The following is a 72,089-nucleotide window of genomic DNA, read 5'->3' as shown; positions in this document are numbered from 1 at the left end:
CTACAACAAACCTATCCAAATATATACAATCCAATCCCAACTAATTTTAACTCATTCTACCATGGAATTTCCACTCAAAATCAACTAAAATGCTACTTTATAGACCATAACTTAATCTTACCCATTCTTACTCATAACTAAGCAACTTAGGGATCTGAGCAACTCTAAAATGACCAAAAACCATACCTTGAGCCCTCCACTTTTCCTTAGACCATTTACTTCTAAAATTCACTTCTCAAAACCCCTAAAATGCAACTACAACCAATCAAGACACAACTAATTGACTACCACCCCATCCTAATTTCCATATTTACTAATTCACAACTCAAATAAGTCTCAAATGACTACACAACAGGCCCTAAAACTCAATTTCCCTTCTTTGACCATTCCTACCCAATTTCACCTCTTAAAACCTCCACTTTAGACCAAAATCGTAAGACTTGAGGAAAATGTAGTAATTTGATAATGAAGTGATTCGAGACTTGAGAATTATTGCGTGGTAATTGATGTGTGATGATTATATATTTCTTAGAATTCTAATTTTATATGATGATTACTTTATGTTAATATTGATAAACTGCAACATATGATTGATACGCTATTAATTTGGTAATTTGCGTATGTGTGATGTTACCAATATGATGTGTTGGAATGTTGATAGAAGTATGGTTTAGAATTGAATGTGTGTGGGTTCAATTCTAGAAAGAAAGAGAGTTAAGGGAAACTTTTCTTTTAATTTGTATTGTTTTGTAGGCCATAAATAAAGATTGGAGACCATGCCTAATCACCTTAGGAGGCTTGGCAAGCTCAGGGAAGCAAAGGAATCCAAAAATGAAGAGGAAAACATAACTTTCGGATTGGACCAAGAAGCTTCTGGATTAAACTTTCAAAGGCAAATAGCTTCCGGATTCTCGCTAGCGCTTTGCCAAAACCACCAAAGGCGCCCAGCGGTTGCAAACCAGATTTTAAAAGCACCACGTTTTGAACATGTGATTAAAAGAACCTTGCACTCCAAGCTTAGTAGCACCTCTAGTACGCTTCATTTGTCATTTTTAAAGCTTTTCCAACTCAGAATGGATACCTCTCTTCATCTATAAAAGAGAGGCTCTTCCCTTTATAAATTCAACTTAGAAGATATAATGAATTGTTGTTGGTTTTCTCCAGACCTATTCTCTGAGTTCAAACCTCTTTGTGCTTATTCAGCACCTTCTCCTCTAGCTTCCTTCCCTATTGGGCCTTCTAAGCTTGAGAGACCTCAAACACACATCAAACCTTCGCTAAACCTTTTCATAAACACCTGGTGTCCACCTCCATTTTCACTCATCAAACCAATCGTCCATTTTGAGTTGTGGAGTGTTAGAGCATGGAGCTTGAAGCTGCTTCCATTAGGTTTGTATATGCATGAGAATAGGGTTTTGGTAATATTTTTTATGGGTTTTCCCTATGAATGTATTATGTATGTTTTATTGGGTTATCCCAACAGAGAGTTTGATGTTAAGGGAGAACAAAGTTATGATGTTTAGGGGTTTCCATTCAAATATATGTTATAAGGGTTTGGTGACAATCATGTGCAGTATAATTGGGTTTTATTGGGGTATAACATGAAAATGATTGGATTTGGATGATTCAAGTGATGTAATGTATGTATTAGGATCTGTTCATAAGGGTATGTGAGGCTTGAATGCATGCACGGTGTTTTGGAAGAATTTCCCTTGTGGTTTAGGGTTGTTGCATGTATGATTAAACACTTGAATTTTGTCCAGGATGTGTTTCAATTCAACAATAATTGATTATCTGAGTGTTGGTTTTGAGTGTGGTTTCGGGAATAATCGATTATCTGGGAGGATAATCGATTATCCTTTCATCCGTGATGATTTTTGGTGATTTACTGAGTGGAACAATAATATAATCGATTATCATCAGTGATAATCGATTATCATAGTGTATTTTGTGTATATGTGTGTGTTTCAGAAATAATCGATTATCACTTATGATAATCGATTATCCCAGAGTGTTTTTATTGGAAATAATGTGTTTTGATGAAGATTGGACGTGGACCAAGACTGGGGATCTGTGGAATGTGATGATAATTAGAGAATGATATTAGTGGATATGTTTAGGGTGAGGTTTGACTTGTGTTTGAGATTGGAGCATGAGTGAGTGTTGGGATGCACCTTAGTACGTGATTGATCAGCAAGAGAGTGGAGGATAAGTCTACTTGATGTACCTGGTAAATCCTGGTGTTATCTGCGAATAAGTGCTTCCTTTTTCCTTGTGTGCATTGGAAGGATTGTGCGGGTATTGAGCCTTCCTTCTGTGGGGTGAAGGTGTTTTCCTTGTCCTTGTGCGGCAGGATTACATGTTCCTTAGCTGGATTGTGTGACTATGCAATCGTATTTGTATGGGGAATCTATAGATTGGGCTGTAGGAGCGGTTATAGGTAGTGAGGTAGGGTATAAGAGTGTGAATGATTCTTTCCACTATGGTGTTATGGTATGGTGATGCTCATGGTATTGTTCATGACTAGAGGATGCCAAATGATGGAAGTAGCTCCGTCGATCACGACAAAGCTCTCCTTAACGCAGAATGACGCAGCGGATTGGGAGAAGTTGGTGGATGTTCTGGTGCACTGAAGGTGTTCAACGAATTGTTTGGTGAGGTTTGGAAGTGTGTAGGCAGGTTCTCTAACTGAGAAGGCCTTCCAAGAGGGAAGGAAGCTAGAGAATGAGTGTTCTAAACTGGCACAAAGCATTGAACTCGAGAGAAGTGGCTAGAAATTCAATTCGGCAGTAATTCACTATATCACTCAAGTTGATTTTACAAAGGATTGGAGCTCTCTTTTATAGATCATGAGAAGCTCTCAAACGTGCAAGGAAAGCTACATATTTAAAACGTGCATGAGCTAAGGGAAGTGTGCAGGTGATAACAGTTGAAAAACTGTTATTTTCATGCTTAAAATTGATACTAAAAGCAACCTTTATACTTAGAAACTAGCTTGAAATCATGCTTTTCTTCATATTTTCAGAAATAACAGAGCTGGACAGGTTTATGCTTGATTTCAGTGTTTTTGTGCAGGTTTTAAGGTGAATTTGGTGAAAGAAGTGAAGAAGGAGAGATATGGAATCAGAAAAGACATCAAAAAGTGTAAAAGGAGAAGTCGAAGTCACCGCTCAGCGGCAGCTTACCGCTGAGCGGCACTCAGGAGCTCACGGGAGGACCGCTGAGGGGCAAAATGGCCGCTGAGGGGAAGAAACGTGACACGCACTTACCGTTGAGCGGTATTTTACCGCTGAGCGACACTTTTATGGGCTTGGACCTAATTTTCTGTAATTTACGAATAATATATAAGCTTTAGGGTTTCCTAGGGTTTGTATCTTTGGCTGGAACGAAGCAAACACTCTCTCTTCCACCCCTTTGAAGGAGGATCTTGGATGCTGAGGCTTCCTCTTCACCTTTTTAGGGTTTTATCTTTCATTCTTTCATTGTAATTCATCTAGGTTCACCATGAATATGGTGAACTAAACTCTGTATGTTCGTTGGGGAATCAATGTAATCTTTTGAAGCTCTCATATATGGAATCTGTTTTTACATCTTTTAATTAAGACTTATGCTTTCTTTCATCATTAGTTAGGGTTTTTCCTCTTTGCTTAATGCTTGCATTGTTTAACTCATTCGATGCATGATTATTGGTTTTGTCGATACGGGCGCGTACGGGGATGTCTAGATCCGGGGAATTTCTCCCAATATTATATTGGTTGTCGTTAAGCTCCTGCACTTATGAACTGATCATTAGGAATGCTAGGAATTGTATGAACTCGTGATTAGGGAGAAGCCTTCTTGAAAGGTACTTTAGAGAGTGGCATTAACAATGATGATTTGAATGTTGAATTCCTAAAATATATGAGAGTGGATAAGATGAAATTGACCCCCAACAACATATTCATACATATATTTCATTGAAAGTGTTTATCTTAGGTTTTTTGCCATTGATCAAAACTTCATGCATACATATTTAATTTTCGTCTTTTGCATATAAAAATCTAAATATTTCGTCTTTAAGTCTTAGCTAATCAAGAAACCACACAACTAAACTAGGCCGTGAGTCCTTTGGGAAGACCGATACTTGGTCTTACCAAGTTTATTACTTGAACGATTCGGTCACACTTGCCGATTGAAAAACAAGTTTGTGACATCATATTTTGGTGTTCATAAATTTGTCCATCAAGTTTTTGGTGTCGTTGTCGGGGACTCTGGTTTAACTGGTTAATTTGTGTGATTATTGATTATCTTTGACTTATTTTTTTTATTTTTAATTTAAATTTCGAATTTTTCTTTATTTTTTGTTTATATTTTTCAGTTTGTATTTTATTTGATTTTATTTTATTTTATTTTTCTGTTTTTCTGTTTTCTGTTTTTATTTTCTGAATCTTATATCTTCTCTTATATCTTTTTGTGCTAACCAAATCTTTTCTAGGGTTTTGTGTTCTTGTGTATGCAGGAGGCAATTCGAACTAGGAGCAAAAAAACAACAGAACCTTTGCTTGAAGGATTAGAAGACAGTAGACGGAGGAGAAGAATCCGAACATCTAGAGAACTTTTTCCTCCTCCGGAAACTCTGTTGCAACCATCACCACAAGGTTCTGACAATAGCACAGAAAATATGGAGAATAACAATGTTAGAAGAACTCTTGCTGATTACACCAATATAGCTGGACCTCAGCACTTTAACAGCATAGCTAGACCAAGAGTCAATGCAGCTAACATGGAGGTCAAACCAGCACTGATCCAACTGGTGAAAAGCAACCAATTTAATGGGTTATCTCATAAAAGCCCATATGAGCACCTTACTACATTCAATGAGAATTGCAACACAGTCAAAATTAATGGGGTGCCAGATGAAGCGATCAAACTTAGTTTGTTTCCTTTCTCATTGGGAGGCAATGCTAAGCTTTGGTTGAATTCTTTCCCAGAAGGAAGTTTCACAGAATGGGAAGCAGTGGTAACAAAGTTTTTGAACAAGTACTTTCCACAATCAAAGGTGACAAAAGGCAAGCAAGAGATTTCTTCATTTAAGCAAGGCATGGAAGAATCACTGGGGCATGCATGGGATAGATACAAAAGTCTACTAAGAAAAACACCCACGCATGGCTTTGAAGAACAGGAAGTAGTCTTAACTTTCCTTGGAGGTCTTGGTTCACAAACCAAGATGATGCTTGACGCCTCAGCAGGAGGAAATATCAAATGGAAAAGTCCAGAGGAAGCTATAGAAATCATTGACAATATGGCTACTAGTGATAATGAGCTGCACAGTGAGAGAGGAGCTCCTATGCAACAAAAAGGGGTTCTCCAATTACAGACACATGATGCCTTGCTAGCTCAAAATAAAATTCTAACTCAACAGCTGGAAACTCTGACGAAAAGTCTTGCACAATTACCTAAAGAGTTGAAAACTGCTGCACAGGTACAAACCCAGTTGTGCGAATTATGTGGAGGTGACCATATCAATGGTCAATGTGCTTTTCCAGTTGAAGCCGTAGAGGATGTTAATTTCATGGCCAATCAATTTCCATACCGTCAAGGGAATTACAATCAAGGGTGGAAACCACATCCAAGCATTGGCCAAGAACAAACTGGGCAAGCTAATCAATATAATAAGCAGCAGCAACAACCCAACTTTTGGCAACAGTTATCTATGCTTAATGAAAGATCCACAAGGTTGGAAGAAACTCTTCAGCAATTCATATAGAAAACTGAATCTTCTCAAAAGAGCACTGAAGCTGCTATAAAGAACTTGGAGATTCAAATGGGTCAGATTACCAAGCAATTGGAAGAAAGGCCAAATAGAAATTTTGGGGCTAATACTGAGGTTAACCCCAGAGAAGAGTGCAAAGTGGTAAAGAGTGTTGATGATGATAAAGTTGAGTTAGATATAGAAGAAAGAAGAGAAATAGAGAGCAAAAGTGCTTTTCCTTTTCCAATTCATCAAGGGAAACAACTTGACTTCACAGAATTATTCAGAATGGTGGATAATGAAGCACCTTGGGAACAGATTCTACAGAAAATCACAGTTTACACAAAATCTGATGAAGAAATCTCTACAAAGAAAAGACGTAGAGATGATGAAGCAAAGAAGTGTATAACTGTTAAAAAAGAGTCATTCCCTCCTAAAGCATCAGATCCAGGCAGTTTTTTTATCCCTTGTACCATAGGGAAGAAAAAGGTAAAGAAAGCTCTCCTTGATTTAGGTTCAAGTGTTAACTTGATACCTTATTCTTTACTGGAGCAAATCGGCAATGTTAAAGTGAAACCTGCAAAGGTTAAAATAGTAATGGCCGATGGATCTTCAAAGGAGCCATGTGGGATTGTAGAGGACATTATAGTTTGTGTTGGCAAACTTCAGTTCTTGGCAGACTTTGTGGTGATGAAGATGGAGACAGAGAAGATACCTATCATACTTGGAAGACCGTTTATGAAAACGGCCAGAGCTATTATTGATGTAAATGAAGTTATAGTGGTGCTCTAGGACAGAGAGGAGAGAGTGGTGGTAGACGTCTTCAAAGATGAGACGCAAGCAAGGGAGGAAGAAGCTAGTTATAAAGCTGCATTTCGAGATGCACCCATGACTAGCCATAAAGATGAAAATCTCAAGATTTCAGGTAACCATTGTTTGTTGTTTCAGGTACCCAAGGAAGAAAATATTGGAAGAGGAGGAGAAATTCCTAATGACTGGGAGAAAAGAAAACTCCAACTTGGCTCACCTGTAAGAATCAAGAACAAGTTGTGGGTTGTGAAGGGCTTTAAAGAGAAGGAGATGATTGAGATAGAGTCTCCATATTCTAGAAGAACCAAGACAGTTCAAAGGAAACAGCTGAGGAGTTGGTGGAATGACAACATCAACTATAAAGAAGAAGGAACTTGAACTTTATTGGGTCAAGCTAATGACGTTAAAAGAGCGCTTGCTGGGAGGCAACCCAGTGGATTTAAAGACTTCTGATTTGGTTTTGTAATTTTTAATTTGTGAACATTATTTTTGTAATTATTTTGTTGGAAATAGCATCTACTGAAGGATGCTAGGTGGTTAAGTATCTACTGAAGGATACTATGTTTGTAACACCTACTGATGGGTGTTGGTAAGAAAATTTTGCACCTACTAATGGGTGTTGGTGGATTTTGGGTCAGGCTCGTGACATTAAACAAGCGCTACCTGGGAGGCAACCCAGTTGATTGAATATTTCTGTTGTTTTAGTTAGGGTTTGCATAAGCATTTTAAACATTGAATTGCAGGGAACCAGTGAGGGGCATATATGGGAGGCATGTAGGTTAAGAAAAGAAGGAGAAGAGCACATCACGAAAGTGCCACTGAGCGGTAATTTACCGCTGAGCGGTACTCTCGCAGAATGGGTTTTAAGTTCCCCTTAGCGGGACCCGACCCCATTAGGGAATTTTTAAACCCTAAGCTGCGCACTTGCTCACACTTTCAGATTTTTCTCTGCACAAACACTCCCACATACCTTCTCCAAGGTTTTCCACATCTTTTCACTCATCCCTCTTAAGAAAATTTCTCTTCCACTCATTTTTCACTATTGTGCCATCAAAGTTTGGGGTTGGAAGAGAGCATTCTAGCTTGGAAGCATTCTCATTGCATCTAGTATCTCCACCCAAGTAAGTAAAATGCATTTTGTTCATCCTAGGGTTCTTGATTTTGAATGTGATTGTCAAAGCATGAATATTTAGGGGTTTTGATTTCTATGCATGATTTGATGATATATTTGATGTTTGAACTGATTAAATTGCATGATTATGAACTGGAAAACTGAAAATTGCATTTGGGTGGAGTTAGGACAGCTTTAAAACAAGGTTTTCAAAAATCTGCAGAGTTACCGCTGAGAGGTAAACTGCCGCTGAGCGGCACTCTGCCAGATTTGGTTTTTCTGGTTTTTTGTTATTTGGAATGTGGCACTGGTGGCGCTGAGGGGAAATTCTGGCCCTCAGCGGTGGTTTAGCTTCGAAAGGAGTTGTGTTCTGTGTTTTACTAATGATTAACATCATGTTCTGTGGTTTTGTATTTGTGTTTTGAATGTAGGAATGACATCCTCTTCAGGAAAAAGATTGAAAACCATGGCAACCAAGAGAAAAGAAAAGGAACCAGAGCAACCCCACTCTAGCAGGTTCCTCTCTAAGAAACATGAGAAGCACTTTAGGGTGGTTCAGGACAGGAGACTTCTGATGGAGAGAAAGGTTGGAATGATACCTAACTTTGCTCCTCAATTTGGAGCGCAAGTGTTAGGGAATGACTGGGGAAAGCTAGCCACCTATCCTGCACCTGCCAACATAGCTGTGGTAAAGGAATTTTACACCAATGCTAAGAAGATTGGTGATTATCCAGCTGAGAATTATTTGGGCTATGTCAAAGGCCATGCTATCAGGTATGATCCTGATTCTATTAATAACTTCCTGGACACTGTATGGGCTGGTGAGCAGTGCCAGTTTGCTCTTTGCATGGAGGACGGTGCTGATTATGAGGATGTGGAGAGAGTACTGTGTATACCTGGAGGACACTTCCAAAGGAATCGATCTGGCTCAGTGGTTAACATTAGGAGGACGGATTTGACTCCTCTTGCAAAGTATTGGATGGCGTTTTCTCATGCCAACATTCAGCCATGTTCACATGTGTCAGATATTACTCTTAGCAGGGCATTATTCATCTACTGTGCTATCAGAAACTTGAATGTTAATATTGGGCAGGTGATAGCTGATGAGATTAGTGTGTGCGCCAATACCTCAAACAACAAAGCACCACTAGGACATCCCTCCTTGATCACTCACCTTTGCAAGATAGCTGGGGTGGACACTTCTGCTCCACCATTTGAGAGGCCAAGAAAAGCTATTGATGAGGCTTATTACAGACAGTATTGTGGAGGTGAGGAAGCAGCTCAGCAAGTTCCACCACGCCGTGCTCGTAGAGAGAGAGGGCCAGCACAGAGCCAGACATCTGCTGAGACACATGAAGCAGAACCATTCCAGATGAGGGACATGTATATGTCTCTTATAGGTGCTCAATTGTAGTCCATTCACAGAGGGCAGGTGGGCACTGCTGAGATGATTGTGGGAATGTATGATACACCTCCAGCCCACAGGTGGACTATGGATGAATTCTATAATGTGGTAGCTTGGCCAGAGGAACCAGTGCATGGAGGAGGAGCTGGAGCAGCTGAAGCTTCAGCTACAGAGATGGAAGAAGATGAAGCTGATGATGATGATGCATTTGAAGATGATGAAGATGAGGAGGAAGAGGAAAATACAAAGGACAGCTCAGACTGATGAGGAGTTGAGATAGCATTTACTGATAAATGCTATCATATGATTATGCTTTTGTGGTTTAAGTTTTCTTAACTTATTTGTTTTTGTTTTTAGATTAGGGTTTGATGTACTCTATTGAACACCTGGTTTGTTATGATGGTTTGCTATTAACTGAGATTGTGTGATAAGTAATGCTGAATGATGCTTATGATTAATTGATGTTGAGATGATGTGCACATTAAAATGCTTATACAGGTGATTCACAAACTTTGTGAACAAATGCATGATATTATGATTGTGATTGTGAAATTAAGCAGGATGTGTATGTCAAATGTGAATGAGCTTATATGTGAGGTTTTGAGCTCCAGAGTTGTTATTGTTAAATGCTATTACTCTGAAAGCATGAATGACTTTGCCCAGGTTTTCTATGATTGAATCAATTGCTTTTTTGGCATCATATGATCAAGGCCATTTGTTGGAAACCTTTTTATTGGCCAAATTCATAAAATTAGCCCACTAAAAGAGAACACTTTGTGTTCTATCCTTTTGAACCCTTAGCCTTGAACATACACTGAAACCCTTGATTGAAAATCTTTACCTTGAGTTAAGTAGAAGATCTTGTGTGATATTGTTAAATGTTCAAGTTTGGGGTTGTTGGGAAAACATGAAAAAGGAAAAGCATTGAGCTAAGAGCTAAAAAGTAAGAATATGCAAAGAAAAAGAAAAGAAAAGAAAAAGAAGCAAAGCTCAATGCAAAGGCAAAAGAAAGTTGGGAATGAATAAGATGATTGTGTTGTTATGATTCTCTTGACTCAAGGATTTTGTGATCCAGAAAAAAACCAATTTTCTTGTTAGCCCAGCCACATTATAAGCCATTGAAAAGTCCTTGTGATGATGCATGCTTGTGAATGTTTTTGATTGTGGTAAAATGAAAGGCAAAGTTGATTCAGGTGACATTGTGATGGTAGAGTGAATGAGTGATTACCTTTTATACACTTGTGTGTTGAGTGAAATACTATACCTAGTGAGGAAATATTCCATTAGCACATTGATGAGTCGTTATTTCTGGAATTATATTTAGTTTATTGCACTTAAATAAACCAGGGAATTGTGTTTAATTGTTTGTTATTTCCCCGTTTTTCGAATCATGCTTAATTTGGTCGGAAATTTGTAATTGTGCTAATTTGGGTTTTCTGAGCTGATTAAGTGCATTTTTGAAGTGCAGGAAAATTTCGGAATTACATTTTGGGACATCAGGAAGAGTGCCAAATAAATTCAAGACTCTCCACACAGACATTTTAGAATTAATTAAATTGTAATTCAGTAGTCTAGAATTTTTGAATCAACTCTTACATTTTGGGTCAATTTTTGGTAAACTAGATTAGACCTAAAAATTAGAAGTTAGTGACTTGGACCCTAGGGTTTTATTGTGTGGACCCCACCCTTATTAAAGGGAGGACACACGGCCCTTGGAGTGAGCCAGCCGCCACCCCGTTGTAGTTTCTTTTTCTCTCATTTTGCTCTTGGTTCTTGGAACACGGTTTTCATTGGCATGAATGAAGAGAACGTTGATTTCTTTTTGCTGATTTTTTTTATTTCCCTTTTCATTTTCATTTGGTTTTGTGCACCTTTGTTTGAAGCTTGGGTTCAGCTGCTGCTGCCACATCCACAGTCATTTTCATTTTTTTACTTTGAAAAAGGAGTGTTTCTTTCTTTAGAAGATGCTACCGGTGATTGAGTTTTGTTTTATGGAAGTTAAGCAATGTGCGTGTTGAGCTGGAAGAAGGCACAAGATTTTCAATTGGGAAAACGAAAGTGGGGTCACGGCCTGGAAGGAAGCACACTGTGCATTCATTTTCTTAGAAGAAGAGGACGGTGATTTTATTTTTTTTTAAGAAAAAGCAATTCATTCCAGGAGCTGGAACGGTGCACATACGGTCACGGCTGACGCTGATTTCATTTGGGATGTGCTCACGCTTTGACGTCTGGAAGAAGTGCTCACACGGTCATTTATTTTTAGTAGTGCAAGGCGATTAATTTTTGAAGAGGAATATGAAATTCAATCATGCAATGTCTCGTCCAGAGGAAGCACATTCTCAATTCTTTACTTTATAAGCAAACACGGTGCATTTAATTTGGCCTTAATGGAACGATGAGTAGATTAGGTTAGAGTATAGGATGATGGGACGTTGATGGCTGATGTGGAGTGGGAGAATAGAAGCACTTTACAGCTGGTTTGCTTTGATTCATGAAGAAGTTGATTCACGTGAAGGAAGAGGTGGCCCACGGCCATTGATACATTTCTTTTATCTTTTAAGAATGAATGGATAACTTAGATAGGAGTAGCAAGGGTACGGTGATAGATTTCTTTTCTCAAGAAATGGAGTGTTGTCCGTGATGTGGAGCAAGGAAGAGAAGCTCACGGGATGGTGATTCTAGGACGAAGAAAAGCTGGCAGCAGAGAGCACATGGTCACATCATGGGAATTTATTCCCCTTGTCACGACTGCTGAATGAGAAATGAGAAAGGCTACCCCACTTTTATTTTTGGAATTAACACTTTGCAGATTTATTTTCTTTGAGAAATGAGAAGCAATTCAATTAAGAGGTAGTGTGTGTTGTCACGGCAGGGGAGGAAATTAGTTTGGCTGACTTGGTTTTCTTATAGAATGAAGCACATGAGTCACGGTTAATGGTAGAGAAAAATTTAATTTCTTTTATTCCTTTGCCTAAGAATGGTTTACATTATAGGTTGAATTGATTTTCTTCTTTTTGGTGGTGAATTGTGTTTGAATATTTATCTATTGTATTATTTTCTTTAAATGTTTTCATGCACTTTAATGTTTTCAATTATATTCGGTCGTGTTTTATTTAATTTCCAGTTTAATTTAATTTTACCGCAACCACAAAAACACTTTCAAAACCCCCCCCCCCCACTACTTGTTTGACCTAAGACTCGAACCACATTTGGTCCTTGAGAGACGACCTAGGAGTCACTTCCTAGTACTATACTGCATTCTTTTATGCACAACTTTTGTGGGAGGTGCGACCCTCTCATCACACATGAACATCCATGCTTAATTGATTGGTCATTCATGAAAAAGAGCATTTGTTGGGTATTAACTGATTTTGTGAAACACTAAAGCATGTGCACATCCTGATTGAAATCTTGATCATAAGTTTGATTGATGTTTTTACTTATCTTGAAAAGAAGATTTTTGAATGAAGTGAACCATCATATGAATTGGTTGAAGATGGAGTTACATCTTGTTTGCTTGAGGACAAGCAAAGTTCTAAGTTTGGGGTTGTGATAACAGATGAAAAATTGTTATTTTCATGCTTAAAATTGATACTAAAAGCAACCTTTATACTTAGAAACTAGCTTGAAATCATGCTTTTCTTCATATTTTCAGAAATAAGAGAGCTGGACAGGTTTATGCTTGATTTCAGTGTTTTTGTGCAGGTTTTAAGGTGAATTTGGTGAAAGAAGTGAAGAAGGAGAGATATGGAATCAGAAAAGACATCAAAAAGTGTAAAAGGAGAAGCCGAAGTCACCGCTCAGCGGCAGTTTACCGCTGAGCGGCACTCAGGAGCTCACGGGAGGACCGCTGAGGGGCAAAATGGCCGCTGAGGGGAAGAAACGTCACACGCACTTACCGCTGAGCGGTATTTTACCGCTGAGCGGCACTTTTATGGGCTTGGACCTAATTTTCTGTAATTTACGAATAATATATAAGCTTTAGGGTTTCCTAGGGTTTGTATCTTTGGCTGGAACGAAGCAAACACTCTCTCTTCCACCCCTTTGAAGGAGGATCTTGGATGCTGAGGCTTCCTCTTCACCTTTTTAGGGTTTTATCTTTCATTCTTTCATTGTAATTCATCTAGGTTCACCATGAATATGGTGAACTAAACTCTGTATGTTTGTTGGGGAATCAATGTAATCTTTTGAAGCTCTCATATATGGAATCTGTTTGTACATCTTTTAATTAAGACTTATGCTTTCTTTCATCATTAGTTAGGGTTTTTCCTCTTTGCTTAATGCTTGCAATGTTTAACTCATTCGATGCATGATTATTGGTTTTGTCGATACGGGCGCGTACGGGGAAGTCTAGATCCGGGGAATTTCTCCCAATATTATATTGGTTGTCGTTAAGCTCCTGCACTTATGAACTGATCATTAGGAATGCTAGGAATTGTATGAACTCGTGATTAGGGAGAAGCCTTCTTGAAAGGTACTTTAGAGAGTGGCATTAACAATGATGATTTGAATGTTGAATTCCTAAAATATATGAGAGTGGATAAGATGAAATTGACCCCCAACAACATATTCATACATATATTTCATTGAAAGTGTTTATCTTTTGTTTTTTTGCCATTGATCAAAACTTCATGCATACATATTTAATTTTCGTCTTTTGCATATAAAAATCTAAATATTTCGTCTTTAAGTCTTAGCTAATCAAGAAACCACACAACTAAACTAGGCCGTGAGTCCTTTGGGAAGAACGATACTTGGTCTTACCAAGTTTATTACTTGAACGATTCGGTCACACTTGCCGATTGAAAAACAAGTTTGTGACATCATATTTTGGTGTTCATAAATTTGTCCATCAGCAGGAGATGCTTCAAGGCTGGCCGCGTGTTCCATGTGTGAATCATTTAAAACGTGCTCAAAGAGGAGAAGTTACACGGCTGACTGCAAAATGCACTCTTCTTTGCCTCCTTTTTGCTCCCTTGCTTAGCAAGCTTCCCAGGATGTGTAGGCATACTTCCCAGCCTTTATTAGTGTCCTACAAAAAAAATGTAAATGGATTTAGTTAAAGAGAATCCATCTAAGACTTAGATAAGGAAAGAACTTTTAGAAATCCTTATTCCACTTCCCTTTCTTTAGTCTTAGTTTAAGTTGTTACTTCTTTAGATGGAAAGTCCTAAAGGAGTTGCCATCAGTCTATGTGTGAGATGTTAGTGATGACATAAAGATTCAAGGGTCAGGATCGAGGATTGAAGATCAAGGATCGAGAATTGAATAATTCATTATGATTAAGTTGTTATGTTAGAGGATTAGGAATTTGTTGTTATTATTGTTGGGTATAGGGTGATTTATGGTCTATATATTCAATGTCTTTATATCTTATTATTATTATGATTGTCTTATCGATAGTTTACCCCACACGTGTTTGTGTTTGTGTTGTGAATGATATTATCGGCAATGATCGTCTAATGTGTTATACGTGAGCAGATGATGTTGTAGATGGTGTTCATGCATGATAGATTTGAGAGACAACGAGGGATAGACTTGGAGCTTTTATTTAAAGTTATTACGTTTGAACTTTAAGATAATGTAATTGAAGTTATTTTATTTCCTTCGTTATTTCATTGGACAAGTGTTTTGGAACTATTATGTTTTGAATAAATTATGTCGTTTAAATGTTAAGGTTTCTAAAAATATGTTTTCACGCTATGATAAAGTTTTGAATTTTATCGGTTTTTGAATAACCGTTAACACCCTGAAATTTGGAGCATTAAAAAAATAGTCTATAATTCTTACTTACTAATTTCTCCTCAACATTTCACCATAACTAATACTACCAACACTACAACAACAATAGGGCTGGGAATAATTTACCAAACTGTACTAAACTACAGTTATCTATACTATATTATACTTAAAAAAACTAAACTGGTGTATACTAATAACTAATTAAACTATTCTTTGGTTCAGTTTAAAAAATTGAACTTTAAATAATTTCAGTGCAGTTAATTGTGTTAACTGTTTGTCTTAATTTCTTTGCTCAATTTCTTTCGCCATTAGAATTCATATTCAATTATCACTGTCTCAGTTTTTCTGGCGTCATTGATCTCTTCCTTTCCGTAGCTGCCCACTTCCTCTTTGTCGCCGCCCATCCCTCCTCCTTTCTCCCCTTATTAGCCCTCCGTTGCTCGACAAGTTTTCAAGCCTTTCGTACTTGCTTTTCACTGCTCGACCCTAGCCATCTTCCAAGGGTTTTATTGGAGCTTTTCCTGCATCCGTTTAACTGCTCCGTTGCCACCATAAGATTCTTCGTGGAGCATAATTTTGCTTCCATTTTTGCTATCTTTTTCTCTTTGGAGTTGACTCATCATTTGCATTGGGTTGGTTTTTCTCAAATTTATGATCTTTACATGTTTGTTGATATGCCTAAGAGAAAACTAAGCACAGTAGATCATAATTGGTCATAATCATACAAGTCTGGTCACTTTTCTTGATTTCTCTATTAGATCCTAATTGATTTAATATTACTTACCTTACCACATAATAAACCATAAGATGTTGTAAAAGTATATCTAATATAGGATGCTTATTTATGCAGAGTTTTTCGAAATTCATATTTGGATTAGTCTTTGGATAGTAGGTTATTTGAAAGGTATGATTTACATTTGGGATTTTGTTAGTTGTTGACAGTTTGTGAATCAGTTGCTGACCTTTTCTGGACTGGTGATACGATTGGAGCAAGCTGAAGAGGCAGCCCATATTGCAATCCACTCTGATTTGATTTTGTATTGAAAACTTAAACTTTATGAGTTAAATTTAGTGCAGTTAACAGTGCAGTGCAATTTACACTATAGTTTAGTTCAATTCAGTGGAGTTTAGTGCAGTGCAGTTTGGTAGGATAGAAAGTGTAGTTCAGTTTAGTTCATCTGAACTACTTTTTAGTTTAGTTCAGTTCAAGTGAACTATTTTTGGGTTCAGTACAGTTTTTAACAATATAGTTCAGTGCAATTCAGTTTGTCCACCCCTAAACAACAACATTCACAAGGTCAAAATCCATTCCATTTCAGAATCATATCATTTCAATTTTAAACATTCATACAACTCACTAAATCATCAAAACAAAATGCACACTAGATCATGCAACTCAATCATAATTAAATCATCCTATCATTCAAGTTACCACAAATCATATTATAATATTAGAATCTAGAATGAAGAATATCTTCCATTACCTTATTAGAAAACCACCAAGTTTTACACAATGCTCTGACCTTGCTTCGAATCCAAGAAACCCTAGGAATGCCTACAAACCACCAAATTGTGATCGAAATGAGTCCTTAGAATCTCTTATCAACAAAGAATTAGAAAGGAGGGATGAACGACACATGCGAGAAACTTTTGTCGCATGCGTTTAAAGTTACAATTTTAAGAAAATGAGTAGAAACTTACTTGCTCTAAAGAGGAAATTGATCGGAAGATAATGGAGAATACACTGTTGTGATCTACGAGGAGCTTCCTAATCGTGAATCAGATGATTGAGGAGTTAGAAATTTTAGAGAGAGGAAAAAGAGAACTTAGAGAAAGAGTTCGAGAGAGGATGTACGTGTTTTAGGTAATGAGACGAGTTTATGAATTTTTATTTATATTATTGAATTATTTTAATATTTAAAATAGTTAGTCTCATTATTTTAAAATACTTATCAACTCTAATACTCTATTTTCTAGGTTCTTACATGATGAGATTGGTTTTCAAATTGTGATAGATAAAAAAAAATACTTTTATTATGTAAAACTTTGATTTGAGAGTGAATTTTCTTTCAAATGTATTTTGTTTCTTAAATTTTAAAAATAAGTAAATATAAATTTTTTATTTAATTTTTTAAATTTCTTTATATAAAATGGTGTTGTAAGATATATTTCAACTTAAATGTTAAAATATAATTTAACATATAAAATTTTAATATTATTAAATAAAATGTTTATATTATTATTCTTTTAATTTAAGATAAAAATATATTAAATTTTGAATCAATTTCATATCCAAATCTAAATAGGTTTAATACGTATTTTGGTTCTCTAATTTGTTAGTTTTAGTGAAAATGGTCCTCCTATTTTTGAGTTGTTTAAAGTGAACCCATCTTTTTGTAAAAATGGTTGAATTTGGTCGTTTTTTCTTTTTATTTTATTCTTAGTATATTATCATCTTTTTCTTGCTAAACACATTGCCAGCCACCACTGCTCACGCCCAAACCACCACCGAAAAACCCCAAACCACCACCGAAAACCCCAAACCAAACCACCACTAGAATCCCCAAATCAAACCACCACCGGATAACCACAAACTACAACCATAACCCTCCAAACGAAAAAAAATTCCAGAATTCCAAATCAAAATACTAGTCCCAAATCGCGAGATCGAAACCTATAGAGAAGAATCAAGAAAAGAAACCCCAAATAATAGAACCCAAATCAAAACTCTACCCCCAAATCGCTAGATCAAAACCTGTAGAGAAGAAACCCCAAATAACATAACTCAAATTCAACCCAGCAAATCACAACCCTAACTAGAAAAGGAGAAGATGGTCCCTAACCAAGACAAAAGAGAAGAAGAAAACCCTAAGAAACCCACAAGGACACCCCAAGGCTAGGTCTATCCAAGAACCTGAAAACAGAGAGGGAAAAAAGTTTCTAATTAGAGTATCATGATAGTGAATTGGGGTTTAATTAAGGTAAAGTAAATTTAATTGTAACAGAGAGAGTTTAATTAAAGCCAAGGAATTTTAACATTGTCACGTCAATTGGACTAATCTTACCATGTATTTTTCCCATTAGTGTTTTAAACACCGTCAGTAAAAAGGATTAAATTGAAACATTTTTACAAAAGATAGAATCACTTTGAAAAACTCAAAAATAAAAAAACCACTTTGAACAAGACCAAAATAGGTATTAAACTGATCTAAATATTATAAAGTGCTTATATGTCCACAGTAAATTCACTACCTTTTACCATCTTTACTTTTCTTTTTCTTTTTATAAATAGACAAGTCCACCTTTTTTTTTCTAATGGTTATTTTAATCTTACCATTAATGTCAAATGATTTTTTTTTTCAAAGAATGTTTTTCTATTATAAATCCTGAAAAGAATATTTATTAAAATGATGGCATTATCCCCAGTGGTGCTATCTGAATTTGGGCCACGTCAACCTTCTTTTAGCGTGTCAGAGTGCTCCAAAATAGCCTATGCTTGAGCCTTCTCTGATGACTAGGCTAGTGTTATTGGGTGCGTTTTGTTGAGAATCAACCAATAAGTGATTGAAAAGAGAAAAATTGTTATTGTATTTTAAATTTTTCTTAAAAGTTCAAATATGAATATAAGTTTTACATTAAAAAAAATTATCTATAAATTTATTGTTTAAAGTTTAGAGTTAAAAGTTTATTAGATTATGAATTTTATTGTTAAATATAATTATCAAGTATAAACCATCAAGTACTTTAGTTCTATAATATTTTTATCTTAAATGCTTTCACTTTACATACCTTAATTTTATCTGAAAGTTTTAGGCAGGTTCCTTAGTCATAAAGAGTAGTTGTCTACTCAATTGTTAGTGGAAAGAAGGGTGTTAACATTATAAACTTTCTATGATGGAAAGAAGCTGAGATAATAAATAATAAAAAAATAAAAAAAATTCCTTAATATGGTAAAATCTGAAAAAAAAAATCCACTCAATAATACATTAGGCTACACATGTATTCATTTTAGCATTTTCACTCTTACATTTCTATCACTTCTTGTGGCATTATCATTAAAAGTTGACTTCTAATGCTTTTTGGCATACAACTTGCTCCTTTTTCCTTCTAAAGAAGCTTCCTACAACTTTCAATCATAATTCCTAATCAATAATTTAATCATAGATTTCTTCCATTTTCCTTGCAACTATTTTTATAGCTATTTTTAATCATAATTACCTTTAATTTTAAATCTTTTGAAAATTTGCATAGGTTTAGTTAAGTTATTAAAACAAATTGTTATTGTAAGTATGTAAAATAATATATTTTTAAATATTTGTTTTTGGTTTTATCATTAAGTTGAAATAATAGTTTGATTTTATAATCTTAAGTTTGACAAAGAACCAATTTGGACAGAAATAGAAATGAAAATTTTCTAATTAAATTTATGAAAAATAACAATTCGATTTTTTAAATTAAATACTAAAAACATATTAAATTAATTATGTGGAGATAGGAAATAGTATGATTTGTTAAAGATAATTAAGGTTTCTTAAATTCATTTCTTGTAACATCCCAAAATACAGTAATTACCATAAATCAGGATTAATTACAATTAACAGTAAAATAAACAGTCTTTAATATTAACAGCATTCAGTGGTTCAAAACCGAACGGCTTCATTACAAAATAACGAGCGTATCAGAGTAACAGGGAATAAAGCGGAACGAACGGTTTTACAAAAGGATTAACCGAACGTCCAAAACGATCTAACATTAACAGCCTAACATCTACGAGCGCTCTAAGGCTCGGCCTTTACTTCAACTTCGACCAGATTTGCATCTTCCAAATTTTCTTCTTCTAGCATTTCTTCAAGAGATGCACCACCATCTGCTCACATCCACAACGGATGATCATTGCAAGACAAGACGAACGTACAAAGACCATAAGACAACACAAGGAAAACACAAGGGTAAGCTTACGTAATTTAAATTCATACTTCAACATTTATATTCAAACCATCACGCAATCAGCACATATACATATAACATCAATCAAAGCATAAATATACTAATGCTAGACAGACCGTCCGGACTGTATGAATCTGTGTAGTTACAAGCGTCCTTGCACCCGAGTGATGTAGTAACTGGGTAACACCAAACAGCTGCCACTCGAGGTAAGTCCGTTCTTACGTCGCCCATGTTAACTTATGGACTAAGGACCTCCTGCCGTTCCCACACATGAGTACCCCCTTCTACTTGAAGAGGCGTATCACGGAACATCAGGATGGACAGCGAGTCTTAACTTATCCACAGTCATACTTTACAAATCTCAATTTCCAACCAAGAGTCGTTCCTCCTTGGAACGCTCGTTCAAATCTCAAACTCATAAATTCACCTCATATATGGCTCGTTCATTTTATAATTCTCTCAACATCACATTTTCATTCTTAGATACACTTCTCAAAAAAACGAACGTTAATTAACTGTATGGACGAACGCTAATTGAGATCAGGACGAACACTATTAAAAACAAACGATCGACATGAGGTCGAACGCTATTGAAGACGAACGCTCGACATGAGGCCGAACGCTATTAAAGATGAACGCTCGACATGAGGCCGAACGCTATTTAAAGACGAACGCTCGACATGAGGTCGAACGCTATTGAAGACGAACGCTCGACATGAGGCCGAACGCTATTAAAGACGAACGCTTGACATGAGGCCGAACGCTATTTAAAGACGAACACTCGACATGAGGTCGAACGCTATTGAAGACGAACGCTCGACATGAGGCCGAACGCTATTAAAGACGAACGCTTCGGTATAAGACCGAGCGTTACTATTTCATAAAGTTTTAAATATATAAATACTGCTGAGCTAGACGAACGCTCAGATATTCCATTGGGGACGCTCATTCGCGAGCAGAATTCTTTCCAAATGAAAGAATTCCAAACTGAGTTATTTTAATGAAGACCGAACGGTTTAAGACCGTTCAGGGACGAGCGTCATTTATCAGTGGAAAGAATAAAATTTCAGATTTCTCAACCTTAGGAATTTTCCAGATTACAACAATTTAACTTATACTTTATACTTCAAATGAATCTCAAATTGATGAACTTTATACTTTCACTTCCAGATTAATTCATACTCAATAATCAACATCTTAATAATTCATGCATTATAGTATTCATTCATCACTCATACGTTTCAATCAGCATGCAGTTCAACAACCCAAAAATCATATCAGTAAACATTCATAACAGCACAACAGGACTCGTTCATGCAGATCAGAAAACGCGTATACAGAGATTTCATACCAACAACCCACATCATGCTTTCATACAATCATACACGTATAAATTTAAATATATGTAAGCTTCCCTTACCTGGATAGCAGTGTACTTCCAAAAGTAATATTCTAGGTTTTCCTCTAACCACGTCTTACACCCAGGTTTCGTTCAACAGTTCTCACGTAAAACTAAGACACAAAAAAATCAACAAACATTCAGACCTAGAACCCATGCATGCAACCAAAACTAGGGTTCGCATGAGACCAGAAAAGACGAAGCTTTAGACAGGAGAAACTTACCAGTTCCGATCCAAGTTCTGTTCGGTCCAAATGAAAGATCACAGCTGGACGAACTTTCTTACGGTTCTGGAAAGTGAATCGGAGAAGAAAAAGATGAGTTATAGAAGAGAGAAGATCACTGGTTCTAGAGAGAGATCAGAGAAAATGGAAGGTCGGGTTCAGAGGAAGAAGATGAGTGATACAGGTGAGTGGAGGGTTTTTCGAAAACTCTTTTTGCTTAACTCACGTTCGTTTGAACGAACGTCTCCCACACTGACACCTGCATACAAAACTCTGAATTGGAAACTTCCATCGTGACAAGTGGCGCTCATGCATGCAGCGTTCAGTACGCAATTAATGCACTGGACGTGTGGCGCGGCTCATTTATGGAAGCAACTAGGTGAATCAGCAGCATAATAAATACTGATTTGACACCTAATTACGTCTCTAATTTACTGGGATCTCACATTCCACCTATCTACAAAAATTTTCGACCTCGAAAATTAGAGACTTACCCAAAAACAGATTAGGATACAAGTCCTTCATGGCGCTCTCAACTTCCCACGTTGAATCACCCGTCTTAGCGTCCCACACCATCTTCACCAAGCGAACTTCCTTGCCCTTGTAGTACTTGGTGCGGCTATCTTCTACACGAACTGGATGCAATTCTAACGTTCGATCTGGACGTAGCTGAATGTCTTCTAACTCCAGTACGTGTGACGGATTTGATATATACTTCCGAAGTTGAGAGACGTGGAAAACGGGGTGAAGGTTGGATAGCTGGGGTGGCAACGCAAGCTCATACGCCACTGGTCCGATCTTCCTCAATATCTGGTAGGGTCCAATGAACTTGGGGGATAACTTCTTTGGACGAACAGCTCGTCCCACACCAGTGACTGGATTGAGTCGAAGGAATACATGATCTCCTGCAGCGAACTCCAACGGTCTTCTCCTTTTATCAGCGTACGACTTCTGCCTGCTTAAAGACGTCTTCAATCTCTCCTGAATTTGCTTGACTTTCTCGGTCGTTTGCTGAATGAGTTCAGGTCCAGTTAGTACGTTCTCTCCCTCTTGAAACCAGCAAAGTGGCGTTCTGCACTTCCTCCCATAGAGAGCTTCAAACGGCGCCATTCTAATGCTCGCCTGGTAACTGTTGTTATAAGTGAACTCCATGTAACATCCCAAAATAAAGTAATTACCATAAATCAGGATTAATTACAATTAACAGTAAAATAAACAGTCTTTAGTATCAACAGCATTCAGTGGTTCAAAACCGAACGGCTTCATTACAAAATAACGAGCGTATCAGAGTAACAGGGAATAAAGCGGAACGAACGGTTTTACAAAAGGATTAACCGAACGTCCAAAACGATCTAACATTAACAGTCTAACATCTACGAGCGCTCTAAGGCTCGGCCTTTACTTCAACTTCGACCAGATTTGCATCTTCCAAATTTTCTTCTTCTAGCATTTCTTCAAGAGATGCACCACCATCTGCTCACATCCACAACGGATGATCATTGCAAGACAAGACGAACGTACAAAGACCATAAGACAACACAAGGAAAACACAAGGGTAAGCTTACGTAATTTAAATTCATACTTCAACATTTATATTCAAACCATCACGCAATCAGCACATATACATATAACATCAATCAAAGCATAAATATACTAATGCTAGACAGACCGTCCGGACTATATGAATCTGTGTAGTTACAAGCGTCCTTGCACCCGAGTGATGTAGTAACTGGGTAACACCAAACAGCTGCCACTCGAGGTAAGTCCGTTCTTACGTCGCCCATGTTAACTTATGGACTAAGGACCTCCTGCCGTTCCCACACATGAGTACCCCCTTCTACTTGAAGAGGCGTATCACGGAACATCAGGATGGACAACGAGTCTTAACTTATCCACAGTCATACTTTACAAATCTCAATTTCCAACCAAGAGTCGTTCCTCCTTGGAACGCTCGTTCAAATCTCAAACTCATAAATTCACCTCATATATGGCTTGTTCATTTTATAATTCTCTCAACATCACATTTTCATTCTTAGATACACTTCTCAAAAAAACGAACGTTAATTAACTGTATGGACGAACGCTAATTGAGATCAGGACGAACACTATTAAAAACAAACGATCGACATGAGGTCGAACGCTATTGAAGACGAACGCTCGACATGAGGCCGAACGCTATTAAAGATGAACGCTCGACATGAGGCCGAACGCTATTTAAAGACGAACGCTCGACATGAGGTCGAACGCTATTGAAGACGAACGCTCGACATGAGGCCGAACGCTATTAAAGACGAACGCTTGACATGAGGCCGAACGCTATTTAAAGACGAACGCTCGACATGAGGTCGAACGCTATTGAAGACGAACGCTCGACATGAGGCCGAACGCTATTAAAGACGAACGCTTCGGTATAAGACCGAGCGTTACTATTTCATAAAGTTTTAAATATATAAATACTGCTGAGCTAGACGAACGCTCAGATATTCCATTGGGGACGCTCATTCGCGAGCAGAATTCTTTCCAAATGAAAGAATTCCAAACTGAGTTATTTTAATGAAGACCGAACGGTTTAAGACCGTTCAGGGACGAGCGTCATTTATCAGTGGAAAGAATAAAATTTCAGATTTCTCAACCTTAGGAATTTTCCAGATTACAACAATTTAACTTATACTTTATACTTCAAATGAATCTCAAATTGATGAACTTTATACTTTCACTTCCAGATTAATTCATACTCAATAATCAACATCTTAATAATTCATGCATTATAGTATTCATTCATCACTCATACGTTTCAATCAGCATGCAGTTCAACAACCCAAAAATCATATCAGTAAACATTCATAACAGCACAACAGGACTCGTTCATGCAGATCAGAAAACGCGTATACAGAGATTTCATACCAACAACCCACATCATGCTTTCATACAATCATACACGTATAAATTTAAATATATGTAAGCTTCCCTTACCTGGATAGCAGTGTACTTCCAAAAGTAATATTCTAGGTTTTCCTCTAACCACGTCTTACACCCAGGTTTCGTTCAACAGTTCTCACGTAAAACTAAGACACAAAAAAATCAACAAACATTCAGACCTAGAACCCATGCATGCAACCAAAACTAGGGTTCGCATGAGACCAGAAAAGACGAAGCTTTAGACAGGAGAAACTTACCAGTTCCGATCCAAGTTCTGTTCGGTCCAAATGAAAGATCACAGCTGGACGAACTTTCTTACGGTTCTGGAAAGTGAATCGGAGAAGAAAAAGATGAGTTATAGAAGAGAGAAGATCACTGGTTCTAGAGAGAGATCAGAGAAAATGGAAGGTCGGGTTCAGAGGAAGAAGATGAGTGATACAGGTGAGTGGAGGGTTTTTCGAAAACTCTTTTTGCTTAACTCACGTTCGTTTGAACGAACGTCTCCCACACTGACACCTGCATACAAAACTCTGAATTGGAAACTTCCATCGTGACAAGTGGCGCTCATGCATGCAGCGTTCAGTACGCAATTAATGCACTGGACGTGTGGCGCGGCTCATTTATGGAAGCAACTAGGTGAATCAGCAGCATAATAAATACTGATTTGACACCTAATTACGTCTCTAATTTACTGGGATCTCACATTTCTTATAGTTAAAGTTTGTGGTATTGTGTTTAGAGTGTAAAATCAAAACTGTTATGTCAATCCACTTCATGCAAGAAATTTAATTGAAACCTTAATTGTATTATTATATTTTTTATGTTGAGACAATGTAAAGTAGCATTAACATCATTTAGCTTATGACAAAATAAAAATTTAAATATACTTTTAGTTTTTAAATTTTAAAAATAAATGAATGTAGTTTTTTTAAATTAATTGGGTTTAATGTTTTTACATGCAAGTACGTTTTATGTTAGTATTTAACATACTTTCAATTTAATTTTAGCTTAAAAACACATTTGACATGTAAAAAAATTTAATATAATTATATTAAAATGATAATAAAAATTTATTTTTAAAATTTAAGAACCAAAATAAATAAATATTTTAAACAAGAATGAACTTCAACTTTATGTTAAGGAATAAAAGATATTTAACTCAAAATAAAATAGTAGAAAGCTAAATGAAAAATGAAAAATATAAAATTTTTTGGACATAAATTTTTTAATAGTAACCTATATTCAAATTAGTAAAAATTTAAATCTTAATTAAACCTAATTATTATGAGTAAATTATAATAATATCATCTTATATTTTATCAAATTACAATTATACCTATTTTTTTTACAACATTACACTAATCTCTTTTATTAGGAAAACAAATATAATATTTTTAAATGTAAAGAGGTATGAAAAGAGTGATAATGTAATATTTAAAAATATATATTTATGTAAAATTTGAAAAATTGGACCTAAAAAAAATTGAGAATATTATACTATATATAGAATATAACCAGTTCAGAATAAGGGAATAAAGAACAACATAAAAGAGAGTGTATATATAAATAGTAAAAGAACATAAACTGTTGGGCTTCTGTCTCAGAGTTGAGGCCCGATACCACATTACAAGAACTTCATCATCATGGAACCAGATGCTTATCCTATGGGAAGGAAATACTAATGCCTCAATTTTTAGCCCCTCCAAGTTTAGAATCTCTTAAGAATCATGTAAACCATACAAATAAATTAATATATTGTAAAAACAAAAGTTTAATCAATATTAAAGAGAATGAATTGGATCAAATTTTTCTCGTAACAGAACTACTATTTAAAAATATAATAATTACTGAAACACTTTATAACAAATTTTAACTTATAAAGTTTTAATAACTACTTAAAAATCTATCCAAACAATATGAGATGAAAAGGTTCACTATTATTTCAAACAATATCATTATTTAAAGAACACTAGCTAATTTGATGATGTTCTAATATATATTTTTAATGAAAGGATAAAATAATTTGAGATATTTTTCACACAAAATATATAATATGTAATCATGCCTCTCTATTTCCAAAAGAAAAGGCATATTGTTTCTGTACGAATTTGCGGGACCGAGAAACTAACCTGCTCCAACGCGTGTCTTTCTTCCTTCCGAAAGCTGGGATCACCTGAGCTGCTTGTCTTTCTTCCGTCTGGGCCGATCGGTTACCTTTGTGCTCCAAGAGGGGGTGGGGGGAGGGGGCGGGGGGGGAGCTACCTGCAAAAGATACTCCGACGCTCAAGTTAGGCATGAATTTGAAGAACCTTGGTTCTTAGTTGAGTATTTAGTGAAGGGTTATCACTATTGAATGTTTGGGTGTCATGAAGTGTGAGTTGAAAGTACCTGTCTTATGGCCCTGGCTCTCTATTGATAAGTTGTCTCATGGACCTTAAACTGACATAAGTCCAATAAAATATAAATAGAATAAAATATAAACACACTTACCTAAAAATCTGGTTGGTTATTTTATAACCTGCTTACCAATATCTTTAATTAGATATTCTTGATTATTTTATCATCTGTTGGACTATTGGTCCAATAACTTAAACGATTGCCCAATTGCGGCCCAATCTTTGACCTGGTTGACTGTAGCGGATGAACTAAACGGTCCTGAGTGGATGAACCGAACGGTGTCGAATGTTAACCGTTTGGTCTCCACTAGGTACGATACATTATGCCCCTCAAGTCCGAGTTAAGCGTTTGGCTTTAGCCGTGGTTAACTATAGGACTTATGAGTTTGAGGAAGGTTGTTTTTCATCGTTGCTCGCTGCTGCCGAAACGGTGGACTTTATAACTTCTCTTTTGAACTTTTCAATAGGCCAAGCGGCCATTTTATAAGGTTGAATGGCCAAGCGGGCGAGTGTGCTTTATTGAAGATGCTCGGTTGAGAATGACTGCTCCTCAGCTCTTGGTGTTCAGTCCAGGAGTTCTTGGAGAACTTCCTAGTGACAGGGCTTTACCTCTCGACTTTGTGACTTTGACCTAGGAGTTCTTCCTAGGGAACGAGCTTTACCGTTCGGTTTATGGTCCAAGGGGGACTGTCTTTACCGTTCGGTTTATAGTCCATGGGGGACGTCCAACACCGCTCGGTTTAGGACGAGAGTGAGAGTTCACGGAGAACGTTCCTCATCGCTCGATTTTTCAGCATAGGAGTTCGTTTTGGAACTTCCTAGTGGACGAGAGTGTCAGTCCTCGGGGACGTCTAACACCACTCAGTTTAGGACGAGAGTGAGAGTTCACGGAGAACGTTCCTCAGCGCTCGGTTTTTCACCGTAGGAGTTCGTTTTGGCACTTCCTAGTGGACGAGAGTGTCAGTCCTCGAGGACGTCCAACACCGCTCGGTTTAGGACGAGAGTAATTATTCATGGAGAACGTTCCTCACCACTCGGTTTAGGACCAGGGTTCTCGGAGAGCGTTCCCTAGGTTTTGTTAACGTCAGTCATGGCTTACTTGTGAGAGGGATTTACCTCTTCAGTCTTCTGGTTGAGGAAAGGGATTTACCTCTCAGCCGAGAGGGATTTATCTCTCGGTCTTTTCTTCAACGAGAGGGATTTACCTTTCGGCCGAGAGGGATTTACCTCTCGGTCTTTTCTTCAATGAGAGAGATTTACCTCTCAGTCTTCGACCTAGGAATTCCTAGAGAATTTCCTAATGCACGTGAGGGATTTACCTCTCGGTTCTTGCCCTCCTCTTGGCCGAGTGGTCTGTATGGTCTTGTCACCTGCGTTGTGAAGCCAAACGGCTGAACACCAGTGAGTCCGAATGGCCAAACTGTTGAACGGTTGAACACTTGATGCCAAATTTGGCTAAATGGTGAGTGCATTATTGGACCCTTAATAAATCTTGAACAATATTATAATATTTAATTAAGATATTTAAATTAAATAATAAAATGAATCTATATCAAAATAATTATCTATAAAGCCGTAGAAGCTTGTTGACGTTGATGGTGAGACTGCATCCTTGTCCGGTTCCTTGTGGTTATAAGGGATGCCCTCAGCTCCGCGGTGGGCGCCAAAATGTTTCGGTAGGAATTTTGTGGGACCGAGAAACTAACCTGTTCTGACGCGTCTTCCTTCCTTCCGAAAGCGGGGATCGCCTAAGCTGTTTGCCTTTCTTTTGTCTGAGTCGTTCGGTTGATTTCTGTCTGGGCCGTTCGGTCACGTCAGTCTTGGCTGATCGGTTGCCTTCGTGCTCTAGGGGGAAGGTACCTGCAAAAGATACTCTGACGGTCAAGTTAGGTGTGAATTTGAAGAACCTTGGTTCTTAGTTTTTGTATTTAGTGAAGGGTTATCACTATTGAATGTTTAAGTGTCATGAAGTGTGAGTTGAACGTACCTAGCTTGTGGCCCTAGCTCTCTATTGATAAGTTGTCTCATGGACCTTAAGCTGACATAAGCCCAATAAAATATAAACAGAATAAAATATAAACAGACTTACCTAAAAATCTGGTTGGTTGTTTATAACGTGCTTATCAATATATTTAATTAGATATTCTTGATTATTTTATCATTTGTTGGACTATTGGCCCAATAACTTAAACAATGGCCCAATTGCGGCCCAACCTTTGACCTGGTTGACTGTACTGGATGAACCGAACGGTCCTGAGTGGATGGACCAAACGATGCCGAATGTTAACCGTTCGGTCTCCATTAGGTACGATACACATATTATTTTAAAGGCTTAATACCCTATTTTGTCCCTAGTTTCGTTCGAAAATGTCAAATTAATTCATCCTTTAAAAAATGTGTCAATTACGTCCTCACTTAATAAAATTTGCATCAATGAAATCCCTTCCATTAAATCCGTACAAACGGCGTTAATTATTTTTCTCTTTCTTTAGTTAACGCCGTTTGTACGGATTTAACGGAAGGGATTTCATTGATTCAAATTTTATTAAGTGAGGACGTAATTGACGCATTTTTTAAAGGATGGACTAATTTGACATTTTCGAGCGAAACTGGGGACAAAATAACGTATTAAATCTATTTTAAAAAAGAAATTAATCGATTATATTGATCTTAATAGTATGTGAAAATCCACCAAGAATGAATTAATCATTTTGTTTTTACGTAATAATAGATTATATATAAAAATATTTAAAAAAGCTTTCAAATAATTGGTTCTATTTTGAGCATAAATCAAAGGCTTTTTTTTCCATAATAAGTATGAGAGCTCATGTATTTTCTCAAATCCAAACATTTCAACATAATAAATTATAGATAATGATATTTTAATTCCTATTTTTAACAACTTTTTGACTCACCACGTGTTAGGTAATGATCGATCCACATGGCTAGAATTAAAAAAAATATGAGGAAAACGTGCAAAATTAGGGATTTTAAGGATTCATGGCCATGCTCTCTCTTTCTCTTGTTTGAATTCGAAAATTCATTTTGGAAGTTGCGAGAGGGAACCATCGTTGTTGTAACTACCATTCACCATCGCTACAACTGTCATCGGTTTCGAAGCACCATTAATGGACGAAACCATCATTGACGTGAGTTTTGGAAGTTCCCACACCGTTCATTTGAAGCATGAAACTATCGTTCGTCTTTGCTTTTTTCTTCTTGTTCGGTTAACTTCATAAGTTTTTTTCATTTTTTTCATTTACTTTATCATTTTGGGGTTGTTGTTCAGTGTAAAGTTTTGATTTTTTTCACAACACTTATTTTTTTCCAATGTTTCATTTTATAGTAATGGATTCCATTCCACAACAAAGTGAAAACAATGTAAGTAAATGTGTCATATTGAAAATTGATTACGTTCTTTGAATAATTTTATTTCATCATTGATTTTGTTAACCAGACTTGTTATACTTTGGACCTTTGACAAAAGATTGTGCATTTTCTTAATTATTTCTGCATTTGATTGCTTTCAGGAAGAACTCCAACATTTTAAGGAGATGTTTGTTGGTGATTGGATTTTGGATAATGACAATGTCCGCAGAGACGAAGTGATGCAACAATTAGGGTTGTTGTAGATGTTATTGTTCAGTTAGGAGTGTTGTAATGTTGTTTGTGGTTTTAGTCCATTATGTATTATGTATTTAACACTAACAAGTTTGATAACCTATTCATTACCTTTAAAGTACATAATTGTTATTACACATCTTCTAAGAAATGTATTAATTACATTTAATGATAATAAAATTGCAATTTCGTATATTTCAGTGTTACTTTAAATATCATCCTATGTTTGAAGATGAGAATATGAATTTTATGTGTTACATATTTGTGTATAACAGGGTTGTAGTTGTGGGTGATTTCTTATTTTTGGTGTAGTTTGATAACAGTTGAAAAACTGTTATTTTCATGCTTAAAATTGATACTAAAAGCAACCTTTAATACTTAGAAACTAGCTTGAAATCATGCTTTTGGGTATATTTTTAGATTGGGAGATGGTGACGGCTCTCCTCTTCTCTTTCTAGGGGTTTTCTATCTCTTTCACTATTTCATTATTGTTCATCTAGTTTCACCATGAATATGGTGAACTAAACCTTGTATTGTTGTTGGGGAATCAATGTAGTCTTGTGAAACTCTCATATATGGAATTTGTGTTTTAACATCTTATATTAAGATACATGCTTTCTTTCATTTTTAGTTAGGGATTTTCCTCTTTGCTTAATGCTTGCTTTGTTTAACTCATTCATTGCCATGATTATTGATTTTGTCAATATGGGAACGTACGGGGAAATCTAGATCCGGGAAATTTCTCCCAATAGCATATTGGTTGCCTTTAAGCTCCTGCACTTCAGAACTAATTACTAGGAATGCTAGGAATTGTATGAACTCGTAATTAAGGATAGGCCTTCTTGCAAGGTGATTTAGAGAGTGACATTAGCAATTGATGAAAAGAATGATGAATTCCTAAAGTATATGAGAGTGAACAAGATGAAATTGATAACCCCAACAACATACTCATCCATTTAATTCATTAAAGTGTTTGTTTTCCTCTTTTCCATTGATCAACATTCATGCATACATGTTTAATTACTGTCTTTTGCATTTAAACCTACAATCAATTGTTTAAGAGTCTCAAATAATCAACAAATCATATAACTAACTAGGCCGTGAGTCCTTTGGGAAAACGATACTTGGTCTTACCTAGTTTTATTACTTGATACGATTCGGTCACACTTGCCGATTGTTAAACAAGTTTGTGGCGCCGTTTTTCGGTGTTCATAAATTTGTCATCATAGTCCCCACCAGAATGTTTATTTTGCTAGGAAATTTTGTGGTCATAATTACCATCATTTATTTATTTACCGAGGTTGTAGTTGTTTGCGCATTCAGTTATTAATAAAACTTGATGTAATGAACTCTATTGGCCTCGTTGTAGAAAACTATAGCCTTAGGTTCCCAGTTATTTGAGCCTTGGTCCCCATCCAATTGTGCAGGAAGAGTTTTACACTTTTTGTTTGATTGGTGATGATGGAGTTGGTTAAAAATGTGGTCATCATTGGCTGAAGATGAGTTGATTGTTCATTAATTTGTCAAAGAATATTATTTCCATTTAAAAATTCATGTCATTAACTGCATTGTGCAAAACTTTAGCCTTAGGTCACCCGTTATTTGACCATTGGTCCCCACCCAATTATGCAGCAAGAGTTTTACACTTTTTGGTTGCACGGTGATGGAGTTAGTTAAACATGTGGTCATCATTGGCTGAAGATGAGTTGGTTGTGCATTAATTTGTTAAACAATATTTTTTTCACTTAAAAATTCATGTGTTCAAATAACTGGGACCTAGGTTTGTGGTGTTGAACGAAAAGGTATATTTTTAACTCCATGTAAATGCAACCCTAATCTGTCAAAAAAAACTTCCAAAATTAGCTTCGACACCGTCCAATTTGGTAACATTTTTTATAGTCACTTTCATTAATTTTTAAAGTTTAAAAAATAACCAAATAATGAATCAAATATGTCAACATAATAGCCAAAATTAACATAAGAGACCTCCTTATTTGGGTGGGCACCAAAGTTCAATTAACTAGATACCAACGACTAACGTTCTGCACACGAAGGTCTGCCATAATCTAGACAACATTCTTTCACACAACCAATTTCAATCAATGGGGACAAACACAATAATAAAAAAAATCTCATTCAACCAATTTTCGACATACAATTTAAATCCAGAATAATGGAAAACAACAAAATTTTGTACATCAACATATTAAGTAACAATTACATTTCTTATTGTAGTTCAACAAAGTGATCGTAAATTCTCATCATTTAAATATCACTACCATTTATTGTACTACTCATTATTTTTTCTGCCATGTCTGGTAAATGAAGTTCTTTTCGCCCGACTCTTGAACCGTATTTGTGGTCCATCTTTCATTCTGTCATACATAGTGCTTTCCTTCATTTCAACGTCACCTTCAAATCTCGAGCTTTGGTGGTCATGTTGAATCGACATACTTTGACAAGGATCTTCACTTCCACCAATGAGGAGTATTGGTACTTTGAAGATAAATGATTTTGATGATGCTACAAGAAATAAACTCGAAGAATTAAGTTATAATTGTTTTAAAAGCACTTTTGTAGTTTGCAAATATATTATGAAAGATTTCAAACATGTAAAACTTAGAAATATCGTATCTTTAAGATAGTTACGCATATCATCGATTATGTGGTGGAATAATCGATTATCATGAGCCTTCTAGAAAAACCATTTCGCTCTGGAATAATCGATTATTACTTCAAATAATCGATTATCACTGGTCTTGATGAGAACTGCACAAGTCCCTAGAATAATCGATTGTTCCTCAGAATAATCGATTATCACTTTTTGAAAAACCCTGTAATGGACTTCAATAATCAATTATCAGTAACAATAATCGATTATCTCTGGTAGTTGTAATATGTCTTTTCAATTTCAGACCAGCTGTCTATATATAGTTGTTTTAAAACCCTTAGAGGGTTAACCTGAGCTTTTTGAGAGTATAGTGTAATTTGAGGAAATTCCAAAAAGCTAGTTCATTTCATTGTCTGGTCTTGTGAATAGGAGAAGCCCATGCTTTGTGTGTCAAAGGTCGGAGCGGTTCTCTTCAAGTTGGCAAAGCTGCTATCTTCTAGTTTGTTGGTCGAAGGAAAGTGTAGGTTGTTCGCTTCCGGTTCGTTGGTCGAAGGAAGCTCCCTTCCGGTTCGTTCGTCGAAGGAAGGTTTGATCTTTACATTCACTTTAATGTAATTTGTTAAACTAATTTTAGTTAAAAGTTCATAACTTTTTATAGTGATTAACAACTGGACGTAGAATCTTCTGATTCGAATCAGGATAAAAATTTTGTGTGTGAATTTTTCTACTCCCTACACTCTTTATCTTTTCCGCACATCAACTATTCGATAAAATTTCCCTAAGAAAATAAATTTTCTAAAAGTGGACTATCTTAACTTGATTTGTGACTGTATCACGCTTTCCGCTTATTTTATTCCGCTGCGCGACTCGACGATACCGGTTGTTTTGATACTGACAATTGGTATCAGAGCTTGCTTTGATATTCTTTCAAACTTTTGCGAAAATGCACGGTCATCAAACTCAAGTGTATGCCGAAGGTGCTTCCATCAACAGACCACCACTCTTTACTAGTGATAACTATGCATTCTGGAAAGTCAGAATGAAAATATTTATGGGGTCTGTTGACAGAGGCATCTGGGAAGCTGTATAAAATGGTCCTTATATTCCAAAAAGTATTGTTGATGGTGTAGAAGTAGAAAAGCTATACTTTAACTAGATTGCTGAGAAAAATAGAAGAGCCCAATTTGATATTAAGGCTCGTAATATTATTTCATCTGTTGTTGTACTTGATGAATTCTATAGAATTTCAGTTTGTAAGGCAGTACAAGAAATGTGGGAAGTCCTTAGAGTTACACATGAGGGTACAAATGACGTAAAATGCGCAAGGAAGAACACACTCATCCAGGAGTATGAGATGTTCAGAATGCAGCCTAGAGAAACAATTTCAGTTGTTCAAAAGCGCTTCACTCACATTGTGAACCACTTGACGATGTTGGGTAAGACTTTTGACACTGATGAATTAAATGTAAAAAATATTAAAATCATTGGACAAGTCTTGGCAACCAAAGGTGACTGCCATCTCGGAGTCTCAAAACCTCACTCAGATGTCAATAGTGATTCTCTTTGGAAAACTTCGTGAGCACAAGCTTGAGTTAAAAAGATTAACTGCAAAAGAGGATAAGGCAAAAGAATGATGCTTGCCTTCATATATAAAATTTCTAAAAGAAAAAGTTCTTGAAAAATGGAAGATGATGATTCTCATCATGAAGAAAAATTATGTACCACCTGAAAAACTCCATATATATATATATATATATATATATATATATATATATAATTTATTAATATTTGTTGTATGTATAAAGAAAGGAAATATAAGAAATATACTTTTGTAGAGTTCTTCCTATTTTTTTTGCCTACTAACTTTACCAACATCTCCTTAAAGAACAAAATTGGGAAGCTCTCTTTTAACGTCTTCATATCTTTATTTATTAATTAATATTTTAATAATTCCCCTCATGATAAAATTTTATATACAATATTTAATGTTTACAATGAACATGTGTTTTTAATATATAATTATTATAATTAAATATCATAAAAAATACTTTTATCAAATAAATTATATTTTAGATTTATAATTAAAAAATACAATTTCATAAAAAGTTATTTAAATTACTAATATTAAAAATTATATTTTATTTAAAAATAAATATACTTATAGGCTATAAAACTTCCTGAAAGTTCTCTCATTTAAAAATTCCATAAAAAATAATTGATTAATAATTAATAAAACTCCCAAAAATCTATTGATATTTTGATAACTACTTTGGTTTTCATAATATATAAAAGAAATAATAACAAAAAAGAATGTGTATTAATATATAATTATTTTACTATTTGACTGTTATTTTATTGTGTAACAAAGATAGAGACCATATCATTTAAGTTAAATAGACAATTTTTTTTTCTTCCAAAAAAATCATAATTATTAGATCAATCAAAATTAATTGAAAGTAAATATTTGATAATTTTTAACCTGACCTATTCATTTTTTGTTCATGATAAGAAAAAATGTGTTGAGATCTATAATTTATAATATATCTAATAGTTGTTTGGTGGGTAGAATATCCGAAATCAAATACCAATAAAAATGATATATTATCATTTTCTGTTTGCTTAATTTTCGAATGTTCAGTTTAATTTGATAATTTAAAATATTATCATTTGATCATGATTTTTCTTGTATATTCTCCATATACAGTTACCATGTGTAAATGTAAAAGAATAAAATCCAGAGTGATCTTATAAAAACAATGCTTAATTTCTAAATCTAACCCAAAGCCCCAACAACCACTGATATAGTTGGCAACGGTTGTTGATTGGAAAGTGCATAAAAGTTCATAGACCTCATCAGCAGAGTATCTGTTCCAATTAGCCTAATGGTGATTAAAACCAATAATCATCTACATAAATATTTACACTATCACCCCTTTGTTGTTATGTTTTCCAAGTTGCACAAGCGTTGGTGTGCAATCACCCTTCCTTTCTCTGGTTTTTTCATCAATTTTTATTTTTCTCTCTCCTTTTTTTATCAATTCCTTAATCCATTCTATCGATTCATTCTCTTATTCTCTATTAGATTAAACATTCTCTGAAGAAGTAAACCAGAGGGAAAGAGGAAGAAGAAGAAGAAAATTAGCGTTGCTTTAAAATTCACCTAGTATCGTTCATCTTGGTGATAAGAAAACTGGGTCTTCGATAAAGTCGGAGACCGATTGAGAACTACGAACTAGGTAGATAACCATTGAAACTATTGTCGTTTTGAGTCTTCAACTTTTCATGATCTTCTTGTTAGTGATCGTTTTCTATGTCATTGTATGTTTGGGTTTGTGTTTGTTTATTCATTATTATATATTTTTCTCTTTTTTTAATGCAATATTATCTGTTATGAAATTTGTGGTGTTTGATTTGTTCAGTCTGAGGTTAAGGTTGTTGGGTTTTAAATTGATTTGATTTTTTTATTTTGTTTTAAATTGATTTATACTGTCATTTTTTAATTCTTTTTTGGGAATAAGGTTCTGATGAGCAATTTGCTTGGATGATAATGAAAAATAAGAATAATGACTATGTGTGCTTGTTGTTTTTGAGGAAAGCTTTGAATAAATGGAAGAGTTGATTGTTTTACTTTTTTTTTTTATCCAAAAGAGAAAACAAGAATGTCAGTCTTTCTTGCTCAGCATTCAGAATTGTTGGGCTAATATGCGGTTAAGGATTTATGGTGATGAATGAAAACTGACAGTTTAGAACTGACAGGGGTCTGTTTCTATTTGGTGTAGAATCAATTAATGGGAAGTAGAGGCCAAAAGCGTCCGGACATGGTGGATGAACTGCCTGCTGATAAGCGTGCGTGCAGTTCATTGGATTTCAGACCAAGTTCTTCAAACTCATCAGTTCAAACACACATGAATTCAATAGTGGAGGCACATGATCACGACATGGATACTTCATCGTCTGCTTCAGCTTCTAGCCAATCAGAAGGAGATCCCGAGAAGGATTCAACTTATGGGTCGTGTGATTCAGATGACATGGATCAGCAGCATAATAGCACCCTTTATGAGTATCATAGAAGGAGACTATCCAGTGATCATGGAAAATTTAAGAATATCATAAGTAGCTTGAGTGAACTGACTGAACCCTCTTGTCAATTAGCTGTACTCACTGAACTCTGTGAAGTTTTGTCCTTTTGTACAGAGGGTTCACTATCCAGCATGACTTCTGACTTGTTATCACCATTACTGGTAAAGCTTGCAAAGGATGAGAAGAACCCAGATATCATGTTGTTTTCTATAAGGGCCATAACCTATATATGTGATTTGTATCCTAGATCAGCTAGTTTTCTTGTTCAACATGATGCTGTTCCAGCCTTATGTCAAAGATTATTTGCTATTGAGTATCAAGATGTAGCTGAACAGGTAATTCATGTTTGTTTGTTTGTCCATATTATATTCTTTGTACAATAAAAGGGATATAACTTAATGATATTGAAATCGTGAAGTGTCTCCAAGCATTGGAAAAGATATCGAGAGAACAACCCCTTGCTTGCTTAGAGGCTGGGGCAATTATGGCCGTTCTCAGTTATATTGACTTCTTCTCAACAAGCATCCAGGTAAGGTTCTAACACAGTAGGGTCTCATCTTCATGAGTAATGGCCATTTTCTTTTTTGTTATCCTTAAAAATCGCATTTTATTATTTAAAGTTCTAGAGGAGTGATTTTTTTATTGGTTTATGATCTCCCCTTTTACCAGAGAGTAGCTCTTTCTACTGTGGTGAACATATGCAAGAAGCTTCCTTCTGAAAACCCTTCACTTTTTATGGAGGCTGTTCCTATATTATGCAATCTTCTTCAGTACGAGGATAGGCAGGTACCAATGAATGGATTTAAAATGATTGGACACAAATCACATTTGTATCTTTCATTCTGTTGTAGTTTCCTCTATCCTTCTCCTGACCTGCAACTGATTTTCTGCAGCTTGTCGAAAATGTTGCTACATGCTTAATAAAAATTGTTGAACGAGTTGGGCAGTCCTCAGAAATGTTGGATGAGCTTTGTAAGCATGGGCTGATTCAACAGGTCACGCATCTTTTAAGTTCAAATGGTCAGACTGCCCTATCTCAATTAATTTACAATGTAAGCTATCTTTTATGTCATATTCATATGATACTTTTCCCTTTTTCCTATGACCTGTGAAGTTTATGTAAATCTATTATTTTGTTTGTCAGGGATTGATAGGACTACTTGTCAAACTTTCATCTGGATCACTTGTAGCCTTCAGGACTTTATATGAACTCAATATAAGCAGCATATTGAGAGAAATATTATCTACATTTGACCTCTCATATGGAGTATCAACGTCACAGCTCGTTGGTGGACACTGTAATCGGGTATTTAGCTTAGGACCCTGTTTTCTTTAACTGGTTTCCTTTTTTCAAACTGGAAATGTAGGTATCTTTCTTTGTTTGTGAGGAATTTGTCTATTGGTATTTTTTATATTAATATATATTTTTATAATAATAACTGACTATTTTTATGTGAATGTGATACAACTTCTTTTGAAGCTATTTTTTGACAGCTTTAAAGTAAAACACGAACAGTTTGCTTTCCTCAAAAGTATAAATAATTATTGTATTATTATAAATATTTAAATCCTATCTTTGATAGTAGACCCCGATCTTTAAAAAAAAGAAAGATTTTCGTACAAAAAATTGAAGATATCATATCCTTTCTCTACACCCATTTGTCCATGGTACGAGCAATACTATAATACATATGCATAAAAAACATTCATTGTTAAATTTACTGCTCCTTAGTATGTTGGTTGAAATAAGTTCTCCATATTCATTTGGTAATTTCATTCAGAAATGCATGCCTCATCTAATGAAAACAAGGGTGCTTGATTTGAGAAAATTCTTATAAATAGTTGTGTGAAAGGTATGTCATTTTATTTGCTGATTTTTCTAGGTATATGAAGCACTCAAACTGCTAAATGAACTTCTCCCTGATCGGGCTAAAGATCAGAATGATCAACTGGTGCTAGAAAAAGAATCCTTTCTAGATAATCACTCAGATCTCCTGCAAAGGCTTGGAATCGATTTGTTCCCCATGTTAATCCAGGTTGGCTGATTTTCTCGTATTTAACTAAATGCTCTTCCTTTTCTGTTACATTGCAATACCTACCTCATCCTTGTACAGGTGTTCAATTCTGGTGCAAGTTTATTTGTTTGCCACGCATGTCTGTCTGTTATGTACAAGATAGTCAGTTCAAGTAAATCTGAGGTGCTTGTTGAATTGCTAAAAAATGCCAATATTTCAAGGTGATGCAGATCTTCTTATCCTCAGTATTTCATTATTATGTGGATTTTCTTTCATATATTAATGTTCATTTTATCTGGTTAACATGGCAGTTTTTTGGCTGGAGTTTTCACTAGAAAGGATCACCACATGCTAATGTTAGCATTACAAATTGCTGAGATTATCCTTCACAATTTTTCAGATAATTTCTTAAAGTTGTTTATAAAGGAAGGAGTCTTTTTTGCCATTGATACACTACTAACACCGGAAAGATCTTCAAAATTGATGTACCCGGTGTTTAGTGGCATTCAAATGACATCGAACTCTAGTCAAAAGTCTTCCTCAAGAGAGACCATCAAGTGCTTATGTTATGCATTTTCAACTGGCCAATCTCCTACATCATCAGAAGCCAAAAATTGCAAACTTGATAAAGATTCTGTTTATAATCTAGCAGAGCATATAAAGACAAAATATTTAGCTCCAGAATTATTTGATTCTGAGAAAGGATTGACTGATATTTTACAAAATCTTAGAGAACTGTCTAATGATTTGTTGAGCATGTCTACTGACAATGGTGCTCTTGGTGTGGTTGAGGAGAAGATCAATAATATCTTGTATCAAATTATGGACAAGCTTACTGGCAAGGAACAAGTTTCTACTTTTGAATTTATTGAAAGTGGAGTTGTGAAATCACTTGTTAGTTATTTATCTCTGGGCCAGTATACGAGGGAAAACAAAGAGGTACAGGGTGTCTGTAATTATAATGCTGTCATAGAAAAACGATTTGAGGCTTTAGCTTGTGTGTGTGCTTCTCAGCATCTCTCTGGTGAAATACCCATTTCTATATTAATCAGGAACTTGCAAACTGCACTAACTTCATTGGAAGCTTTCCCTATTATTCTGAGCAGTGGATCGAAACTCAGAAATTCATTTGCTACTGTTCCTAATAGGTGTTCAATTCCTTACCCTTGTCTGAAAGTACGTTTTGCAAGGGGCGAGGGAGAGATTTTCCTGAGCGACTACACTGAGGATTTTCATACTGTTGATCCTTTTTCTTGTATGCATTCTATTGAAGCATATCTAAGGCCAAAGGTCAGTCCAAAAAGCACAGAGCATTCTAAATCATCATCCATCCAAGCAGTGTTGCAACCCGAAAGTCCTCCAATTCAATCACCATCACATGCAATTTCAGTCTCAGTTGAAATTCCTGTTACTTTGGGGCCTGTTGACATGATGACAGATTTCCCTGATACACAGGTGGTATTTGTAACTTTGGTTATTGTTTTACAGAAGTATCTGCCTTTTCTGCGTGTTTTTTCCTTTTTAATTTATCTTACATTTTTCCAACTGTCATCTTGTAGAAGGATCAACCGAAGTTGACGCAACTCATAACTGATCAAGTAGTCATCATGAATGCTGGGGAATCCTCCTCCTCTAGAACTCAGGTTGTAAAGATCATGAGGATCAGTCTTACTTGTTATTTGTGTCAAACTAAATTGATTTTAGTTTTTTTTTTCTAAATTTTGTCATTTTACAGTTTTAAACATTTTTGCTATCAAGCCTATATATTTTCTGATTACACAATATGTTAGGAATAAAAGAGAATGAGTTAGACACGTGTGAGACACGTGTAAGGAGAGTAATATGTTATAGTTGTTAGAAGAGAGAGAAGGTATAAATAATAAACTAAGTAGGGGGAGAGGGGGATCGGAGAATTTGTTCAGACTGGATATTTTCCAGAGGAGGAAGGTTAGGCTTCCTTGGGGTGATTCTTGTATTCTGATTCACTCATTCATCATTAATACATATATACATACTTTTCCATTCTTTATTCGAGAGTTGTGGTGAGAAGAGAGTCTTGATTAGGTTATTGGCATAAAGTAACCTAACAATTTGGTCCGACCTGCCGGATCCAGATCGGAGGAGTTGCGCGATGGAGAACAAGATGAAAGCACTGGAGGAAAGGTGGGAAGGAAAGTTCGAGTCCATGGAAGCCATGTTGGAAGAGATTCGAGAGGAGATGAGAGGAAGGGCTCGAAAGGAGAGTTGCGACCGTGGAAGACGAAACATTAATCGCGACCGTGGGAGAAGAAGGAACCAGCGTCGGAGCTCCGAAGGGAGTCGCGATTCCGTCAACGCTGAACGCAAACGGCGACCACCAGAGAAGTCGGAGGACGAAGCGGAAGAGGACAGAGGAGACGTGCAACGTAGCGGGATGAAACGCATTGAACTCCCAACATTCGAAGGAGTGGACCCCATGGGCTGGATCGCGAAGGCAGAGAAATTTTTCGATCTACAGAACTTGACGGAGAGGAAGAAGATGAAGTTGGTATATACCTGTATGGAGAGAGGCGCGAGCTACTATTGGATTCGTTTCTGGCGGAAGAAAACCCGACATCCAAATTGGAAGATATTCACGGAAGCGCTGACGCGGAGGTTCGGCGAACTGAATCGAGACACCGTTTGTGAGGAGCTGGCAGCGGAGCTACAGGAGGGAAGCGTCAACAAGGACTTCCAGGAGTTGGGAAATTCGGTGCCACAAGCATCGGGAAAACCAGATCACTCATTTTCTGTTTCTGTCGATCTTGAAGCTGGCATTATAAATGGTGTTGAGGCTGTGGGGGCTATTGAGCGAAGATCAGATACTTATTCGTTGATTGGTGATCCGTTCGATCTTGGGTCGACAATGATGAACAGTGATTGCTTTCGCAATGACAAAGAAACCAAACAAAACAATTCGGCAAATAGACCATTTAATTCCAAAAGGGACAGTTCGGTGGAAAGAAAGCTTGATGAGGATATTTTGAACTCTCAGGAGAGGAGGGTTAGGGATTGGCACTACACTCATTTGGAGCATGATTGTGCTGCTTCACTTAATAATGTTTATCTTTCCGATTGGAATCACGATGAAGTGTATAGGAGTTTTGGAGGAGATCATGGTATGATTATAAGGGGTCACAGTTTCGTTGTTGAGTATCTGGGAGAAAGAATCACAATTCCCTTGAACCACATTGTAACAAATGTGTCAAATGATATCAAGGAGCCTGGTCAATATTATAAAATCAAAGTTTCTACAGCAAATAACAACGATTTCTTTGGTGATACTGTTCTTGTTACTGTTTTACTGGGCAGTTTGAAGGCTGGAACTATACAGTGGTACCCACCTTTGCCACAATGGAAATGTTTTTCGGGGAAGCGTTTTAGTTATGGAACTCTAAATACAGTGGTTCTGGAATTTCCTAGTGAAGTTTGGGATTATGCTGGGGACTACTTTGGAAGCAACAAATGCGAGGAGAAACACTAGAGGTCACTACTTTATGTTTTGTAATGTTAGGAACGCAGTTGGGGTTCCTGCCCTTATTGCATTAGAAGTTGGTAAAGTAGCCACAGATGGTCAAAGCTGGAGCTCTTCGGGTCATCTCAAACATGCAATTAAGGTTCTCCGAAAATTTTTTGGGCAGGATTCAGTTCCAGATCATGTTACATATGTGGTGACTGATTGGGATACTGTTTGGGGGGCGATGATGAGTGGCCTACGTGAGTCTGTTAGCAAAATGGATATATTGAGCACTGGAAATGAATATATTGTTGAGATGAAGGGATTAGAAATCAGAGACAAACTTTATTTCTTTGAGTCGGGAGGTTTGGATGTGAATTTAGGAGCTACCTGTTTGGCATCCCTGGGAAAAATGAAAGTAGATTGGTGGCAGTTGAGCATGGATATTGAGCAGGAAGAATGGAAGACATCGGTGGAGGATTCGAGGAGCAGAATGTTGGAAGTTGATAGAATCCAGGAAGAATGGAAGATATTGGAGGAGGATTTGCCACCACCCAAGCCTCCAGACTTGAATTGGAGGGCATCACCTGGGAAGGGAAGAGGAGCATTACGGCAAATAACAGTTCCCTAACTTCAACCTTGAGGACAAGGTTGATTTTGAGGGGGGGAGTAATGTTAGGAATAAAAGAGAATGAGTTAGACACGTGTGAGACACGTGTAAGGAGAGTAATATGTTATAGTTGTTAGAAGAGAGAGAAGGTATAAATAATAAACTAAGTAGGGGGAGAGGGGGATCGGAGAATTTGTTCAGACTGGATATTTTCCAGAGGAGGAAGGTTAGGCTTCCTTGGGGTGATTCTTGTATTCTGATTCACTCATTCATCATTAATACATATATACATACTTTTCCATTCTTTATTCGAGAGTTGTGGTGAGAAGAGAGTCTTGATTAGGTTATTGGCATAAAGTAACCTAACACAATATATAATTCTCTATTTGTTTATTGTGATTTAATGCTTCTGTTTTTGATAGTTATGTATCTCATTTGCAAAAGAAATTTGACTAATTTGATTAAATTCTCTGTTTCCTTGGTAACATAGTATGTTTAAACTTTTGACTGTATTTGACTTTTTTGTAATTGTTGTCAGGGCTATGCCGTACAAGAACTGCAAATGAATGCAGAACCAAGCCCAAAACTAGAAAAACAGGATCCTTCATTTTGTAGCAACGAAGCTGCTCAAAAGCTTGTCTTTTACATTGAAGGACAACGTCTGGATCAAAAATTGACTTTATATCAGGCAATTCTTGGCCATATAGTAAAACAAAATGATTCCTTTTCCAGTGCAAAACTGTGGAGTCAGGTGCATACAATAACCTACAGAAGGGCTGTTGAATCTGAGGACATAATACCTCCACAATATCACTTTTCACCTCAGGATATCTCTGATGATAAAGTTTTAGCTCATTATCAGCATACTCCATTTTTCTCAGATATATTCTCTTGTGAACTTGTTTCTGATCTGGAGAAGTCAAGTCCAACTTATGATATTTTGTTTCTTCTCAAATGCTTGGAAAGAATGAACAGACTTATATTTCACCTTATGTCTCGTGAAAGGATTTGGGCTTTTGCCAAAGGGAAAGTGGACGACTTGGATAGCCTAAAAATAACTGTTCCTTCTGTCCCACAAAATGAGTTTGTAAGCAGTAAATTGACAGAGAAGCTAGAGCAACAGATGAGGGACACTTTGGCTGTCTCCGTTGGTGGTATGCCATTGTGGTGTAGTCAATTAATGACATCATGTCCTTTCTTATTTAGTTTCGAGGCAAGATGCAAGTACTTCAAATTGAAAGCATTTGGTCAGCCACAAGTTCAACCTCACTTGTCTCACAATGGCTCAGGAGCAGTGATTGATAGACGATTGGGCCCTGGTGGATTGCCAAAAAAGAAATTTTTAGTTCATCGCAACCGGATTTTGGAATCTGCTGCAAAAATGATGGAACTGCATGCCTGTCACAAAGTTGTTCTTGAAGTGGAATATGATGAAGAAGTGGGCACTGGTCTTGGACCAACCTTGGAATTTTATACCTTAGTCTGCCATGAGTTCCAGAAATCTGGCTTGGGCATGTGGAGAGAAGATGTTTCTTCGTTCATCCTCAAGTCAAATTTGCAGGCTGAGGAAATGGGAATTCATTCTTTTTATGGACTCTTTCCCCGTCCGTGGTCAACAATGCAAGATACATCTGGTGACATACAGTTCACTGACGTAGCAAAGAAATTTTTCCTTCTAGGCCAAGTTGTTGCTAAGGCACTTCAAGATGGGAGGATCTTAGATCTCCACTTCTCCAAAGCTTTCTATAAACTTATTCTTGGAAAGGTAATAAATTATCTGCCAATCAATGAATGTAACATGAGCTTGCAACCAAGTATGGAAGATTTACAATGACGGTCTTTATAACTGGCTGAATTACTCTTTTTGTTTGTACCATGTGTCTCTTTAGGAACTCTCTCTTTACGACATACTATCCTTTGATCCTGGGCTTGGTAGGGTGCTGCAAGAGTTTCAAGCACTAGTTATCAGGAAAAGTATTATGGAATCTGTCAATGGAGGGAATTCTGAGTTGCAATATGGAAAAAGCTTTCGAGATACCAGTATTGAAGATCTCTGTCTTGATTTTACCCTTCCTGGGTATCCTGATATTGTTCTTGCTTCAGGGACTGATCATTCCATGGTGGGTCATTGCTGAATATTTTTGTCATTCTATCTTCACTTTAGTGCCTTCGATGGTTGTATCAACTTTACATATTTATACTTTCTTTAGGTAAATATGAGAAATCTAGAGGATTATGTTTCACGTATTGTCGATGCAACAGTGAGGTCTGGAATTTCAAGACAGGTGGAAGCTTTTAAATCTGGCTTTAACCAGGTATCTTATCTGTTATCTTAATGATAGTCAAATTAGTTGGTTATAGTTTATCATATACACTTTCTCTTCTCTTTATGTGTTAAGTTCACTAAATCAATTTAATTGATCGGGTGTCTAAATATTTTATATGAATCTGTCTGGTTTTAACAATTGTTGCTAGTAGTCCTTGAGGACATGGCCTGGAACTTCCCATTTCGTCCTCTTGTTTGACTTTGACATCGAGATTTTTCCTTTTGCCCCTTATTTTCATTATGCTAATAAATGCCAAGATGTCTACAAAATTTTGAACTGGATTCACCTAGTTATATCCAACATCTCAATTTCGTTTCATCCTAAAACTTTGGGGGGAAATGGGGGGAGGAAGGGGGCTTGGGTGGTGAATGAAAGAATTCTGATACTCAATATTCCTGAACGAAATATTGAGACTTTTACACTTCTTACATGTGTTTCCTCAGTATAATAACAATTTATCATCAGAACTAGTTGTCTTGTTCTTCTGCGTCAATTTTTATGTGTTTTTATGGTAGAACCTCAAGATTAGTAACTGTATAGTGAATATAAAGTTTTCTTTTAGAATTACTGCCATTTGCAATACTGCTTATGAATTTCTGCTATATCTTATAGTGGTTCTGATAAATATTTTTCTTTGCAAAATTGTTTTCTACTTTAGGTTTTCTCCATTGAACATCTTCAGATTTTCAATGAAGAAGAAGTTGAGCGAATGCTTTGTGGAGAGTATGACTCTTGGGCAGTGAGTACAATTTCATTAATATAACCGTTTTGTATATGTGTAATTTTTTGTTTTCGAGAATAGAGGAAAAAAAATTAAGCATAATTGTGCCTTGTTAAAACAGATCAACGAGCTTGGAGATAACATTAAGTTTGACCATGGGTACACTGCTAGCAGTCCTCCCATTGTTAATGTAAGCATTCATGTATACTTGATACTTTTAATCACACTCAGTAAAGGTTTTTTTTTTTTTTTTTTTAACCTGAATCTCGTGATTTTATGAATCATCTACTTCTTTGGATTCAGTTGTTGGAGATTGTCCGGGAGTTTGATCATGAACAGCGGCGAGCATTTCTGCAGTTTGTGACTGGTGCACCTCGACTTCCTCCAGGAGGGTTGGCATCTCTGAATCCAAAGTTAACTATTGTCCGAAAGGTTTACACTACATTCTCTGTGCAGTTTTTAATGCTTAACACTTACATATTTTGTGTTAGTCTACTTACATCCATGATTCAACAGCATTGTAACAACCGGGCAGACACAGATCTACCAAGCGTGATGACTTGTGCTAATTATCTCAAGCTACCTCCGTACTCATCAAAAGTAACTTACCATTTTAATTTTATTTCAAACTTTATTTGTGAAACACATAAGGAGTTTTAGAAACTGTTTTTCTTACCTTTTAACCTAAATATTGGTTGGCACTGTATTTCAGGAGAGAATGAAAGAAAAGTTGTTGTATGCCATAACAGAGGGTCAAGGATCTTTCCACCTTTCGTAATTTCACTATCTTGAATGGTCCGTATTTGAGCTATGGAAATGTAATTATTAGGGTGGTAGTGTAGATAAGGGTGCTGGCAGTGGTAGATGAAGGTGCTGTTTTCACTGACTACAATTGTTGGGGGTGTGTACATAGCATGCTGATAGTTTAGTTCATTGACTGGTATCAGCTGTACAGAAACTGAGGAGGACACTTTCAAGGGTCACGCATGATATTTGATGTACAGTATTTGTACAGGAACCTTAATCATTAATATTTTAGTCTATTACATGCAGAATGATGTTAGTTCTTATCTTTGCTTCTGTTGCTTCTACTATATTTTAGTTTTAATTTTTTTTTCCTTGTAGTTGCGCATAACTTTTTTATTTTTCAACTTACCTTCATAGTTTTGCACTTTCTGTTGAAAAAAAAATACCAACTAATATGAATTGATCTTCTAGTCTTTCGTCTGAAGGCCAGTGGTCGTAAACTACATGTGGGCTTCGTTTTAGGTTAGGCTGTTACTTTTGTAAGATAAGCCGTGGATTGGTAATAAGAAAATAATCAAGAATATCAAAAAAATAAATAAATAAATAAACATAAGAAAACTAAAAATTTGACACAACAATATGGGTTTTCGGCAATTATGAAAATTTGATATTTCACTTAGGTGAAAAAAAAAATACTAATTTTTGCAATATAGAACAAAATCTATTTTTAAATTAAATTGTATTTATTTTTAATTTAATGCTTTTATCTACATATTAAAATTGGGGGTTAAGGATTTAAAAAATACAAAACATAAATTGAAAAAAAAATAAGAGATTGAAATAAAAATTAAAATATAAAACAGATCATTCGAAAATCCAAAAATTATTGTTTTCTAAATATTTAATCCTAATTTGAACAATTAATTAATTTAATCAATTGACTAAATCAATTGCACGAATTCAATATAATTCATATTTAGTTATTATATCAAATTCAATCTATTTCTAATTTGAATTTTAAAATCAGAAGAACATATTGATATTACAAAGAGAAAAACTAGAATTAGAAAAGAAAAGAACAAACTCAAAGCAAACAACGATCCATGTGAAAACTCAATATTGAAAAAAAAAAAAGAAAACTAAAATCCTAATATTTGTTCAATTGATTTCTTTTTCTCCTTGTCTTCATTAGAACAAACCCTAGAAATAGGGGCTAAACTTAAACCCTAATAGTATAAATTTTGAAGAATAATAGACTTAATAAGGTCTAGAATGTAAATTCTACAAGATCCATTTACCACAAATTTGACTCAATTTTAAAAAATTGTAAAAAATAGTAGGGAGTTGCTCCCTCTACTACCCCAAGTGTTCCTGCACCTCCTCACTATTTTCTTTTATTCCCAAAATACTCTACATTTTTTTACTATTTTCTTTTATTCCAAAAATACCCTACACCTCCCCACTATATTCAACAATATTTCTCTTTCTCTCTCCACATTAATGGAGCATTCACATGGCTCAAGTTTGATTCAATCTTATTTTCATTGTTCAATATTTTTTTTCTTCAAATTACTTAATAAATGGTAAAATTTTGTTCTAAATTTCTAGAAAAATGTTTATATATGTATGTTTTTTTCACATTTAATATCTATAATTTTTAACATTATATTATGTTTTAACTTACCGACATGTTTGACTCAAATAACTTGAATAAAATATTTAATTTATTAGATAAATAATATAAAAATATTCTTAAATACTTAAAATATAAAAGAAAAGTTTTTTTTGTTAAAGATTTGTAATTTATTTAGTTCTTTCATCATTATAAAGTTAAAGTTAGTATATAATAATAATAATATTATATTATTTACTATTAATATTATTATGTTTATTATTTTGTATTTGCATTTAACTTTTAGGTTTATAAAATAGAAGTGGTAGAAGCACTAATATTGAACTTTCCAATGAATTTTATATTTTGCAATATATCACAAGTTTAAATCTAAGCCATATGAATGCTCCAAGAGAAAGATTGTTGAGGATACTGAGGAGGTGTATGGTATTTTTGGAATAAAAGAAAATAGTGGGGAGATATAGAGTATTTTTGGAATAAAAGAAAATAGTGGAAAGGTGCAGAAGCACTTGGGGTGGTGGAGGAAGCAACACCCAAAATAGTATAGACATTTAAATCCAATTATCCATATGTTCATTTTGAAGCCTTGGTAGAATCCAATGCAACTAAAATTAGCAAAAAAAAAGTTACGTATGTAAAAAAAGTTATGGCCAAAATAGTGAATAAATGTTTGATAAGCTAAAAATGCTAGATTAAAGCAATTATTAGTAATGAAAAAAACAATAACTAAAAACCAAAAATGAACTAAAAACCTAAATTAAGACAAATAAAAAGTGAAACTAATATATAATAAATAAATGTGTGTACAAAAATTGCTATCAAATTCTTTCACAGTTAAGTTTTTGCACTTCTAAGAAAAAGACAATAAAAACAATAATTGAAGAAAGAAAATAAAAATACTGAAAAAAGACAAGAAATAAAAACGAGAAAAAAAAAACTTCTCAATCATCCTAAAAGGAAAAAGACCTACTAATCATTTTTTATTTCTCTTTAATCCATTTTTCTTTACTTTTTCATCTTAAAGCATACATATTTTCTTTTTCTTTTTTTTCATTTTCTATTATTTTTTTTCCTTTTTCTTTATCTTTTCAAACTATTTCCAATCAACATATAATGCATCAAAACTTCAATACACATCAAATAAGAGCTTTAAGATAACACTCTCACACTTATTCTTAAGAAAATCTTAGAGATGACAATGTAGGTCGATCTACCCATTTAGGCCGACTTTGCATTTGGTCCGCAAAGTATATTACTTCGTCTTATATAACATTTGACTTGTAGACCTACAAGGCAGCCCACATAAAGAATTATTGTTTTGTAATTTTTTTCCCTTAATTAAATCATCTAAAACACTAGGGTGCAAGATTTAAATAACATTATTTCAAACTACTTCCTATCTATGTAAAAAATGTTGCCTAATTTCTCTATCTCGCCTTATATAACATTTGACTTGTGGACATACAAGGCAGCCCATATAAAGAATTATTGTTTTGTAATTTTTTTTCCTCAATTAAATCATCTAAAACACCACGGTGCAAAATTTGAATAACATTATTTTTATTTTAATTAAATTAGTAAAAGTAACAAATTATATAAGCCTACTTTTTTTAAAATAAGTAATGTTCATAACTTTATAATTTATAATTTTTAAGTACAAGTTTCTTAGGAATTTCATAGCAGATGTATATAACTAAAACAACAAAAATTAATTTTCAAATAACTAAAATTTTCAAATAGAATTGAGAACGAAAGAAAGACCCTTCCAAAATCAAACTTAATTATGGACACATCATAAGTTATGGATACATTTTCAAATAAATACATACAATGTTGGTTATGCATGTCGGTCCGACCCCGCTCCGCCATTGGCCCACACGAGTTGTAGATTATGTGGGATGGGCCTAAATAGGTCAAAATACTCAATCCATCTCACACTTTCTTCTTGTAGGCTTACAGGTTGACCCATATGGCCCACCCTAAATTGTCATCCCTACCAATTCTCAATACAATTCCAAAGCTCCTCTAATCCCAAAGGCCGGGCATGTGATAGCTCCCTTCTCAAGCTAGGTAGCTCCAAAAATGAAGAGAAGCTATGGTGATCAAAGATGGGGCGGAAGCAATGGAGAAATAGGTGAGGAAAAGTCTTGATTTTGTGTTTGAAGTGAAGGTCTGGTGGTATTTGATGGTTAGAGGAGACCACATGAGATGCTCTAGCCATGACTTTGGAGACAAGAAAAATAACACATTTTGGTGAAGTCATCAATAAAGGTAATAAAATAGAGACTACCATTTAAGAAAGGTGTTTTGTGAGGGCTTGAAATATCTGTGTGGATGAGCTGCAATTTGTTGGTGGCTTTCCATGTTGACTTTAAGAATGAATTTCTTTTTTTGCTTTCCAAATTGACACGCTTTACAACTTGAGATTGTATCACTAAGCTTGGGAACATCAAGTGCCAACCCTTGTTCTTTTAGTTACAACAGCCCTTGATGATGATAGTGTCCTACTCTCTTATGCCAAAGCTAAGTACCATATTCTTTGAGAGAAAAAACAGATTGCTTCTCCTCTAAAGGATTGAGTGAGAAACTCTTTCCTTTCATTTTTACATTAAAGATATCTTGATTAGTTACATCTTTAATCAAGCAATATTCATCTTTAAAAATAACTTTAAGGGCTTTTTGAATAATTTAGCCCATACTCAACAGATTTTGGTCAATGTCAAGAGCAAAGAGAACATCCTATATAAGTTTTGTACTTGTACATCTTGTGATCACAATAGTTCATTTTCCTTTGACAGAGATATATTCCTCATTGCCAACTCTGACTTTGGTGATGTTAGTTGACTTTATATGTCTAAAAAAATCCTTATCATGAGTCATATGATTTGTTCATCCACTGTTAATCAACCAAGTTTCATTTGATTCACTTCTTGCGAAGCATGTGGCCACAAATAGTTTATCCTCCTTTTCTTGATCATCAATCTTAGCCTTTTGACCTTGTTGTTGATTCTTGCTCTTACAAATTACAACTTCATGCCCCATTTGGTTACATTTGGTAAACTTAGCATTAGGTCCTCTCCAGCATTTGAAAGGAGGGTGACCCTTCTTATTGCAATGTTGACATGGAGGGTAGGTTCCCTTGTTGACTCCTGTTTTGTTGTTGCCTGAAGATTCTACAGTAAGATTTTGATTCTTCTTTAAAAACTTCTTCTTCTTGTTACGTGCATTCTCATGATGTTTGGCTTGTAAGGTTCCTTCAGTGGCACCTTCTTGCCTTATGACTCTTCTTTACTCTATGCTTGTAAGCATTGAGAAGCTCTACAAGAATGATTTGAGTAAGAACCAAGTAATCTAATTTGGTTTGCAATGTCTAATAACCTATCAGCGCTAGTAAAAAAATTGTTTTTTAACTCGCGCATAGGTTTCGGTTTAGGTGAAACTGAAGCCTATCCAAACGCGGTGACATTTTTGTAGTTTAAGCGAACTCATACGCCTCGGTTCAAGGGGAACCGAAGCATATAAGGCATATTACCTCGGTTGATACTACAACTAATGCCTAAAAGCCCACCTGTCCACCTGATAGGTCTGAAATTTGAAGTTTGTGCAAAGCTTATGGCTTCGGTTCATTCAGAACCGGTGCGAAACAATATTTATACCTCGGTTGGTACTACAACCGATGCCTAAAAGCCCACATGTCCACCTGACAGGTTTGAAATTTGAAGTCTGCGCATAGCCTATGGCTTCGTTTCATTCAGAACCGGTGCGAAACCATGTTTATGCCTCGGTTTAGGCGGAAATCAAGGCGTATAACCATTTCATTTTTTTTAATTTTTTTCAGAGGACTATATGCCTCGGTGGAGAGTAGAACCGAGGCATATATGTGTATTGCTTTGGTTGAGCGTAGAACCAAGGTAGTATTGCTTACCTCTTAACCCCGCTGCGTAAAAGAAACTTAACCTACAGTGTTTCATTTCCTTCTTCCTCGAGAAACAAATGTTCTTCCTCTCTCGCGCAAAAGACTTTTTCACCATTGTTATCGCTCTCGCTCCCTCACTTCTGGTTTAGTTGGTGCCTCCATTGCTCGCGCTTTGTTTGCGATCTTCGTTCTTCCATTGCTCACGTTTAGTTGGTGCCTCCCTCGCATCGGTGCCGCCATTCTCGTACCTGGTGGGAAGCCTCGACCTCCATTTCGTCACTACACCATCCCATGATGCCCGTTGCACCACCCTTGGTGACCCGCCCCCTGGCTGCACCGTCCTTGCTGCTCCGCCTCCGCTACACGGCGCCCCGTTGAACTGTCCCACTACTCTGCCTCCTTCCTCCATGGCATTCATTTTTGTCGTGGCGTCTTCTTCTTCCTGGTAAGTTTTTTTAATTATAATTTGTGTTATATAATTTGTATTAATTGGTTTATTTAATTTTTAGGTTTATATAATTTTGAATTAGGTTTAAATAATTTTGAATTGTTAGGATTGAATTGGATGATGATGAAAATTGATATGTAATGTTGAATTAGAGTATAGAAATTAAGGAATATAATTTTGAATTGTTTGGATTAAATTGGTTGATTTGGTGATGAAATAAATTTTAAGGTTAGAAATCATGAAACTAACTAATGTGTTGTTTGTTTTTGTCTAGATATTGTATTGTTGTGCTGAGGTTTTATACACGGACATTCTTGATAGTTGACTAGCTTTCACGCTCCCAGGTTCCTATTCTTAAAATTTTCCTTTTAATATGAACTTGTTTGCTTCAATATATTATTTGTTTGAATATATTGCATGTTGCATATGTAATTATTTGTTTGCTTGAATATATATTATTGTTGTCTTAATTTCCCGTTTGAGATTCAATACAAAAATTATTTACTATCTCCAGATTTTTTTGAACAAATGTACTTTTTACAAATGAAAAGAGAGGAGATGATAATAATAATTTACAAGTATTGAATTTTGAATTGTCCGGTTGGACAGTTTAAGAAGAGTAATAATTTTTTCATAGTTTATTAATACATATAAATTTTAATATACATGTCTTAAATTTCATGAAATTTTATAGTTGTGTTTTGTATTGATCTTCGGGTGCATATTTGATTGTGATTTATAATCACTTTCATTTCGTGTAACCTGAAGACCAATGCAAAATGCTGACAAAATTTTGTGAAATTTTAGATATGTTGTTTAAGATTGATATGTTTAATAAACTAAAAAAAGTGAATCTTCTTGAATGGGATAGGGTCACACCTTGAATACAAACACTATTAAAGTGATCATTCAAGATTATTGAAATTGTGTAAACAATTTCAGTAAACATGCATACGGATCGAGGGTGGATTAATTTACCACACATCAGCACTGAGTACGAGAGAGGGCAGAAGAATTTATAGAGTTTGCGCAACGTAATGCAAGTAAAAGTGGTGATGATAAAGTCAAGTTTAGATGTCCCTGTGTGAACTGTTTGAATGGGAGGAAGTTGAACGCAAATGATATTAGGGAACATCTTATCTGTGATGGTTTATACGAAGTTATACAACATGGATATGGCACGGCGAGGCAACAGACTTTCCAACTGTTTGTCCAACTGAAAATGTATATAATTCTACCATGGATATGGAATATCAACCGGAAGAAGACAACTTAGACGACATGATCCGCGATGTTGGCGTAGAAGCTTTTGCCCAAGCACATGTGTATGAAACGATGTCCATGGATACGGAGACTCCTTTGTATGTCGATTCAACTAAGTTCACACAGTTGTCAGCGGTGTTAAGGCTCATAAATTTAAAGGCGAGCAATGGATATACTGATAAGAGTTTTACAAAATTGTTGTCGTTGTTGAATTAAATGCTGCCAGATGGAAATACGTTACCCACTCGTAATTATGATGCAAAAAAAAATTCTTTGTCCGATAGGTATGGAGTATAAACGGATACATGCATGTCCAAATGATTGCATATTGTATAGGAATGAGTATGATGTTTTGACAAAGTGTCCAAAATGTGGGTTATCACGATACAAGGCAAAAAACAACAGTGAAGATAGTGGTCACTGATAACAGTTGAAAAATTGTTATTTTCATGCTTAAACTTGATACTAAAAGCAACCTTTAACACTCAGAAACTAGCTTGGAATCATACTTTTGTTCATGTTTTGTGAAATAAGAGAGCTGGACAGGTTTATGCTTGATTTCAGTGTTTTATGCAGGTTTTAAGGTGAATTTGGTGAAAGAAGTGAAGAAGGATAGAGAGGGAATCAGAAAAGACATAAAAAAGTGCAAAAGGAGAAGTCGCAGTTACCGCTCAACGGCAGTTTACCGCTGAGCGACACTCAGAAACCCACGTTGGCTCCGCTGAGGGGTGAAAAGGCCGCTGAGGGGGAAAAATCAACTCACGCACTTACCGCTGAGCGGTAGTTTACCGCTGAGCGGCACTATTTTGGGCTTGGGCCTAATTTTCTGTAATATTACGAATAGTATATAAGCTTTAGGTGTTCCTAGGGTTTGTATCTTTGGCTGAGACGAAGCAAACACTCTCTTTTCCACCGCTTTGAGGAAGATCTTGGATGCTGAGGCTACATACGCATCCTTCTAGGGTTCTATCTTTCTTTCATTCATTATTGTTCATCTAGTTTCACCATGAATATGGTGAACTAAACCTTGTATTGTTGTTGGGGGAATCAATGTAGTCTTGTGAAACTCTCACATATGGAATTTGTGTTAACATCTTATTTTAAGATACATGCTTTCTTTCATCATTAGTTAGGGTTTTTCCTCTTTGCTTAAAGCTTGCATTGTTTAACTCATTCATTGCCATGATTATTGATTTTGTCGATATGGGAACGTACGGGAAAATCTAGATCCGGGGAATTTCTCCCAATAGCATATTGGTTGCCTTTAAGCTTCTGTGCTTCAGAATTAATTATTAAGAATGCTAGGAATTGTATGAACTCGTAATTAAGGATAGGCCTTCTTGCAAGGTGATTTAGATAGTGGCATTAACATTTGATGAAAAGAATGATGAATTCCTAAAAGTATATGAGAGTGGATAAGATGAAATTGATAACCCCAACAACATACTCATCCATCTAATTCATTAAAGTGTTTATATTCTTCTTTTCCATTGATCAAATTCATGCATACATGTTTAATTATTGTCTTTTGCATTTAAAACCTACAATCAATTTTTCACAAGTCTCAAATAATCAACAAATCATATAGCTAACTAGGCCGTGAGTCCTTTGGGAAAACGATACTTGGTTTTACCTAGTTTTATTACTTGATACGATTCGGTCACACTTGCCGATTGTTAAACAAGCTTTTGGCGCCTTTTTTCGGTGTTCATAAATTTGTCATCAGTCACACAGAAAAGAATGATTTTGCTTTGAAAATAGTTTGGTACCTTTCACTCGTTGTCAGACTTAAGCGTTTGTTCGCGAATCCCAAAGACGCTAAAAACCTAAGATGGCATGCGGATGAGAGAACAACTGATGGTTGCTTCGTCATCCAGCTGATTCAAAGCAATGGAAGAATATTGATCAAGAATTCCCCTATTTGGTCAAGAATGTAGAAATGTTAGGTTTGACTTAGCTACTAATGGAATGAACGCTTTTGGTAATTTAAGTACCAATCACAGTTGTTGGCCTGTTATACTGATAATTTACAACTTATCCCCTGGATTGTGCATGAAAAGAAAGTACATGATGTTGTCAATGTTTATATCTGGTCCAAAGCAGCCTGGAAATGACATAAATGTTTATCTCAAGCCACTAGTTAAAGACTTGAAGTTGTTGTGGGTTGATGGGGTTGAAATATTTGATGCCTTTGCTTTAGAAACTTTCATGATTCATGCCATGTTATTTTGCACCATTAATGACTTCCCAGCTTACACTAACTTGTCGGGGTACAGTGTGAAGGGTCATAAAGCATGTCCTATATGTGAAGAAAACACTACAGCTCATCAATTAAAACACAGAAGGAAGACAATGTATATGCGTCATCGACGATTTTTACAATCTAATCATCCATATTGAAGGTTAAAGAAAACATTCAATGGAGAACAAGAGAAAGACAATGCACCCACTGCACTTACTGGACTTGAAGTTCTTGAAAAAGTTAATATAATACATCATGTATTTGGGAAAATGTCCAAGAAGTCTTCTGTAACGACCCCTTGGAAGAAGAAATCAATATTCTTTGATCTTCCGTATTGGTCAAAGTTAGATGTTCGACATTGCATAGATGTCATGCATGTAGAGAAGAATGTTTGTGATAGCTTGATTGGTACATTGTTAAACATCCAAGGAAAAACAAAAGATGGAGTGAATGCATGTTTGGATTTGGTTGACATGAAGATCCGAGAAGAGTTGGCACTAAAAGAGATTGATAAATGTACTTATTTTCCCCCTGCATGTTACACAATGTCCAGACAAGAGAAGATAAGTTTTTGTCTTTGTTTAAAGAGTGTCAAGGTACCACAAGGATACTCTTCAAATATCAAGAGCTTAGTGTCAATGCAGGACTTAAAGCTTGTTGGACTCAAGTCTCACGATTGCCACGTCTTAATGCAACAATTGTTACTGGTGGCAATTCGTGGAATTTTGCCCAAAAACGTTAGACAGACCATAACTCGATTATGCTCATTTTTCTCGTCAATTTGTAGTAAAGTCATCGATCCTACAAAGTTAGATGAACTCCAAAGCGACATTATCATCATTTTGTGTCAGCTAGAAATGTTTTTCCCTCCATCCTTTTTGACATCATGGTGCATTTACTTGTTCATTTGGTCAGAGAAATAAAGTTGTGTGGACCAGTATACTTAAGATGGATGTATCGTATTAAGCGTTATATGAAGATTTTGAAAGGGTATGTCAAAAATCAATATTGTCCGGAAGGTTCAATGATTGAAAGATATATTGCTGAAGAATGTATCGAGTTTTGCTCTGATTATATGACTAAAGCAAATCCGATAGGAGTTCCTCGGACATCATGGTTGAATAGATGTTCTACAAGTAAAAGCATCCCTGGTTTGAATGTGGTGACAAAAAGTCGTGTAGAATTAATGCAAACACATCTGTACATATTAAACAACACAATGAAGTGATCCCATTTTTGGAAGCACACAAAGCCGTTGTAAAGGACAAGTATCCAAGACAATTAGAGAAATGGCAGTTGATGGAGCATAACAGAACATTCTTGTCCTGGTTCAATATGAAGTTTTGAAAGAATCACGGTCTTCTGAGACTTTGTTGTGCTAGTGATAACAGTTGAAAAACTGTTATTTTCATGATTAAAATTGACACTAAAAGCAACCTTTACACTTAGAAACTAGCTTGAAATCATGTTTTTCCTCATGTTTTTAGAAATAAGAGAGCTGGACAGGTTTATGCTTGATTTCAGTGTTTTTGTGCAGGTTTTAAGGTGAATTTGGTGAAAGAAGTGAAGAAGGAGAGAGATGAAATCAGAAAAGACAACAAAAAGTGCAAAAAGGAGAAGCCGAAGTCACCGCTCAGCGGCAGTTTACCGCTGAGCGGCACTCAGGAGCTTGCGGGAGGTCCGCTGAGGGGCAAAATGGCCGCTGAGGGGAGAAAACAAGTCACGCACTCACCGCTGAGCGGTACTCTAGAAGTCACGTAAGGTCCGCTGAGGGGCAAAATGGCCGCTGAGGGGAGAAAACAAGTCACGCACTCACCGCTGAGCGGTAGTTTACCGCTGAGCGGCACTTTAATGGACTTGGATTTGACTTTTTGTAATTTACGAATGATATATAAGCTTTAGGGTTTCCTAGGGTTAGGCATCTCTGGCTGGAACGAGGCAAACACTCTCTCTATCACCCCTTTGAAGGAGGATCTTGGATGCTGAGGCTTCCTCTTCACCTTTTTAGGGTTTATTCTTTCATTCTTTCATTATAATTCATCTAGGTTCACCATGAATATGGTGAACTAAACTCTGTATGTTTGTTGGGGAATCAATGTAGTCTTGTGAAACTCTCATATATGGAATCTGTTTTTACATCTTTTAATTAAGACTTATGCTTTCTTTTCATCATTAGTTAGGGTTTTTCCTCTTTGCTTAATGCTTGCATTGTTTAACTCATTCGATGCATGATTATTGGTTTTGTCGATACGGGAACGTACGGGAAAGTCTAGATCCGGGGAATTTCTCCCAATTTTATATTGGTTGTCGTTAAGCTCCTGTACTTATGAACTGATCATTAGGAATGCTAGGAATTGTATGAACTCGTGATTAGGGAGAAGCCTTCTGGAAAGGTACATTAGAGAGTGGCATTAACAATGGTGATTTGACTGTTGAATTCCTTAAAATATATGAGAGTGGATAAGATGAAATTGACCCCCAACAAACATATTCATATCTATAATTCATTGAAAGTGTTTAGCTTTTGATTTTTGCCATTGATCAATATTCATGCATACATGTTTATTTTCTGTCTTGCATTCTAAACCACAAATATTTCGTTTGTAAGTCTTAGTTAATTAAGAAACCACATAACTAAACTAGGCCGTGAGTCCTTTGGGAAGAACGATACTTGGTCTTACCAAGTTTTATTACTTGAACGATTCGGTCATACTTGCCGATTGAAAACAAGTTTGTGACATCATAATTTGGTGTTCATAAATTTGTCCATCAGCTAGCAAATGGTTTGAAGTTTGATATTGTATGTTATAGAGGCTATGAAATTAATAATTACACATTCTATACAAAGACTTTGGATGATAAAAGCATAATAAAAAATAGTGGTGTTAGTCTAGAAGCTGAGTCGCTACAATTTTCCACATCCAAAGATCAAAATCTTGTATTTGGATCAATGAAATATTATGGTAGAATATAAGAGATATGGGAGGTTAATTACACTAAGTTTTCTGTTGCACTCTTCAAATGTAAGTGGGTCGACAATAAGAGTGGTGTCAAAATAGATGAATCTAGTATGACACTAGTTGATTTTCGAAAGGTTAGTTATGGAGACGAACCGTTTATCATGGCATATCAAGCAAGTCAGGTTTTTTATGTCAAAGATCCTGCGTGTGACCATTGGTATGTCGCTCTTCAAGGAAAAAAGACAAATTGAAGATAAAGCAGAGAATCTAAGTAATCTTCATATTGCTGACAACCATCCATTTAAAACGATAATAAATTTGGATGACGACCCTCTAATTGATGATATACAAGCAATTCGGGAAGATCACAATGAGGGAATATACATATGACCAATCCATATGATTATGTATGAACTTCATGTTTGTGTAAATATTTATGGCTTTTGTTAAATAATATATGTTATTTTATAAGTGTTTTATTAATCTTTCATCTTATTTATTGTGACAGATATATGGCTGAGTCACCTCATCCACCACTTCTAGACGGATGAGAGGAGCGACGAGGTTACGACAACTTATACTTAGAAGAAATGCAGGTGAGAGGACACCTGTCATTAATGACGTGGTCACTGGAGTTGCATCTGGCCAAAATGCAGATGTATTTAGGTCTTACCTTGGAGTACTAGCACATGATCGTATCTCTATACTTACTTCAACCTTTGACCATGTATCTAAGGCTGATCGGAATCTTATCTGGCAAGATTTATTGGTAAGTTAAACAATATTGCTCCAAATTCTAGATTCATTATATTGATAAATTTGTATTGATATAAGGTTATTACTTTCTTTGTTGTAGATGACATTTGATATGCCAAATGTGGAGAGCCTAAGGAGTAGGTGTTTATCTGCAATTAAAGAAAGATTTCGGGGGTTTAAGAAAAAATTGACGTCCAGATATATATTTGGAGCAAAAAGTAATGAAACTCAATATTCTAAATATTTTGCAATTGACGAAGAAACATGACATCACTTTGTACAACTTAGGACATCCGAGACCTGACATGTAAGTGTAGGTAAAATCATTAAATTCATCATTCATAATTTTATATCATAATAATTGTTTCATTTTGTCACAGGAACCAAGGTCAAAAGCATAGGGTATAAGTGCTCAGAATACAAATTCACACCTACTGTCTCATGGTGGATACAAGAAGCTTGAGGAAAAAATAATGAAGTAGAAGTCAGATAGACTTTCACTTTTTGAGGGTGGTGACCCTCCTCCTCCTCCTCCTTCACCACCATCTCGGCACGAGAAGTGGAAGTTAGCCCGTTTAAGATCATCGGTCTCCTACACTTCCGACACTACGAGAGAAATATCTGAAAGAATTGTAAGATGTCATTTCTCATATTTAAACAAAATTTTTGTTATATATATTACATAGATCTCTCAAATAATTATGAAGTTTTGTTATGTTACATGACTCCTTTGTTGAACATAGCTCCCAAGGTCAATTCATACAACAAGGTCGTGAGGATATTCTTGCCACAACTATTGGACGACCTGAGCACCCAAGACGGGTGCGTGCTGCTGGGACTGGCATAGGCATACGATAGTTCTTTGGCTCTTCCTCACATCCATCTTCATTCGGATTAAGTAAAGAGTATTAACAAAAACTAAAGGAGGAAATAAGAAAAGAGATGACGCAGGATATCACAAAGAAGGTTCGGGAAGAGTTGTATGATGAAGTTGCTGAAATGGTTGCGCGCCAATTCCTATGAGGATTATGGCAATCGTCCTTCGCCATCTCCTCTAGCGGAACATGTTGTGCCCCCTATAGGTAAACATAATAATAATTTTTGTTTATTAATTTACTTTTTGTAAAACCTAACATTTAATTTGACAAGTAGAAGCGGCAAAGGAAGTTGCTCAGCTGCCAGTGTCCTAGGGGACGACATGGACGACACTCGTCCATGTCAGTTATATATTCTCTCTGATACTGGGACCATGCTAGTGGCTCGTGGCATAGTCTATGAGACAGCCACTGTAGTGCATGGTGTACAATTAGTAGAAGATGAAGTCAAAGTCATGGTGGATGAAGTTGTCATACCAGATGTCGTTCTTCCTATGCCTACATATGAGTTTTTCATTATGCAAGAGGCATTTAAGTCCTTTATTGCCTGGCCTAGACATTTGGTTGGTGATGTATCTGATCCCCCGGTAGACACTCCTACTATATACTTCTCAATTTTAATATTTACTTCTTATTGAGTCATAACATTGTATTTATGTTTGAATATAATTTTTATTCAAAACATATGCTTCTAGATTGTTCTAGGCTGTTCTAACTGTAAAATTATATGCAGGTTTGTTTCCGCATTGGGACTTTTGCATAAACAGACCTGTTCTTAAAAAAAAGCAGGGGAATATGCCTCGGTTGTGACCATAACCGAGGCAGAAAACCCACCTATGGCATCTGTTCAGGCTCCAACCGAGGCATAAAGGCTTGCGAAAGAAGAAAAAAAAAATAAAAGAAGACCCTATTATCTCGGTTCAGGTCCGAACCGAAGCAGTAGAGTTGGACATACTGCCTCGAGTCAAAGGGAACCGAGGCATAAAGTCCTGCGAAAAAGAAATTTAGAAAAAGCCTACTGCTTCGGTTAACTTTGAATCGAGGCAAAAAAAGCTATCCTTTTTGCCTCGGTTCGAGAACTGCTGCCTATGGACCAAAAAAACCGTTGTCGTTTCTTCTAACTACACTAGTGCATAATACTCTTTAATTGTTTATGTTTCTTTCATCTTCTACGACTCAAATTCCCGAATCAAGTTTAGCACATACATTCCTTTCATTCTTGCATTTTTCTCATACTTTGACTTGAAATAATTCCATATCTCATACGCGAAAGTCATAATCCGAGTGAAGATAACATATAAGACTGTAATAAACAAAGATGCCTTTGTCTTTGATTTCTTGGTCTTTTTCTCTTTGTGTGATTTGATTTGCACCATGATAGGATTTCTTGGGAGAGTAGGAATTTCATAATTATTTTCAACTGTTTCCCAAATATCCATAGCTTCCATATACACCTCCATACTAACTATCCAAACTTGGTGGTTTTCACCATTAAACACTGGTAGAGAAATTGAAGAGAGAGTGAGACTTGCTTCAATGTCCATGACACATACTCACATATCCCTTAAGAATTGTACGATTGAAGCAAAAATGGTGTTATTCATTTAATGAGAACCGTTACAATATTTAAAGATTGAAACATAACAACCCATTATCAGATTGACCCACAATTGCAAAGCATAAAAAACGAAATAAAAAATCCCATAAAAAATCCCTAAAAAACTGGAATAGACTTTGACTATATCCAAATAACATAAAGAGACTCCTATAGCATTTTCTTAACATTAGCCATTGGACAGAGCTTTTTGTACACATCCTTGGAGTGAACTTTCTTACCATTAAATGCTTCTCCAAACAGTTTTCTTTAACCTTTCCATTATACTGATAGTTCACCCCAAGTTAGGGTGAAAACAATTGTCAAACCTTTCGCATTCAATGGCTTCAGCAATGACGTGCTGATATAAGTATCATTTTGCATCCCAACAGATTTCTCGGATGATGTTTTGTTCTATAAATTTTGAGTTTTTCCAGGATTCCTAGATTACTTCAAGATAAATCTTTTGTGGTTCAGAAAAGAATTTTCTTATTGAAACCTTTTCAAATGTTTTAGAGAATGCGAGACCATAAACACCAAAGTCTTCAGGATCCAGATAATGCCCTATATGGACGACGCATCCATCCGATTGGTTTCCAAATTTTGTGGCTGTACTTCCATCAAGGGATTCAGTGTTGATGTACACCATTTTTGTAATGAGAAGCAAAAATGAATTTTGCAGAAGATGGGAATTTTTAGGGCTTGAATTCGAGAAGAGCTTGATGCTTGGAGAAAGTGTAGAGATAAAGAAAGCTACTGAGCTGTTTTAAGAGGGTTTTGGCTCTAAAAGTGTAGTACTTTCCAGGTCAAGTCATGAGTGTTGAGTACATGTCAAAGAGAAAAGTAATGTCATGTTTGAAGAGTTTGTTATGTCATTGTCTGCATAGATAGTCTAATCACTTAGGGCATTTAATGCATGGATTCTATTCTGTAAAGTGCCTAACGCCAACAACGTCTAATACAGTGGTCGTCTAAGACATGTATTTTAATACCCTCTTCATCTAATGGATTTTGTGATTGTCTAACATCTAATGTGATAAAGATAAACATTATATTGTGCGTGTGCGAAATATTATCTGGTATTAATTGAATCATTTTAGTTTTGATTTTGTCCAAATTTTTAATGTTGATAGTTATTGAATTTATGATAAAGAGATAGGTTGATGAATTATTATAAATACTGCATGATTAGCTTGTAGGAGAAAGAAAATAGGGATTTGGGACAAGACACAGAAGCCAGCTTGTCTGCTATTGGTATTTCTAGTTTAGCTCGGGGATTGGTTTTCATTGCCCACCATTCAGCTGGTATGAGGTTAAGATTGTTCTGTTAGTGTTGCTTTGGTCAACAATTTTGAATTTGCTTTTCTTTCATCTTTCTAAAAGCAGGTTGTTTAGGGTAGTAGTTGTTCTTTTAGGATGATGTTAGATATGTTAATTTTTGGGTTTGAGAAAGTGGTGTTGTACTTTTATGTCATTATGTTTTTGGAATAAAATATAAAATAATAATATATTTTAAGATTTGTGTAACAAATAAACATATCATGTCATTATTCAATATGTATATTTATTACCTTAATCTTGTAATCTTATAATCTTATACTTCTATAATTCTATAATTTTATAATTTTATATAAGTTTTTTAAAATTAAAATAGTTATTTTATTTATTTTATCTTATTAAGTGTATTTTAAATTTTATATGTTTTTTATTTGTCTGCCTTTTAAAATTTAACCATATTTTAAACTAAAATAACTATTTTTAATAAAATTATGTAAATAATAATATTCTTATTTTTTGTTATCATAAAAAATAATTAATACAGTTTCATTAGTGGTATAGATAATGATATATAAGGTAACAAAATGATTATTGTAGATTTTTGAACCTGTATCAATTAGTATTTGAAGTAATAGTAACAATTAGTTTTAAAATGATCTAAGAATAAATTGTTACAAATATAAAATGATTCTTTTTTGTTTATTGATTAGTTTACTCAAAAATAAATATTTATAATAAACATTTGTTATTATAATTAAGTATAATAATATCATTTTATCAATTAAAATCATGAACAAAATTTAGGTTGAAATAAACAAACAAATAAATATAGTAATGTCACATTTTTTTAGTGGTATTGTCGCATACCTACAAAATTTCCTTTTATAGTATATAACAGGTAGATGACAAATTATAAAATCATCATAATAAGAAATTAATTACTATAGTTATAAAAATAGTAATTTAAGATTAAATAGTTGATTGGTTAAGTTTATATTACCTTAATAAATCAACCATTAAAGATATGATTACTATTATATATTGTGATAAATATTTGAATGAGATTGTAATAGGATTGGGTCAATAAGCAACAACTTATTCTCTGATAGTATAAATTTGTTATCTTCTTGTTAAACAAACTACCATACAAATTTCTCGAAACTAAACCGTGAAGTGGAATTAGGAATTTTTTTTTCTTTGCATAGAGACTCTCATGGAATCAGGTTAAGATTTAATCTTTTTTGAATACGAAGAAGCGATCACGGACTATAATGTGGTTCATATGTAATGTTACATTTTCCATCAGGTGATGAAGAGTGGGAATTGGATGAAATGGAGCGTCACGAAAACTATTTCGATGAGAAATTTGAAAAGGCTGCGCAAAACTTAAGTAAAGAGACTGAACCCTCTTCTCAATTAGCTTTGCTAATTGAAATTTGTGGAGTTCTGCCAGTTTGCTCAAAGGATATAGTCTCTCACAGCTTAGACTTGTTATCTCCACTCCTCGTAGATCATGCAAAGAAAAAGAGTAACCCAGATATAATGTTGTTTTCCTTAAGGGCCATTACCTTTGTATGTGATTTGCATCCTCCAGCACCTGAATTTTTTGTTGAACATGATTTTGTTCCTACATTGTGTGAAAGCTTATTTGCTATTCAGTATGTAGATGTTGCTGAACAGGTAATCGTTACTTACCTTTTTCTATTGAGTCAACATTATGTATGATTTATCCCTTGCAGAAAAAAAGGATATAACTTATTGATGTTGATATTATGAAGTGTGTCATAGTATTGGAAAAAATATCTCTAAGGCGACCACTTGTTTGCTTAAAGGCTGGAGTAGTTATGGCTGTTCTCAACCACATTGACTTCTTCTCAACAGACGTGAAGGTAAGACTTTAACTTAACAGGGCGTTATCTACGTGAGCAATCACTGTTTCAAAGTTTTATGATTGAATTTGTTTTTTGTTGTTTTATGTATTCTGTTCCCTTCATCAGAGACTGGCTCTTTCTACTATGGTGAACTTATGCAAGAAGCTTCCTTCTGAAAGTCCTTTACCTTTCCTAGAGGCTGCCCCTATATTGTGCAATCTTTTAGGGTATGAGGATCATAAGGTACCAGTGAATGGATTTACGATGATTATAATGTAGATTTGGTTTCATCTTTCCTTTTGTAATGTATACCAACCTTTTACATGTGCTTCTGCAGCTTGTCGAGAATGTTGCTACCTGCTTGTTCAAAATTGTGGATAGTGTTTATCAGTCCTCAGAATTGTTGGATGAGCTTTGTAAGCACGGATTGATTCAGCAGGTTACATTTCTTTTAAGTTCAAGTGCTCAGACAACCCTATCTGAATTGACTTACTATGTAAGCAATTTTTTGTTTTTTATCTATTATTCATATTTTAAATCTTTCCCTGTCTTATGAAATTTTTATTTGATATATATATATATATATTATTCTGTTTGCCAGGGATTGGTAGGACTACTTGTCAAACTTTCATCTCGATCATTTGTAGCCTTCAGGAAATTATATGAACACAATATAAGCAGCACATTGACAGATATATTATCTACGTTTGAGCTCACAAATGAAGTGTCAACGTCGCAACAGATTGGTGGAAACTGTAATTGGGTATGCAGCTTAGGTTTGATATTGCTGTCTCCTAGTGTGCAGCAGCATTGTTTGACTAACATTCTATTTCAAGTTGAAATTTTTTGTATCTTCAATCGTGATTAATGTGTTGATTGGTAATTTTTTTGATATTAATAACAGGTCCATTTGTTTAACTTCAATAATTATGTGATAACTTTGGTAAGAAGCCATTTTTGTTAGCTTTAAAGAAAATAAGAAACCATTGTTTCTTCAATAACTTAACAATTATAATAACTTTTCAAAACCTATTCTTAATGGGAGACCCTAATCATTCAATTAAAACGAATTTTGCTAAAACACTTGAAACAGTCTTATCTTTTTTCTTCATTCAATTGCCTGTGATGAGTTAAACTTAAGCGCTAGTTGCACTTGTTGAAATCTGTTCTCTATATTTATTTAGTAGTGTCATTCAGAAAAGGTAATGGAATCAAGGATATGTGATTTGTTAGGTATATTAGTAAGAAACCTAACTTTTCTCACAGCACCACTCACGCCAGAGCAAATTTATAAGAGAAAACAAAAGAAATATGTATAATATCTGTATATGTGAAACGAAAATAATAACAACTCGGGAGCCTAATCCCCCACAACAAGGTGTAAAACCTGTTTGCAAAACATAAGAAATGACTAGCTACTCAACAGAATCGCAGAAAGTTTATTTATACTCTCTCTCCCCCTAGCACCCTAACAAACTTTCCCGCCCTTTTTATTCATCCTATACCGTTCGGTATTATCACCCTTATACCGTTCGGTGCTTCACTCCTTCCTCCCTTGTAGCCACCATTCGGTATTAGTCTACATACCGTTTGGCTCCTACACTCCTATTCCCTTACCGTTCGGACACCCCCTTTCCTTATTACCATTCGGTATTACTGTATATACCGTTTGGTTCCTTCACTCCCACCGTTCGGTATTAATGTAGATACCGTTTGGTTTATACTTTCCTATTTCCTTATAGCTACCGCTTCGCATCTACTTCCCTCCTCCTTCCAGCTACCGTTTGATACTTCCCTCCTTCCTTCTGGCTACCACTTGGCCTCTGCTTCCAACCTTCCTTCCAGCTACCGTACGGTAGTTCCCTTCTTCCTTCCGGCTACCGTTCGGTATTCCTCCTTTATTTCTCCGATCATATATTTTTAACTTCCTAACATGATTTGAGAAATTATTGTAATTAAGTAGTGTGAAAGGTGACATATTGTTTGCTGATTACTAGGTAAATGAAGTACTCAAACTTCTAAATGAGCTTGTCCCTGACCGGACTAAAGATCAAAATGATCAACTGGTGGTAGATAAAGAATCCTTCCTAGATAATCACTCGGATCTCCTGCAAAGACTTGGAATGGATGTGTTTCCCATGTTAATCAAGGTTGGCATTTTTTCTTGTAATTTACTAAATGCTCTTTCATTTCTATGTAAAATTTCAATACTTATTCACCCTTTTACAGATGTTAAATTCTGGTGCGAGTTTATATGTTTGGCACGGATGTTTATCTGTTATGTACAAGATAGTACGTTTGAGCAAATCCGGGGTGCATGATGAATTGCTCATAAATGTCAATATTTCAAGGTGAAACAGACATTTTCATATTTAGTTATGCATTATCATGTGAATTTTTTGCAAACATATTAGTGCTCACTTTATCTGGTTAACATGACAGTTTTTTGGCTGAAGTATTCACTCAAAAGGATCAGCACATGTTAATGTTAGCATTACAAATTGCTGAGATAATCCTTCAAAAATTTCCAGATGATTTCTTGATATTGTTTTTAAAGGATGGTGTCTATTTTGTCATTGATTCACTAGTAAGACAAGAAAAAAGAACTACAAAATTGTACCCGGTGAATTGTGGCATTCAGTCGGACTTTAGTCAAAAATCTGCCACAAGACAGGCCCTCAAGTGCCTATGTTATGCATTTTCAAGTGGCCATTCTTCTACGTCATCAGAAGTCAGAAAATGCAAGCTTACCAAAAACTCTGTTTTTGATCTTGCAGAGCACATAAAGACAACTTACTTCGTTCGGGAATTATATCATTCTCAGACTGATGCTTTACAGAATCTCAGAACACTATCTAATGACTTGTTAAGCATGTCTACGGACAATGGTGTTCTTTCTGTGCATGAGGAGATGACCAAGAGTATATTGTATCAAATCATGGACAAGCTTACTGGAAAGGAACAAGTTTCTATTTCTGAATTTATTGAAAGCGGAGTCCTGAAATCACTTGCTGATTATTTATCTCAGGGTCGGTACATGAGGAACAACATGGGAATACATGATGTTTTTAAAGATGATGCCGTCATAAAGAAACGGTTTGAGACTTTGGCTACTGTCTGCTTGTTTGCTTATCAGCCTCTCTCCTGCGAAAAAACTCTTTCTGTCTTCATAAGGAACTTGCAGACTGCACTGACTTCATTGGAAACTTTCCCTGTTATTCTGAGCAGTGGACTACAACTGAGAGGTTCATATGTCAGTGTTCCTAAGAGGCGTCACCTTCCTTACCCTAGTCTGAACGTGTGTTTTATCAAGGTTGAGGGAGAGGATTCCCTGAATGAGTATTCGAATGGTTCTGCTAGGTTTATTTGTACTGTTGACCCTTTTTCTTCTCAGCATTCCATTGAAGGATTTTTACGGCCAAAGCTCGGTTCAAAAAGCACAGAGCATGCTGGATCATCATCCATCCGTGCACTGTGGCAACCCGAAACTTCTCCTCAATCACCGTTAAGTTCAAGTACAGTCCCGGTTGAAATTCCCGTAATTTTGGGGCACACTGACATGATGACGGATCTCCCTGAAACACAGGTGATATTTGTAACTGTGATTATTATATATAGAAGTATTTGCTGCCTATTTCTTGTTATTTGTATGAAACCAAGTTTTTCACTCTGCATAATTGTTCCTTTTTGTTCCTGGGTTTTACGGTTGACCTATTTTCTAAATTATCATTTTACATATTGCACTTTGGAATGTATGTATTTTAACATTTTTTGTGACCTTTCTGTCAGGGTTATGATGAAGAACTGCAGATGAATGTAGGACCAAACCCAGAACAAAAAAAATGTGAACCTGCACGTTGCAGGAGTGAAGCTACTCAAAAGGTTGTCTTGTACTATGAAGGACAACGTATGGATCATAAATCCACTCTATATCAGGAAATTCTTCGGCATGCATTAAGACAAAATGATCCTTTTTCTAGCTTAAAACTGTGGACTAAAATGCATAAAATAACATTTAGAACGGCTGTTGAAAATGAGGACATAATACCTCCGCAATGTCATTCTTCGCATCAGGATTCCTCTGATGATAATGTATTAGCATATTATGAACATACTCCTTTTTTCTCAGATTTGCTCTCTGGTGAACTTGTTACTGATTTGGAGAAGCCAAGCCCAACTTATGATATTTTATTTCTTCTTAAAAGCCTGGAAAAAATAAACAGAATTATATTTCACCTTATGTCTCGTGAAAGAATTTATGCTTTTGCCAAAGGGAATATTGGAGACCTGGATAGCCTAAAAATAACAGTTCCTTGTATTCCACAAAATGAGTTTGTAAACACTAAGTTGACTGAGAAGCTAGAGCAGCAGATGAGAGACCCTTTGGCGGTCTCCATTGGTGCTATACCATCGTGGTGCAATCAATTAATGGCTTCATGTCCTTTCTTATTTGGTTTTGAGGCAAGATGCAAGTACTTCAAATTGGAAGTACTTAGTCAATCACAAGCTCAACCTGGCTGGTATTACAACGGATCAGGATCAATGAGTTATTTGCGAGTGAGCCCAGGTGAATTGCCCAGTAAGCAATTTTTTGTTCATCGGAACCATATTTTGGAATCTACTGCAAAAATGATGAAGGTGCATGGTAATAATAAATCGGTTCTTCTGGTGAAATATAATGGAGAAGTGGGCAGTGGTCTTGGACCAACTTTGGAATTTTATACCTTGGTGTGTCATGAGTTCCAGAAACCTGGCTTGGGCATGTGGAGAGAAGAGGTAAACTTGCAGGTTGAGGAAACGAGAATCCGTTCTTTTCATGGTCTCTTTCCACGGCCATGGTTGCGAGATACATCTGGAGGCATACACTTCTCTGAAGTAGAAAAGAAATTTTTCCTTCTAGGCCAAGTTGTTGGTAAAGCACTTCAAGATGGAAGGATCTTAGATTTCCACTTCTCTAAAGCTTTTTATAAACTTATTCTTGGAAAGGTAATCAATTCTTGGTGCAGTTAATCAAATTGATATGTCCACAACCCTTTAACATTGTTCAAAATTTATAATGGTGACTGAATTTCTCTGTTTGCTACCGTGTCTGTTTAGGAACTATCTCTATACGACATACAATCATTTGATCCTGAGCTCTATGTGGTGCTGCAAGAGTTTCAGGCGCTAGTTATGAGGAAAAAATATATGGAATCTATCAATGAAAGGAATTCTGACATAGTAAGCTTTCGAGATCAGAGAATTGAAGATCTTTGTCTAGATTTCACTCTTCCTGGATATCCTGATATTGTTCTCGCTTCAGGGACTGATCATTCAATGGTAAGTCAGAGCTCGTTATTTTTATCATTCAATTTTCACTTTAATCACCTTTCAATGGCTGAATATAAACTTTATATGTTCATTTTTGTAGGTAAATATGAGAAACCTAGAGGATTATGTTTCACTAATTGTCAATGCAACTGTGAGGTCTGGAATTTCAAGACAAGTGAAAGCTTTTCAATCTGGATTTAACAAGGTCTCTTAGATCAATAGCAGTATAATGAATTTAATATTTACAATGCTAATGAATTTCTTCTGTATTTTCATTGTGATTCTGATTTTTTTATTTTTTACTTGTTTTCTACTTTAGATTTTACCCATTGAACGTATTCAGATCTTCAATGAAGAAGAACTTGAGCGCGTGTTTTGTGGGGAGTCTGACTCTTGGGCTGTAAGTACAGTTTCATTCATTCAACTGTTCTGTAAATATGTCCTTCTCTTCTCAACTAACAACTAATAATATTATTGCCTTGTTAAAACAGATCAACGACCTTGAACATCAGATTATATTTCATCAGGGGTACACTGCTAGAAGTCCTCCCATTGTTAATGTAAGCATTCACATACATTTACATATTTTTTTTATCACACTTAAACTAAATATGTTTAGTTTCTTTAACCTGAATCTCATAAATTTATTATCCATGGACTCAGTTTTTGGAGATTCTCCGAGAGTTTGATCATGAACAGAAACGAGCATTTCTGCAGTTTGTGACTGGAGCACCTCGACTTCCACTAGGAGGGTTGGCATCTCTTTCTCCGATGTTAACTATTGTCAGAAAGGTTTATAGATTGCACACTTTATATTTTCAGAGTAGCTTTTGATACTTGGTAATAACATTTTTTTTATATTATCTATCTAATAATGTTCTTGTTTTTAACAGCATTCTAACCACCATCCAGACACCGACCTACCAAGTGTCATGACTTGCGTTAATTATCTCAAGCTACCTCCTTATTCATCAAAAGTAACTCACTGGTTTATACTATTTCAATATTGCATTAGTGAAAGCAATTGTAATGTTTTAGAAACTGGTTTCTTT

At 35.6% G+C, this 72,089-nt stretch overlaps 2 protein-coding genes across 4 annotated transcripts in view; both read left to right on the top strand.

Annotated features, from left to right (window-relative positions):
- The first annotated feature begins 35,793 nt into the window (after positions 1 to 35,793).
- Positions 35,794 to 47,214, top strand: UPL4 (ubiquitin-protein ligase 4). 3 transcript variants are annotated; one of them, XM_047319124.2, is made up of 19 exons: positions 35,794 to 35,884; positions 35,999 to 36,152; positions 36,696 to 37,331; positions 37,415 to 37,525; positions 37,666 to 37,782; positions 37,890 to 38,048; positions 38,141 to 38,302; positions 38,880 to 39,032; positions 39,111 to 39,232; positions 39,323 to 40,466; positions 40,571 to 40,654; positions 43,635 to 44,861; positions 44,986 to 45,216; positions 45,307 to 45,411; positions 46,082 to 46,162; positions 46,266 to 46,334; positions 46,448 to 46,576; positions 46,661 to 46,744; positions 46,857 to 47,214. In XM_047319124.2, the coding sequence occupies exons 3-19, from the start codon at positions 36,705 to 36,707 to the stop codon at positions 46,920 to 46,922; spliced, it is 4,671 nt and encodes a 1,556-aa protein (XP_047175080.1). In that variant the 5' UTR covers positions 35,794 to 35,884; positions 35,999 to 36,152; positions 36,696 to 36,704; the 3' UTR covers positions 46,923 to 47,214. The 3 variants fall into 3 exon arrangements, with proteins under 3 accessions (XP_047175080.1, XP_047175078.1, XP_087952421.1); XM_047319122.2 differs by having other exon boundaries at positions 35,869 to 36,152; positions 36,673 to 37,331; XM_088096295.1 differs by having other exon boundaries at positions 35,870 to 36,152.
- Positions 47,215 to 61,358: 14,144 nt separating this feature from the next.
- The window catches only part of LOC124820464 (E3 ubiquitin-protein ligase UPL4-like), a 10,839-nt gene continuing 108 nt past the window's right edge, over positions 61,359 to 72,089 (top strand). Inside the window, exons 1-17 of the mRNA XM_088097147.1 lie at positions 61,359 to 61,571; positions 63,778 to 63,883; positions 65,163 to 65,536; positions 65,635 to 65,745; positions 65,854 to 65,970; positions 66,065 to 66,223; positions 66,329 to 66,490; positions 67,725 to 67,877; positions 67,957 to 68,078; positions 68,170 to 69,367; positions 69,517 to 70,713; positions 70,825 to 71,046; positions 71,138 to 71,242; positions 71,357 to 71,437; positions 71,529 to 71,597; positions 71,701 to 71,829; positions 71,931 to 72,014. Coding sequence (XP_087953273.1) covers positions 61,359 to 61,571; positions 63,778 to 63,883; positions 65,163 to 65,536; positions 65,635 to 65,745; positions 65,854 to 65,970; positions 66,065 to 66,223; positions 66,329 to 66,490; positions 67,725 to 67,877; positions 67,957 to 68,078; positions 68,170 to 69,367; positions 69,517 to 70,713; positions 70,825 to 71,046; positions 71,138 to 71,242; positions 71,357 to 71,437; positions 71,529 to 71,597; positions 71,701 to 71,829; positions 71,931 to 72,014 — 4,602 coding nt within the window. The remainder of the gene's footprint in view (positions 61,572 to 63,777; positions 63,884 to 65,162; positions 65,537 to 65,634; positions 65,746 to 65,853; positions 65,971 to 66,064; positions 66,224 to 66,328; positions 66,491 to 67,724; positions 67,878 to 67,956; positions 68,079 to 68,169; positions 69,368 to 69,516; positions 70,714 to 70,824; positions 71,047 to 71,137; positions 71,243 to 71,356; positions 71,438 to 71,528; positions 71,598 to 71,700; positions 71,830 to 71,930; positions 72,015 to 72,089) is intronic.

Source organism: Vigna umbellata, chromosome 8 (assembly GCF_029865625.1).
Source record: "Vigna umbellata cultivar VRB3 chromosome 8, Vumbellata_1.0, whole genome shotgun sequence".
NCBI lineage: Eukaryota > Viridiplantae > Streptophyta > Magnoliopsida > Fabales > Fabaceae > Vigna > Vigna umbellata.
The sequence above is the reverse complement of the archived record's forward strand: the minus strand, read 5'-3'. Positions and strand labels throughout refer to the sequence as shown.

What these genes read in the sequence shown, in the direction of transcription:
- UPL4 (XM_047319124.2), top strand. Translation starts at nt 36,705, where the DNA reads ATGGGAAGTAGAGGCCAAAAGCGTCCGGACATGGTGGATGAACTGCCT. An exon ending in TTGGTGGACACTGTAATCGG is followed by an intron (nt 38,303 to 38,879) that starts GTATTTAGCTTA and finishes TGATTTTTCTAG; the next exon opens with GTATATGAAGCACTCAAACT. An exon ending in CAGATTTCCCTGATACACAG is followed by an intron (nt 40,467 to 40,570) that starts GTGGTATTTGTA and finishes GTCATCTTGTAG; the next exon opens with AAGGATCAACCGAAGTTGAC.